Source organism: Eptatretus burgeri, chromosome 13 (assembly GCF_056783735.1).
Source record: "Eptatretus burgeri isolate ZD-2024b chromosome 13, Ebu_testis_v1, whole genome shotgun sequence".
Lineage (NCBI taxonomy): Eukaryota > Metazoa > Chordata > Myxini > Myxiniformes > Myxinidae > Eptatretus > Eptatretus burgeri.
The window spans coordinates 34654909-34726997 of NC_140973.1; the positions used below are offsets into that span (position 1 = coordinate 34654909).

Here is a 72089-nt window from a genome sequence, read left to right on the forward strand (position 1 = left end):
TATTTTTTTTTTAGCTCGATATTGGTTTTTCGTTTGACTTTTAACATGATGTTGGCAAGTTCATCTCAAAGGCAGATGTGAAATGAAAAATAAACAATATCCTCAAACCGGAGCTCTCTCCTTTCTTTTGCTCCCTCTGCTCCAAAGTGTACATTTTTATTTCCAGTCGTAGAAGTTTTCAATTAACAGAAGAGCAGTGCATAGTGTTAGAACCAAAAGGTCATGGATACACATAATCACGATAAACTTGATGAAGGAAACTGTCTCTGCAGCCTGTGAAAATGGTTTCAGTTCTTATTGCTGATTTTTTTTTTTCATTCTCCACCTTTGTTGCGATAAATGCCATGTTCTCACCTGCCTGTATGGCCAGAGGCTTCAGACTCATCACTTGGAAATTGCAGTCAGAGGTTTTGTCCTTTCGATTTGGCTGTGGGAAAGTTTTTTTATCCATTTGTTTGAGATTTCCAGAATAATCTTTGTTACCAATTTTACACTGCCTGTTTCAATTTGGTGTTGAAGGAGATGGTTGAAGGTACACAGAAAAACTCTCATGTTGCCATCTCATTGCACAAATTAAGCCTGGTGTTGGCTTAATGGTTAAAGTGGCTGGATTGAGATCTTAGGGTCTTGAGTTTGAGCCCCTGTCATTCAGTTGAATTAACACCATGTGGATTCACTCAGCCTGTCATCCTACTAGGGTTGGCAAAATGAGTTCCAGCTTACTGATAACAGGGGTACTTGTTGCACAGCTGCACTTCCAGAAATGATGCAACCAGTATCCATCCATACACAGCATATGAAACAACAAGTGCACAAATCCCCCTTTCTCTGTAGTTGGACTTGCATTTTCTCTTCTGTGCAGAACATTTTCTCATACATTCCTTTTCCATCAAATAGTCTTCTCTTCTGTGCTGTTTCTTTACTATTGCTTTGTACGATAACTTTTTTCAATCGTTGTTTTTTGCTTTTAAGATTTCGCTCTTCACTTTATTGTGGCAGTTTCCATAGTTTCATGACTTATTTCTGATGACATCAATAAGTGGGATTAAATGATTTATTCTTTTCATTGCAAATGAAGTCACTTGATGACACATATTATGTATTCATGACGATACTAATAAATGTCAGTGTGTGTGTTTGTTTCAGTGTGTCTCCTCCATAACTCCAAAACCATTTAAGGAACTAGCGGAGTTTGTAAATTCTTCACGGTACTGGCAACAACTTAGCGACACCATGTGCTGTGGTCTTTAATGTCCACCAACTAATGTGAGCAGATCGGAGGAATTATTTCATGTTCGCCAGCTAAAGCGAGCAAACGGGTCCAAAACTTAACATTCACCTCCAGGATGGTCGGTGTCCCTCTGCACCATCCCTTCAGACTAAACGAAGTAATTATATCCAGTACCATATATTTCTGGCAGACAAAAAGTACCACAATTTGGTAAATTCCATTACATGACGGTTTTTAATGTCATTGAGGGTTTTCTTTTTCTGGTGAACTCAGTGTTGCATTTCCTTTGGGATCAAAGGGTGGCGCCCGAGAACCTTTTTCTGCCTCACCAACCAACAATCTGCTGATTATATCTTTGGTGCACAACAACTGCGACCCCTACCATGACTCAAACTGCACATGCTAAGATTCTGACAAGTCAGGAAACATATTAGGATACAGACCAGCATTTTTGTTCACAACAATCGAATTGCTTCCTTAATGTACTGTAAGCCTCGATCTACTCAAGCAATGATGACCATGAAATCCTGACTTTTAACTGTATCATTGTGATCTTCAGAGTCTCATGTTATCTTGGGCATTAAAAATTCCAGATTTTTTTTTTTAAAAAAGCACATGAGAGATGTCATTTGATTGTTAATCATTGGTGTAGGTGAGGGCAGATTAACAGTCTTACCCAACACCTGTGGTTGATTAGGATTTTGCAAAATCTCATCACCTCTTGTTCCAGTAATGCTCCAGCTCCCAATTCTGATGATGGAGAAAGATAAAAACATTAATAATTGACGTTGGGTGCTATAAACGTGCTTTTTGCGTTGTGCAGCACCTGACACACATACAAGGGTCTGCTAATCCATTCCACAGACCAAAAGAAAGCCAAAGAGACAATATGTTCAATAATGTATGCCTGGTTGCACACCAGAGCATGTAGTAATGGCATAAGCGCCAGCTTTCTTCTCCCAGGTGGGAATTGCAAAGCCGTTCGGTGGTGTTTGATCTTTCCATTCATTCTCAGCGGATGATCTGTCGAGCCGGCTATCTGCGAACGAATGTCTTTGTAAATCGTGAATGTTCTTCTCTCAAACAGATTAGCAAACGTATCATATCAAACATATGGCATAAACCGTTTGCTGTGTCGATGCGACCTCACAGTGGAGATGAATATTCTTATGTGCATTACCATCCCTCCTATGGTGTGTTGTTTCAGTGTCAGTGATGATTATTATCAATCTCAAGACATTGGTTAACAAGAAAAAGAGCAATCGGAGATTGCAGGCCCTCGCCAGGCCTTTTGTGTGGAGGTGCTGTGTGGTGTTTGTGTCGTTTTGGGTGCCATTTGTGTACTGGTGTGTTACGTAATTAATGAGACATAATTAGAACTGCCACTTTATAACTGCTGGCAATGATGACTGGTTCAGCCATTTCAGAGAAGAAGATTTTTGAAGGTTTTTAAAAAAACACAACAATATGGCTGCCGAATCGCATGACCAATGACGTCATCAAAATGACGTCATTCATACTGAACGGATGTAGCATTTACATATGCAATTATGACGTTATAACGAAGGTGCCTATGTCGTCATAAAAAAAAATCACACTCACTCCCATGATGAGTAAGTACTTGCAATTTGCCAAGTTTCAATTTTATCCTTGGTGCGGTTTCAGAGATACAGTGGTCGAAAGTTTTTTTGTGTTTGTCCAATATGGCTGTTATACCACGTTATATATGACGTCATAATTATCACTAAAACATTCAACATGAGTAGTCGCACCAATGGTGAAAATTTCGTCTCAATCTGACGAGCAGTTGCGGAGAAAAACACGAAAGTTCTGTGCAGCCAAACAAACAAACAAACGGACCCAAATGCAATACCCTCTCTCCTTTGGCAAGGCTAGTAAAGCACTATATGCATGGGATTGAAAATGGCATCTTGGTAAGGCGTGGAATGGGGGTGAAAGTGTTGAGAATCTAGGAACACTTATCTTAAAGAAATGCAATAAAATGACCACTGTCTGCGAGCTGACTCATCTGTTCCATTTCTCAGAAGATTTCTGTGTTTGCCTTTCTTAGACTCCTTATTTTCTGATCCCGGTGCCGAATATGGTTCAAAATCATCCATTTTGCATGCGGAGCAGAGTCAAAGCCTGGCCAGGGGCCCCTAATGTCTACAGATGCAAGTCGACATTTCAAACAGAACACAATGGAGCAGGTTGGGAAGAATTTCAAAGCTCTTGCAGCAAAATGATTGACAGTGGGAACATATGATGACAGTTGTGAGCCCCTGGGAAGGGCAAAGCACATTCACATAATTTAAAGCCAGTTATGCCTTCGAATTGTGTTTAGCAATTAAGACAAATCGTATTTATGTGGATTTATATGCACTGTGATTATGAGTTGGCTTTAGCCCACGTTCCTTTCCTTTCTTCAATCTGAACTCAAACCATTTCATACAAGCACACACAAATGCACACACGCATGCACACACACACACACACACACACACACACACACACACACACACACACACACACACACACACACACACACACACTGCCATCCCCATGTCCTTCACTTCAGCATATAATTTGGTGCAATTGACTTGAGAAGGAGTTGATGAGAAATCTCAGAGTCAACCTCCCCCATCCATCCATTGGAACCATACTCTGTGCACAGCGATGGTGCTGCCGAAGCAGTTTCCTGGGCTATTAGGCACAATCATGGACAGGTCACTACTCTGACACAGGATACCAGCAAGCTGGCACTCATTTTGCCGACCTCAGAAGGATGACAGGCAGAGTCAATCACACCTGGTATTAATTCAACAGCCAAGCAGGACTTGAACTCAAGATCCTAGGATCCCAAGCCCACCACCCCAACCATTAAGCCAACACCAAGCATAAACCTCCCCCAACAGGAAGCAATCTATCAAACGTGACAGTTGAGCGCCAAGTTCTCGTCGCTACAAACTTCCTGGAAAAATCCTGTAATGGCCCTGCTTCATCAATCTGACTCCATTGCTGGATGGAGTGACAGGACTGTCATCCAGAGTCCTGGACGAATGTGAATTTTTAGAACCTTGGAACGAAGGTGAGTGGGGGGGGGGGAAGAAGAAATGAAGGGAGTGATGCGGGGATACGCAAGACAGATTCGCAGATATTCGAGATTCATACAGATTCTGGGGGTCAGATTTAGATTCGTTTCTCAGACTCCTTATTTCACAGGTGAGAGACATCAGTAGGTCTTTGTACATCATTTATATGTTGACTGCTATTGACATTGCACATAGTACATGCTTAGGAGCCTCGGTGGTGCACATTTCTGTCCATCCTGTAGCTGATGACTCGCCAGACGCCAATAAGTGATGAAACCAGTCCAACGACTGAGGGTGTGTGCAGTATTGGGATTCTCATGGATGTACTGCATGTGAATGTTTTAGAGCTGTCGAAGAACTTGGGTTTGTTTGAAATAGCAAGCTTTTCATGGTTGCTTTATGCAGCTTTCTTCAGCCATAAGAGCATAAGAGGAGCATACACAGTATATACTAGTGAGGTACCCATACGATACACGGGAGGGGGCAGTACAGCCAGTTTGTGAAGGACTTACCACAGCTGACCCCAACAGACGTAATATAAGGTGGATGTCGATAGAGAAACTACAAATGCTGAATCTGCAAATGTCACTGGTAGAAACCCTCACAAAATTTCCTGATTCTTCTTCAAACTCAGTGTTTCTATTTTCATCCCAAACAGCATAATTCCATTCACAGATTAATACGAAACCATGAAAATAACAAAATACAATTTTACAAACACTCGTGAAGTAAAGGAAGAGATACGCTGTTCTGACGTTACATCCGGATAGGCAGCAGCTTCATATGGATTGACACTCAAACCCTTAATTGCATTGAGGAATTTATGAAACCTCCCACAAACCATAGGACACTGGCTGGCACTCCAAAACGTTTCACAGAATGTTTGGCAGGGCTAGCGCAAAAACTGAAAGAGGACGGACAGACAGCAGACGGACAGACAGCAGACGGACAGACACTCCTGCTTTACAATACATATATATATATATATATATATATATATATATATATATATATATATATATATATATATATATATATATATATATATATATATATATATATATATATATATATATATATATATATATATATATATATATATATATATATATGAATCATGCACCGGAGCAGCGCATCACTGCGTCTATTTTCCACCGGTACTCCAGGGGTCTCCATCTCGCCATCACACAGGCAGATGTCTGACCCATCCCCATCTCCGAGAGATGCCGATCAACCTGCTGCAACCACGAGGCAAGTCGTCGGCCCGTTGGCCTACTCCACCCACAAGGCTCCCTCGCTGAGAGAATCTTGTGTGCAGGGTCAGTGTCAGGAAAACGAGCCACATGTCCATACCGCCACATGTTGATTATGGACTACACAGGTAACAAATCTCATCTGAGTCTCTCTCAGCAAACGTTCATCGAACACAGTCTCACCAGTGATAGCTAAGGATTCTCCAAAGAGATCTGGTACTGAAGAAGTTAAGTGTCTGTCTCAGATCCTTGGTCAGAGTCCAAGTCTCACATCCGTAGAACAACACTGGAAGCACCAAGGACTTATAGACTCAGACTTTCGTCCTCCTGCACACGTACCTTCAGCAGCACACCTGATAATCCATTGATTTAATGACTCCCCAGGCCTGACCCAGGCATCTGTCGATCTCTGGCTCACAACATGCAGATACATGAATATCTCTGCCAACATAAGTGAATCTCTCTGTGACTCAAGATCCTTGCCACAAACGGGAACAGACACGATAGAAATATCAAAGATGTCATTGAAAGCCTAGATATTAATTTTGACTCAGGAAACCCGTATGCTCAATGACTCCGATGACTCATTTGGTGACTGGAGGAATGGAGGGCCCCATAAGGATATCCAGCATCTCCTCAAAGATGACTGCATCATCTACAAAAACAATGTCAGAGATCTTGACATTCCTAAACGATGCATTGCAGTTTGATCTCTCTGACTTCCTCCCCAGAATCCAGTCCCATCAAGTGCTGACAAGTATGGGGGCCATTACACACAACTGAAGAGCTCGAGTAACAACTGGTAATAATTCAGAAATGGACCCACCCCACGTCATAGCACTCTCAGTACCAGAGTATAGTTCAGAAATCAGATTGATCAGTTTTGGTGGCACCCCATGAAGACCGAAAATCCTCCAGAAGGCATCGAACGCTTTGTGGAGATCAACATAGGCTGTGAGCATCCCCTGTCGAAACTCTCACCTGTGTTAGTTGAGGATCAAAGAGCAAGGATACGTTCAATCGTTGACTATTTTGGTGTAAAGACTGACTGCTATGGGCGCTGGTGCTCAAGCAAATGGTGGCGAACACTCTCAAGAATTATCCGAGCAAAGACCTTGCCTGGCACTGAGAGCAGCGTCATCCTTTGGTAGTTGTTTCAGTCCTGGAAAGCACCCTTCCCTTTTCAGAGAGGGACAACACTGCCATTCTTAGTCAGTTGGGATGTTGCCTGTACTCTAAATAGAGCACAGAACTGCATGCAATGACACGAGTACAGCATTTCCACGAGCCTTGAGAAGTACAGCATGGATCCCACAGATCCCAGGAGATTTACCCCCTTTCTACTGGATCACTACAGCCTGTGTTTCAACAAAGGAAGTGATTCACAGTTGATTGGAGGGTCAGCAATAGGGATAGTAACACCCCTGACATCCAACTCAACAGCTGGTGGATCAGCCTGGTACAGCTGATCAAAGTAACCGGCCCAGCGGGCCTTCACTTCAGGCTTCTCTGTCAAGAGCTCACCACCCTCTGTTTTAACTGCAATACACTGAGGGATGGGCTTGGAGGAATGCAATGCACACCTTCCTCAAAGCTGAACGAGAATCACTTGAATACAGGTGATGCTCTATCCTTTCAGAGATTCCTCACACATAGGTCTCCCTGGCTGCTCTCAGTGAACATACAGTTTTATGCCTCAGCTTCCTGAACAACTCCGCTCTACCATCAAGCCTGACCCTGCGACTCTGGTAAATGGTGTGCAGTGTCCCTTGGAGAAAGCCTTCTTGTATTTTTAGCTCACCTGGACCTTTGTCCGGTGAGCTTATGCGATTGAGCAGTGTCCTGAGATGAGTGAGTGAGTAAGTGAGTCAGTCGGTCTGTCAACACTTCAGTCATTATCGCTTGAACCAAACACATGGTTTTGTTCAAAATTAACCACAAGCTTAATAGCTGATGCCTTGCGAAGGTTTATTGACTGCATCAAAATCTGCACTCATTAATGGGTCTCCAGGAAGGTGGGTGATTGAACCCCCCCCAAAATAGGTGTTTGCTCTTCGTCGAAACTACACACACGATTTTGTTGAAACTTGACCACAACATTCATCACCCGTGATGTACCAAAGTTTATTGGCCACACCAAAATCTGCGCTCATTAGGGGGGTGTGGGGGTCGATGGGGGGGCGGGGGTTGACCCCACAAAATAGGTATTTGCTCTCTTCTCTGAAACTACACACACAATTTCGATGAAACTTAACCACAACATTCTTAACCAGTGAAGTACCAAAGGCCTGCAAATGCAGTACAGTAATGTAAATAACTTTTCAGAATGAAAGGGTTTACCCATAAAGCGCATCGAGCTACCATCATGGCCGAGACATGAATGAAAATGAGTTTAAACGTCAACCCAAAGAACAAATCATGACCTTTTCTACAATGCGTAATGCCCTGGTAACTTATGAAAGTTTGTTTCTTATTGGTGGAGAAAGCAAATGGCAAAAAAAGCAATTCTGTGATCGTGCTATCGTGTTTTATATGAGGACTCTTGAGGGGAATTTTAAAAAACTGTCAACAGTCTACTCTCAGCAGCTACTTCAAGCCATTAACATCTACTCCATCCACCGACGAACCCATGCCAAGCACATCATCAGCACCGCCTTCCTCCTACCTCCTCCAACCTCCCATTCACTTCCACTACGTCCCACCCCTGTAATATAATGCTGTGTTCCTGATCCTTGTTTATGTTCGGTTCCATGTAAGTTATAACGATCGTTTTAGTTATGAGTTACTGTCTATATTATTATGTTATAATGGTTATAATAATAATAAGGTTATATTATATAAAGGTTATAATAATAATATATAATGTCACTTGCAACTAAAACCATCGTTATATCATCGTACTGGTATTTCAGCTATCCCAATGGCACTCCCTTACCCCTATGCCTGGTGTTGGCTTAATAGTTAGGGTGGTGGGCTTGGGATCCTATGGTCCTGAGTTCAAATCCTGCTCACCTGTTAAATTAATGCCAGGTGGGGTAAACTCGGCCTGTCATCCTTCCGAGGTCGTCAAAATGAGTGCCAGCATGCTGGTATCCTGTGTCGGAGTGGCTACCCATCCAGGATTGTGCCCAATTGCCAAAGAGATTGCTTAGGCAGCAGCAACGTTCTGTGCAGAGTATGGTCCCAATGGATGGATGGAGGGGGTTGACTCAGCCTGACAGCCTTCTGAGGTTGGCAAAATGAGTATCAGCTTGCTGGGATGATTGAGCCATTTGAGTATCATATGGTGACCTGTCCAGAATTGTATCCGATAGCCTTGTAGCAGCAACGGGTGACCCCATGCTTGGTCATGTGGACCTGTGGTCTATGCTGTCTGTCTCCCTAGCGAAGTCTGATGTCTGGTGAGTGCTGTTCCGACTCATCCTCTCCCTGTCCCTGATGATCTGCGAATAATGAACTGCTCTCCAATCTCCAATTCTGGCTACGAACTGCTCTGAACTGACTCACTGCGAGCTGACTACAGATGCAAGTCGACATTTCAAACAGAACACAATGGAGCAGGTTGGGAAGAATTTCAAAGCTCTTGCAGCAAAATGATTGACAGTGGGAACATATGATAACAGTTGTGAGCCCCTGGGAAGGGCAAAGCACATTCAGAGTGCTACCCTGTGTCAAATTGTCAAAAAAAGCTACCCTCTATTTTTATGAGCCCTGGACGAGGGAAGGAGCAAAAAGTTGGGTCAAACAGGGCTGTAAGTGAAATCACACTCCCCGTTGGTTCATAGCGGTCGTAAGCACGTCTCGCCAGGCCCCGAATGTTAAAAAAAAAGGACTCAGTTGCTAGCTGACCCTGTCATGCGTCAGAGCTCCAAGTTTACCATGGGGCCATGGTTTTTGGATGTGCTCTCTGGCCCCGAACATACGCTGGTCTCTATTCAAACATGGGATTGTAGTGAAATCCCTGTGCCACCTGTAGGTCCCTAAACGAGTTCCAGCACACATTCACACTTCGAGTTATGCTCCGAAATAACCCGACGTACGTCTCCTCCGGGTCCTTCGAGTCTATGGTGAGAGTTCGATGACCATGTGGTACCTGCCGTGGTTGTAGAGTAGTACTAACATGTTGTGGCGTTTGTAGTGAGAGAGGATTGCTACATGGCGTTGTGGGGAAGAGGTTGATGTTCCTTGAAATGAGATAGTGAATAAAGGACGCGTTTGTCAGCGTGAGTTGTTGAAGGGTTTTATCGTAGTCATATGAAGTGGTTGTGGTGAGCGTGGTATTGTTTGGTGAACGGAATGAAGGTCTGAGGTGAAATGGCAGATGAGTAGTTGGTCTTTATTTTGCAGTTGCGTAATTGGTCTCCAGTGCAGTAATTGGTCTTTATCTTGATTTTGTGTATGTTTGTTTGGCTTCTTTCCACTCTTGAACAGTTCGACTTAATAAGTTAAAAACTGGTGGTGGTTATGCCTGGTGTTGGCTTAATGGTTTGGGTGGTGGGCTTTGATGCTCGGATCCTGAGTTTAAATCCCCCTCTGCTGTTGAATTAATACCAGGTGGGGTTGACTCTGCCTGTCATCCTTCTGAGGTTGGTAAAATGAGTGCCAGCTTGCTGGTATCCTGCGTCGGAGTAGCGACCCGTCCAGGATTGTACCCAAAAGCCAAGGAGACTGCTTAAGCAGCACCAACGCTCTGCAATAGAGTATGGTCCCGATGGATGGATGGATGGTGGTGGTGGTGCTTGTACTCAGGTTGTGCGTTGGAATGTTTTCGGCAGTTAGAAAAAAAGCATAGTCCAGGGGGGTCAGGATGGGGAAGGACATTGGAAGGTTTATTATAAAAGATAACCCATCTTATATGTTTGTAATACTTTGTAACTGATTGGCAGATCTTCTTCTTGCATATGGCAGCTTGGCTGCCACGTAGCTATCATTTTGTTGTGGCACAACTTTGCCACTGATGCTGTGCCCCTCCCTACACCAGTACACTGGAACTCATTTCACTGACCTCAGAACATGACAGTTTAACATGGGGATAAGTCAACCCCATCTCATGTTAATTGAGCAGCCAACAGGGCTCAAACTCAGCACCCTAAGATCCCAAGCCAGCCACCCGAATCATGAAGCCAACACCAGGCTTGCATCAGTAGATGAATAGATATATAAGTTGTAAATAAAGATGAATAAATGATGGATCGTGAATGATTTGTCCACCTGTGTTATAGATGTATTGTTGCTTTGTCGAATGTTCACCATATCATTTCAGCTTTATTGTGTACGGGACTGGTGCCATGTTCAATATAGAAAAAACACAAGTAAGAAAAGCTGCAGAGTGTTGCATAACAATTGTGTCCTTGTAAAATGGCTGAGATGAAAGGGTCTCCTGCAAGGCAACCACAACACCATACTACATCCACTCTTCTGGTCACTTAGTGAAGTGGAGCAAGCTGTCGTATTCCGTCACATAAACATCTGTCTCACTAAATGGGACTTCAAAGCAGCTGCTGCTAATGGCGATAAGTGCTAATTGTGAATTAAACGTGAAGTGTGGGCAGTTGATTGACTGAGTAAGAGGTTCAAGAATGAAGTGAGTGTGTGGACGCATGTGGGGAGATGTAATTATTTCTGGGATATTGTACTAAACAGTTGTGTTGAGCTTGAAGGCTTTTGTTTAAATTATTATTACTTGTTGCTGCATAAGGTGGAGTGTAAAAAGGTCCAATTTGATTGCTGCATGTTTCTCTTGATGGTCAATGCTTTTATTGCAAGTCTCCAACTATTTGGCATCTTGCGTTTTGCCTCAACAGGAGCTGTCCACACATAACGGAACACAATTCTCGACCATTTTACATCTCCCCACAGCTTCTCCCACGCAACATTCATTATCCATCCATCCATTGGGACCATACTCTGTACAGACATATGTGACATTGTGTAATGATGGCCCAACCACCTACCCACGTCCCACATAATACATGGGCATCAACCATATAATATATGAACAGCTCCATTCCTGGATTTCTGGCTTCCTCTTGGCATGAAGATAGTTTATAGCTCTTCTTAGTATCTCCTCAAATTTTCTCTTCTGAGACCAGCATACCCCAAGGCAAAATATTTATTTCAATCAATAGTTTGTTTTTGTCTCCAAAATCTAGGCAGACTCCTGTCCACACCCTCTATCACTTCTCCCAAACCCTACCCTGGTTTCCAGAATGGATTGTCGAACATATATATATATATATATATATATATATATATATATATATATATATATATATATATATATATATATATGTATATATATATATGTATATATATATATATATATATATATATATATATATATATATATATATATATATATATATATATATGTATATATATATATATATATATATATATATATATGTATATATATATATATATATGTATATATATATATATATATATATATATATATATATATATATATATATATATATATATATATATATATATATATATATATATATATATATATATACATATATATATATATATATATATATATATATATATATATATATATATATATATATATATATATATATATATATATATATATATATACACACACACACACACACACACACACACACACACACACACACACACACACACACACACACACACACACACACACACACACAATCTTCCCCATGATTTCTCATGAGACATGATAATTTTACAAAACGAGATGAAAATTTCAGCAGAAATGATGAAAAAAGTTCTGTAACAATGATTTCTAAAAGTTGCAGAATATCTCGTTGCAAATTTAGAATTCTCTGCTGTACAAAGTCCTTCCTCACTCTTACTGACCTTCTAAATACCGACACGTATTTGCTCCAGTACAATGTAGTATTGCCTTCCTTTTTCCGCAGGGTCTTCCACATCCTAATCTGGAGACCAAGGCTGTGACCATGATTGGCATCACTCACGAAGAGGCAGATACAAAGGAGTGCTGTATGAGATGCATCCGAATTCTGGTTGTCTATCAAAAAGCGACCGGACCGGAAGCAGGGGGTGGTACCCTGGAGCAAGCGGGCCTGCAATGAAGGGTTCTGATGTCCTCTTGTTTGCAAGGTCAAAAAAAGGTATTGTGTGCACCTCTAACCTCTTTGTCAGATGTGTATTTAACAAGGTGATGACGATGGGATCGTGTCAGGAGCACAGAAAGTCTGTTGGAGCTTTTGCAGCCGACCTGGTGGCCTACATGATTATTACTCAATTATCTACACCATGTGATCTCCATTATGCCCTGTGTTGGCTTGATTGTTAGGGTGGTAGGTTTGGGATCCTAGGATCCAGAGTTCAAATCCCACTTGGCTATTGAATTAATACCAGGTGAGGTTGACTCTGCCTGTCATCCTTCTGAGGTTGGGAAAATGAGTGCCAGCTTGCTGGTATCTTGTGTTGGAGTGGTAACCTGTCCAGGATTGTGCCCAATCGACAAGGAGACTGCTTCGGCAGCACCAATGCTCTGCACAGAGTATGGTCCAATGGATAGATGTATGGATTGTCAACAACATTCTTGAAGCAGCTTGTTGTGGGAGAATACACACTGTTTTTTATTTATTATTATTACATCATCTAAGTCTTGTGGTGGAGCTGCCCCACATGAGAAAAAAAAACAACACACACAATACAACACAAGACTGTTATACGAGACAAACAACCACCGAGCTTGGAGTAAAAAAAGCTTAGAGCTTCTTAAAAATGGAGAGGAAAATGTAAAACCCACCTCCTTGAGCCTGTGTAAGCTTATAACCGGGAAGACACGAATGATTGAGACCACCCTCACAGCTACAGCCCTCTTGTATGATGTGTCCCATGTCAACTCGGGTCGACAGTCTGACTCAATACAAGCTATGGTGTATTGAACATATGCAAAGTGGAAATGGAGGTTGACACTGATGCTGCCATCTCACTCATGAGTTGGGTGGCCATTGAGGGACCTCAACAACAGAAGACAGTTGCATTTAGAACACAGTGATTTAATTATATAGTCATTTATTTATTTATACAAAATTTAGTGCTAATTCATAATAACCACAGTTATAAAGACTACCAAAAAGTTAAGTATGACCTCACAATTCTAGGATTGACTAGTGTTATATTTTTCTACTCTCCTGCCATCATTCAGAAGTTTTTTGTTCCCAGGAAGTGAATGTGCATGTCTTAGCATTCTTCTGAAAAATGAATGCAGATGTGGTGCTCTGCTTTCACACTGTCCACTTCCATTCTGTTCCTCTCGTTTCTCCAACCGGTGGTCATCATTGAAAAAAAACCCGTTCTGTGTGAGCATTGTTGCATGGTATTGAGAATATGTAGGAGCTCATTATCTTCATGTTCTCGAAGTGTATCTGGGCTTTGCTTAAAAGTTTCAGATACCTCTCCTCACTCGTCTGGCAGTCTTTTATTGCAGAAGAGCACATAAGAGCTTCCACAATGCCAAATTCTTCCTACAGTGTGTCGATGTCAATCTCTTTAAGACGCAAGCAAGACTGCATCATAAAATTCTTCAAAGGGCACAGAAGTTGCAAGGGCTAATTTGAATACTTTGCTATAAAAGCTTTGTTTCAGAGAAGTCATATCTTATTACTCAAGTATTTCTTGGCTCTTTCATAAAAATTTAGAAAGCCACTCTCACATTTCTCTGCCACAACCTGTGGTAATGTTTTCAGTCTGGTATTCGCAGAGAACCCCAAAAAACTTGTCTCGAATCTTTCTCTCAAGTTTCAGTCATTAGCTCAAGAAAGCAAAGCTTAGATGACACTGATTACTTGACCCCTAAAGCTTCAATACAGTCCGTGAATAATTTCAGAGCATGTCTGAGAAAGAGAAAGTAAAGCTTTTTTTTGCATATAGTCAAGAGTCATGGATGAGCTAGAACATAGAATGGATCAGGCATAACGATCAGGATCAGACAAAGCATAACAAAATGAACAGCAGGAGAAGGGGGAGATGCCAACATAAAAAAAACAGAGGAACAAATGAGTGGAAGTGGGCAGTGATCCTGGATTTAGGTAATTTCACTAGAAGGAGGTTGATGGTGGACCGTGTGAACCCTGCAGAAACCTAGTTGGGACAAAGCATGGAAAGAGCATAAAGTGCAAGACCAGAAAGGCGGCGGTAGAAGACAGAGAGGCCACCAACCTGTCTGCAAAAGGGAAAGTGATTAGCACATACTCTTAGCTTCATTGCTGGAGTTTCCAATCATCTTAAAGGCCTGGTTTCCATAGCATCGAGCTGAGCAAGATGCAAGCAAGGTAGCCAGTCCAGAGGGGAGAGCAGTACAGAGGGGAAAACATGATCTTTTCTACCCCCATTAATCCACCCCAAACCTACCTCCTTCAAATTGCCTGCTTTCTTTCCTGAAAATCCCTGGAGTCACCATCTTGTTTATTCCATGTACCCCACATAGTCCAAGCTACGAATTATGGCCTTGGATGTGGATTGGAGTTCAGGTTTGCCAATGAAGTACTTTGTATGATGTAGAATGCCCAGTCGGAGAATTTGCTGGATGGCTCTTTCGGAGAGAGATGGTGAGAGTGTGAGATTTGTCAGGATTGAAAGACATATTTCAAGTGTTTGACCAGCTTGTGATTTATTTTCAAGGTTTGAAGAGAGGGATAAGGCTGCAGCCTGCCTGTCTGAAGGATGAGGGATGTCACGGCACAGGGTGAAGTCACAAGAAAATTGTTAAAAAGGATTTTCCAAAGTGTCAGATTGATCACTGATGATGATGTCTGTGCGCACAGGACCAGGCGATTCAAGGCAGACTCATTGCCAGGGAACCACAATCCAGAGAGTTGGAGAGAAAAGAAACATCCACAATGGTGACTTTATTTTCCTCCAACACGGTCATATCCAGTCTTTCATTTGGAGAGCAGTCACCATGGACGTGCTGGTCAATGAAGACTTCTCTCCATGACGAATGCCTTGACCAACACGTGGACCTTTTCGTATAAAAAAAAAATTGAAATAAATTTAATATCACCAATATTACAAATATATTTGTAGAAAATAAATGTTTGTACAGATTTATGATTGGTGAAAATCATGACAACACAGCCAATCTGTGATGGCAAGCTTTGCAATGACGTGCGGAGAAGTGAGCATAGTGAGCTGATCCGTGTGTGTGTGTGTGTGTGTGTGTGTGTGTGTGTGTGTGTGTGTGTGTGTGTGTGTGTGTGTGTGTCTATGTATATGTATATATATATATATATATATATATATATATATATATATATATATATATATATATATATATATATATATATATGTATATATATACAGGTATATGTATATGTATATATGTTGTTGTGGCCACAGGTACCGAGACACCAGCTTGTCACTCAGGGGGATTAATTCCCGGTTGTCCTCGGTGGAGCCGGACCTGGGGCCACTGCTCACAATTAACAATGCAGTACGGTGGGTTGTTTTAGAACCACGAACGCCACCCAGTCTACTACGAGTTCCAGTGTCCGCCGTGAAATTATTCTGTTTAACTAGAGGTTACGTGGTTACCTGAGCGGAGAGTGTCCCCTTGGCAAAGCACCAAAGTTATCTCGATTATATTTTAATTAGGGCGGCCGAGCGTTTTAACCACTGGTGCGTGCCGACGATTTTTGGTCAAATCTGTGGTAATTACCTCCCAGTCGATCCAGGTTCCGACAATGCTCAATCAATGGAAGGAAAGGATACACACGGACAGGTTGGAAATCGACAAATAATTTATTGATAATAAAATAAATAAATATAAAGAACCTTTTATTTTCTGAGGTAAATAAAGAATGAATTTCAAAGCAAAATCAATCAAAATGCCAGGAAAGAGACAAAGAGCAGATGCTTATCGGGGGTTGACTTATTTACAGCTAAACACAGACAAGGGTACCCAACGGATCATTCGGGGGGGGGGGGGAAGAATCGGCTCGCTCACCAGAAAGTCGTCCGTGAAGCGAAAACGTCCTGAAATGCGTGCGTGTCACGTCCATCGCCAGCACCCAGCTTTGCCGTGCACCCTCTCGCGGGGCAGCCTTGAATGCCAGTCGACGTCTGGAGGGCACTGAGATCGTCCGTCGCGGGTTTAGACCCTGGTGTTGGTGATCGACCCGTGCCTCACTTGTTGGTGGCGCTGCTCACAACCACACACGCACCACACGCTCGCTTGCCGAAGCAATGGGAAGGACGAATTGTCTCGTCAGTGCTGGTCAGACACCCGCTTCTTGCTCGCTCCTCTCGCCCTTTGCTTTTTCCTCTCTACTTTCGCTCTTTCTTTTTCCTCTTTCGCTTTTTCTCCTCACTTTTTTCTCACGCTTTTCTCTCCTCACGATTTTCTCTCCTCGCGATTTTCTCTCCTCGCGATTTTCTCTCCTCACGATTTTCTCTCAAAACGTACCGCTCGCTCGTTTTTATATCTCCGGGCCGTCTCCGCCGGTCAGTCTGACCAAGCTCACCCAGCCCCACTGGTGCACGGTTACCATGACGACCCATTCGCTCTCAAAAAAGCCGGGCGTCGGAGCTTACGAAAGATTGCCGCTGAGGAAGAATGAGGGGGTGGGCTTCAGAGCTCGTGAAAGAAATGTGTGTGTGAACATGTCTGTCGTAAAGAAAAAAGCTTCCATAAGAGAGAGGATCTATTCTTTACCCTTCTCAACGCACCACATTTAACATACCATTAGACATGGGGATGGGGCTAATCTGAACATGCATTTAAGGAAATAACTGTCTGAGGACCTGGATGTGTGGATGCATTCATCAGACCGGATTCTGAAATCCATTTTTTTCTCTCGCTTAAGTTTGGAATTGTTGAATCTCTGGTTCCAAGAGCGATGCCATGAGACATTGTTTGCGATGAAGCTTTCTGGTGTTTCATCTGATCCAAAGTCCACACATACTGGTGGAGCATCCAAGTTTTTGAAGTTGCCAACATTTTAGAGGAAATCCCTGTAAACTGAGAAAGCGTCAATGCTTGGACGATTCTGTGGGTACGTCAGGTACTCGGGGGTAATTTTCTGGCAAGTTACACAGGCTGGCCAATCCATGCCAATCATCTCAATCTTCGCAGCTTCAGACACCAAGTATCTTTACCAAGACATGTCCGGTTGGAATCGGTTAATTACTAACTGAGAACGATTGTAGCTATCTGTTTGGATTATAGCCACTCATTAAAAGGTGATAAGATTTCATATTGTGGGGTTCGTAAAAAACGAAGATGATACATAGGGATCAGGTATATAGACTGGAACAAGCTCTTATCAGTCATATAACATTCACAGCAGTGCACTAATATGGATAAAATGTTCTCCTATAACTCCAGATTTAAGAGCTGAAAGTTAGAGACCTTAGAGCACATGATATCGCAATCCTTTTTCCTGTCTGCATAATATCCCGAGCAGAGGGTCAAAATGTCGTTAAGGTAGTGTGACTAAAACGTTGCACTTCCATCTATTTTCTTTGAAACTAGCCTTACTCATTAGTGGGGCAACTTAGCCAAATATAGCATAACAATTGTGCATTTTGTGAGGAAAGCACCAAATTTGGCACACTGGTAGCCTTTCATATTATGAACAGATTTGGATATTGAGCCATCTCAAATTCAGCCGCTGATGGCTGTGGCAGCCATTTTCCACTGCCATCAAAAATTTTGAGATGGCCCAATATCCAAATCTGTTCATAATATGATAGGCTACTAGTGTGCCAAATTTGGTGCTTTCCTCACAAAATGCACAATTGTTATGCTAAGTTGCCCCACTACATGTATAACAGGGCAAGCACAAGTTTATTTCACATTTAGTTTACACCAGATTTTTTTTTTAAAATACTTGTCAGTTTTATGGAGAAAGGTACATAATTAAAACAATATTGACAATTTGGCCGAAAATTGCATTTTTAGAAAATAACGTCACCGTGACGTCATCACAGTTTGGATATTGAATTTGCTAACGCAATCTTGTAGACCTTGATCCAAAGATATTGTGTCGAAAACTTCAGCCTCCTCATCCAACATGTTACAGAATTATTGAGTGGAAATGAGAAAAGCACACACCTCCCCCCCTCCTTTCCCCTCAAGCGGTGGTACACCCCAGAACTCTAGGCCCAGTATGGTTAACAGACAAAAACATATTGAATACCTTCTCAAGTACCAAAGTAATGTAACTATTACACTTGTTGTCATCTTAAAGCATTAAAAGCTCCAGGGAGTATAACTGAAAAAAATTCATTCATGTTTCTGGATCTCATTATCTGCCATGATCTTTCCTGAGAAAACCACATTTCCAGGCTGGCCTCTTCCAAAGCCAGTCAACGACTGGGCATCCATCCTCTGTCATGCAAAGTCCTTCCTTGACACACCTGAGTAAATAACCACAAACAAAGCTTTCATCCGCAGCCAGATGGAGTACTGCTCTCCCCTCTGGGCTGGTACTCCTGCCTCACACCTCGCTCGACTTCATGCTGTGGAAACCAAAGCTTTTAGGATCATTGGAATCTCCTGCGATGATGCTGAGTCTTTGGGTCTCTCACTGTCTCACCGCAGGTAGGTCAGTGGTCTTTTTGGATTCCACTGTCTTCTCTCCGGCCTCACCCCTCTGCTCTGTCTGTGCTCTGCCCCCCCCCCCCCATATTTCCACAGGGAACTCAAGGTCTGTGAGCAACCTCTTCTGGCAAAACTGCCAAAATCAAGAATCACTGCCCACCTTCACTCTTTCATTCCTCTTTTTCCAGGAAAGAAACTCCCATGCTCTCTTCAATCCCACTCTTCCCTCCAGGTCTTCAAAATAGCTGTTTGCCACCATCTCATGTCTTACCCCATCCACAACCATGATCTTTTCTACCCCCATTAATCCACCCCAAACCTACCTCCTTCAAATTGCCTGCTTTCTTTCCTGAAAATCCCTGGAGTCACCATCTTGTTTATTCCATGTACCCCACACCATCCCTCTCCCTTCCACAGATCTCCTGATGTCTCTGTTCCCTCCAGTTTTGTGCTTCCCGCTCCCACCCCTCTTATCTCCTGCTCCCTTTGTTATACGTTCTGTGTGATAGCTCTTTTTATTCGAGCCTCGACAATATACAATAAAAGAAAATAGAATCTGGAATCATGTGCCATTTTATTTGATGACGTCAGGGTTTGATGGAGCTTAGGCATTTTTCCATCTTCAGGCTCATGGGAAGCTCTGGGCAAAATTTGGTGCTTTTGTAACGATCTTGGCCATTTTGGTCTCTGAGCTACCGAAGTAAATGCAAATGGCTTTCTTCGGTTACCAGTAATTTTGAAGCGGTTTATAGCAAGCAAATGACATACAAATCTTCAAAAATGCCAAGACACTTGGCAGAACAGCTTTGTCATGTAAGCACCGACGTCAGAATTTTCGTGTTACAATGGTTGTGGTGACTTTGTCTGCATGGTGGTACTCCATTGTTTGGGCCAACAGGCAGCGACCGCTGCATTTGTGCCAGTCCGCGTGCTTTATGCATGTCAAAAAGACAGTGTTCTGTGTGCAACCTAAGACACTAGCAGTGAGTCCTGAGGTTACATAACCTTCTTGCTGCTATTCCCTGCGCTGAACGAGGCCGATGAGGGCACCAAGGTGTAAACACGGCCAGGACTTCTGCTGTGGCAGCATCACGACAAGTGTGTACAAAGGCCTTTGAACAAATACAATCTTCAGGCACTGCGTGAAGGCTGGTTTTGTGACCTTTCCACACATAGTGCTAGTAATGGCCTAAAGCCTGTTGAGAAATGTGCTGGGTTAGCAATTTTTCTTGCATCAAAAATCCGAGTGAAAAGCATAAAAACAAACACATCCCTCTTGGACACACACGCACACATTCACAGAGGGACAGATCGCAAGAAAATGCTCTTATACTTTGTACTTTTGCGTTTTCTGTTCATTTGTCACTTACTGTTTCCATTTTTGTCACTTCACAGCTGATTGCGTTTACTTATATGTGGAAATTATCCTGCATATTTCATGCTACATCCTGCCTTTTACACTTACGTGAACAATTTAAAGAATGAACAAGGGGGTGGTGGGAGGCAGTTGTGGGGGGGGGGGGCTGAGTAAAATAAATAATTAAAAAATGGCCGCAGGGCTGGACGAAAGGTCATGACATTTTGATTGCTTGGGGCGAGTAAGGCAAAATATCCACAACTGGTGTCACCTTTGGAGGTGCGTTTAAGATCAATTCCTGAAGGAGGAATATTGGTCCATGTGTGACATGTTTGATAATGAGGCTCCATTTTTGTTTGATAATAATCATCCTCTTTATTGTCACACTCCATTTTTCTGTTTGTTTGTCTATCCGTTCTATTATATTTTGTATGGAACATTATAGGGCCAACTAACTTGGCTTAAATAATGGCAGCCCCATAGGGAGTGTTATAGGTGATTTTGGGAGGCGGTTGGTCAGGGAGGGTGGATGGGGACATCTTTGTAACGGCTTGCATCGTGATCGCAACCATATTTAGCATACATAATGAAAAACAATGGGGAGTAAAATTGGAGGATAGTCACTTTTGGGGGTGGGGGTGGGGGTGGGGTGGTGTTAAGAAAGAGTGAGGGGATCTCCATATGAGGATCCGGCTATTAACGTCAGTCCTATTGGGCACAGTGCTCCGAAACATAGCTTGCATAATGGGGGCCCAGTGGGGGGTTTATAGTAAAAAAAAAGAAATTATTAGCTTTTATAAATTCTTCAATATAGGGGGATTTGGAATAGGGGAAAGGGGGATCTCTACCACGCTTGAGTAATCACCACCAAACTTGGTCGGGAGAGTGTGGGCCCCATGTGGGGAAAATGATGTAAAAATGAAGTAATTAGCTTTAATAGATTTTGAGATTTAAGGGGGGGATTTGAAAGAGGGGCAATTACAATCTATTTCAGTGCTTTGATCATGACCAAACTTTTCAAGGATAGTGTGGGCCTCATGGGGAATATAATAATGGAGAGGAGGGGGTTGGAGATTTTGGAAAAGGGATAGGGGTTAGGTCTGTTTGTTGTCTTTATAACAGTGTGGGTGTAGCACTTGGACCCCCCTAGTGCTTGGCACTTGTTTTAGCCAACCAGAAGGTGTGAGGGAAAATACATTACAAGGTTGTATCTCACTTTATAGCACACATTGCAAATTGAATGGAGGCTGCATGCAAGGCAGAGATGATGCTTCATGCTCTCGTTGGGAGACTTTTCAAACACATTGGGAATTTTGTTTCCTGCTGTCAAACACTTACCATTTACGAAAGTTGTTGACTTTGCCTCCCCACGTGTATTATCCACGTAATACTTTGCTAGTACCGTAGTATGGAAATGCTTATTGTGGCTCACTCAAGAACTTGGCACCCTGCTATGTTGGTTTATAACAACAAAAAGAATCCTTTCAGTGCCAACCTTTTCCAGAGAACCTTAGCACCCAGCTTTCTTATTTCATAGCAATGAGGAAATTATATCAGACAACCACACTAATGGAAAATGTTGTCAAAGAAAAGAATGGCTCCAAAATCTATTGAACACAAGCATCTCCCTTTAAATGCAAACAAGCAATGCAACACACACACAGCACATAACCCCTGCAGAAAAGGAAGTTATTCACTCATTGAACAACCAAAAAAGGAAGTTATTAACCATAACCTAAACTCTTGTAGTTAGAAAACCACATTCTAAAATCTACATATTCAGTCAGAGCCTGAGCAAGCTTGGCAGAGCTTCCTCTTTCTAAAGTTGCCTGTTTTGATTTGTTAGGAAATAACACTTGCACCTCCTTGCGTGAATTCCATCATTAGGTTATTTCTTTAAAATAAGCTCATAGAGTGGGTCACAGTGTCTGGCCATCCATCCATCCGTCTGTCGGTATGTACGTCTGTTAACATTTGACTAAAACATCTCACAAACGAGCTGACCAATATGGACCAAATTTGGGATGATGCACCAGGACAACAACGTCTAATGGGTTGTGTTCCCTATCCAGATGCATCCCCTATAAAACAGATGAAAGGGATATTTTGCACCAAATATTGATATTTTATTCAAATCTTCTCAGAAACCACCAGACAGATCCAGAACAAACTCGCCACGAGGCATCGGGACCATACCCGAACCTTAAGCTGCCTCACGGCCGTATATCCCCCAGAAAGGGAGCCACAGGCCCCTTCCTCAAATCCCTCATTTTCACTACATCTTTTTCACAACTACCTGAGCAACTTGGACCAAATTTGATACAATGCATCAGGACAGTAAGGTCTCATGGGGTTGTGCTCCCCATCTTGTCGAGCCAATTTATAGGGGTGAAAGGGGGGGGGGGGTTGCAACAAATATTGGTATTTCATTCAAAAAATATTATATATATATATATATATATATATATATATATATATATATATATATATATATATATACATTATCCCTGTGTCGTAAGAGGCGACCAGGGTTGCGTCAGGAAGGGCATCCGGCGTAAAACATGTGCCAAATCACTATGCGGATCATATAGATGATCCGCTGTGGCGACCCCAAACGGGAGCAGCCGAAAGAAGAAGAAGAAGAAGATATATATATATATATATATATATATATATATATATATACATATATATATATATATATATATATATATATACATATATATATACATATATATATATATATATACATATATATATATATATATATATATATATATATATATATATATATATATATATATATATATATATATATATATATATATATATATATATATATATATATATATATATATATATATATATATATATATATATATATATATATATATATATATATATATATATATATATATATATATATATATATATATATATATATATATATATATATATATATATATATATATATATATATATATATATATATATATATATATATGGATATGTATATATGTATATATAAACCAAGTCGAAAACAGCAGGGGGTTGACTCAGCCTGCCATCCTTCCGAGGTCGGCGAAATGAGCACCAGTTGTACTGGGCCCGGTGTATGCCCCGGTTAGAATAGGTGTACCATATCCCTGTGTGTCGTAAGAGGCGACCAGGGTTACGTTAGGAAGGGCATCCGGCGTAAAAACCTATGCCAAATCATTATGCGGACAACAAAACGAATTTCCATACCGGATTGGTCGAGGCCCGGGTTACCAACGACCGCCACTGGTACCGGTGGTCAGCAGGGTACCAGTGGAAATTGTGCTACTGCTGGGCGAAGGAGGAGAAGGAGGGGAAGGCGAGTCCGGAGGCAGTGGGAGAGGGGGAAGGGTAGAAGTGTGAAGGTGAGAGTTGGAACTCTGAATGTTGAGACGATGACTGGCAAAGGGCGAGAGTTGGCTGATATGATGGAGAGAAGAAAGGTGGACATACTGTGTGTACAAGAGACCAAGTGGATGGGGAGTAAGGCTAGGAGCATTGGAGGTGGTTTCAAACTGTTCTACCATGGTGTGGATGGGAGGAGAAATGGTGTCGGGGTAATCCTGAAGGAAGATTATGTCAAGATGGTATTGGAGGTGAAGAGAGTGTCTGACCGAGTGATGAGTGTGAAGTTGGAAATTGAAGGGGTGATGATGAATGTCATCAGTGCATATGCCCCACATATGGGGTGTGAGATGGAGTATAAAGATTTCTGGAGTGAGTTAGATGAAGTGGTGGAGAGTGTATCCAAGGATGAGAGAGTGGTGATTGGAGCAGATTTCAATGGACATGTTGGGAAGGGAATAAAGAGGATGAGGAGGTGATGGGGAGGTACGGTCTCAACAAGAGAAATGTGGAAGGGCAAATGGTGGTAGAGTTTGCAAAAAGAATGGAAATGGCAGTGGTAAATACGTATTTCAAGAAGAAGGAGGAACACAGGGTGACATACAAGAGTGGAGGAAAGTGCACACAGGTGGATTACATCTTGACCAGGAGATGCAACCTGAAAGAGATTAGTGACTGTAAGGTTGTGGCAGGGGAGAGTGTAGCTCGACAGCATCGATTGGTGGTCTGTAGATGACTTTAGAGGTGAGGTTGAGGAAGAGAGTGAGGGCTGAACCAAGGACCAGATGGTGGAAGCTGAAGGAGGAAGACTGTTGCGTGAAATTTAGGGAGGAGGTGAGACAGGCGTTGGATGGTGGTAAAGATGGGTGGGATGATTGGGCAACGACAGCAGAAGTTGTGAGGGAGATAGCTAGGAAGGTACTTGGTGTGACATCTGGACAGAGGAAGGAAGATAAGGAGACTTGGTGGTGGAATGAGGAAGTACAGGAAAGTATAAGGAAGAAGGGGTTGGCAAAAAAGAAGTGGGATAGTCAGAGAGATGAAGAAAGTAGGCAGGAGTACAAGGAGTGGCGTCGAAAGGCAAAAAGAGAGGTGGCAAAGGCCAAGGAAAAGGCATATGACGAGCTGTATGAGAAGTTGGATACAAAAGAAGGGGAAAAAGATTTATATCGATTGGCAAGACAGAGGGACCGAGCCGGGAAGGATGTGCTGCAGGTTCGGGTGATAAAGGACGCAAATGGGAATGTGCTGACGAGCAAGGATAGTGTGTTGAGAAGGTGGATGGAGTACTTTGAGGAGCTGATGAATGAAGAAAATGAGAGAGAGAAGGTTGGAAGAGGTGGAGATAGTGAATCAGGAAGTGGGGTGGATCAGTAAGGATGAAGTGAGGACTGCTATGAAGAAGATGAAAAGTGGAAAGGCGGTTGGCCCAGATGGTATACCAGTGGAGGCATGGAAGTGCTTAGGAGAGATGGCAGTGGGGTTGTTAACCAGATTGTTTAATAAAGTCTTGGAAAGTGAGAGGATGCCAGAGGAGTGGAGATTAAGTGTACTGGTTCCGATTTTCAAGAATAAGGGTGATGTGCAGAGCTGTGGAAATTACAGAGGGATAAAGTTGTTTAGCCACACTATGAAGTTGTGGGAAAGAGTAGTGGAAGATCGGTTGAGAGGAGAGGTGACGATCTGTGAGCAGCAATATGGGTTTATGCCAGGAAAGAGCACCACTGATGCGATGTTTGCTTTGAGAATGTTGATGGAGAAGTATAGGGAAGGTCAGAAGGAGTTACATTGTGTGTTTGTGGATTTAGAGAAAGCTTATGATAGGGTGCCAAGAGAGGAGCTGTGGTATTGTATGAGGAAGTCGGGAGTGGTGGAGAAGTATGTGAGGATCGTGCAGGATATGTACGAGGACAGTGTGACAGCGGTGAGGTGTGCGGTAGGAATGAAGGACCGGTTTAAGGTTAAAGTGGGATTGCACCAAGGATCGACTCTGAGCCCTTTCCTGTTTGCAATTGTGATGGACAGGTTGACGGATGAGATCAGACTGGAGTCTCCATGGACTATGATGTTCGCGGATGACATCATGATCTGTAGGGAGAGTAGGGAGCAGGCTGAAGCGAGCCTTGAGAGGTGGAGGTACGCACTGGAGAGAAGGGGAATGATAGTCAGTCGGAGTAAGACGGAGTACATGTGCGTAAATGAGAGGGAGGGTGGTGGTATGGTGCAGTTGCAAGGAGTTGAGGTGGGGAAGGTGGATGGGTTTAAATACTTGGGATCAACTGTCCAAAGTAACGGAGAGTGTGGGAGAGAAGTGAAAAAGAGAGTGCAGGCAGGATGGAGTGGGTGGAGAAGAGTTGCAGGAGTGATTTGTGACAGAAGGGTAGCTGCAAGAGTGAAGGGGAAAGTATATAAGACAGTAGTGAGACCAGCTATGTTGTATGGTTTGGAGGCGGTGGCACTAACAATAAGACAGGAAGCGGAGCTGGAGGTGGCAGAGTTAAAGATGCTGCGATTCTCGTTGGGAGTGACGAGGATGGATAGGATAAGAAATGAGTATATTAGAGGGACAGCGCAGGTAGGACGGTTTGGAGACAAAGTGAGAGAGGCGAGATTGAGATGGTTTGGACATGTGCACAGGAGGGAAACGGAGTATATCGGGAGAAGGATGTTGAAGATGGACCCGCCAGGCAGGAGGAGAAGAGGAAGGCCAAAGAAGAGGTTCATGGATGCGGTGAGGGCGGACATGCGGGTGGTTGGAGTGTAATGGAAGATGTGGAGGATAGAGCGAAATGGAGACGGTTGATCCGCTGTGGCGACCCCTAATGGGAGCAAGCCGAAAGAGGAAGAAGAAGAAGAAGAAGATTCAAAAAAATATTCTCAGAAACCGACAACTGGATGCAGACCAAACTGGTCATGCGGCATCGTGACCTTGCCCTAACCTTAAATTATGCTCTCCATGGCCGTATCTCCCCTGGAAAGGGGCTAAGGCCTCTCTCCTCTAATCCTTCATATTCACTAAAACATTTTGCTCACAAACTACATGACCTATATGGACCAAATTTGGTATGATACATCACAACAGTAAGGTCTCATGGGCTTGTGCTCCACATCAGGATCTGTCCCTATAAGAGGCTGAAAAAGGGGAGTTTCACCTCAAATTGAGGTAATTTATTTAAAAATAGCACTTTGGCTCTTGATGCTCACCTGGATCAGGAGCAACAGTCTCTCAAACCCTCCACAGACCATTATTTTTTTTTATTAATGCAGTGGACAAACTTTGGTACATCACTACTAATGAAGGCTGTGATCAACTATCAAAATCATTGGGGGTTGCCTGGCAAAATTTTTTGCTTTCTTCTCAGAAAGTATACACACAATTCTGATGAAACGACCACAACCTTAATCACCTATGATGTACCAAAGTTTTTTCACGACATTAAAAAAACTTGGGGTTGAAGGGTGTATACAGGGGTGGGGGTTGCCCCCCAAAATATGTATTTGCTATCTTCTCCAAAATTACACACACAATTTTGATGGAACTTGACCACACCATTCATCACCTGTGATGTACCAAAGTTTGTTCATGGCATTAAAAAAAAATCAGCGGTCCCCCACCCCCTTCCCCCCAAAATAGGTATTTACTTTCTTCTCCATTTCATATTTTGTGGGTCATCCTACCAGTTGTTTCCTGGTTATCTTATCCAGCCACCACCGTGAGAGCGTACAGGAGTATTGCCCTTATGTTTTTTAATGCCGTGAAAAAACTTTGGTGCATCACAGGTGATATAGGTGATGATAATTTCATTGAAACTGTGTGTAGTTTCGGAGAAGAGAGCAAATACCTATTTTTGTTTGGGGGGGGGGAGGGGTGGTCAAACCTGGAACCACGTTGACCCCCGGTAGACCGCCTGAGATCCCGATTATTATTAGAAAGATAAAGAAAAATTAGAAAGAAGTGTGAAAGGAACAAATAATAAAGATCTCGGGAAGAACTCGGGTGGATAGATTTCAGCAGTTTCTCCCCAGGCTCAAACGCAACAACATGTACAAGCAACCGGAGATCTGTCAGCAGGGAAGCGCAGTCCACATAAAATATCATTTTAGCCAACTTTGATCACAGTTGGGAGGGGGTGGTGGGGGGGGGGGTCCTCAAAACCTCTAAACCTCAAAAAAAACTCCAAGCCTCAAAATCCTCAAAACTTTGATTTGATGAACAAAACAAAACTTTGATTCAAAACTTTGATCCTCAAAACTCCAAGCAATTGCGGAGAAAACGTTGCAAGTGTTTACAGGTGAATGGACTGACAGACTGATGGATGGATGATGTACCATCCCATAAGCTCTCTTGACTACTGTACTTTCCAGGAGAGCTAAAAATCTTCTCAGAAACCGACGACCAGAAGCAGACCGATCTCTTCATGAGACATAAGGACCATGCCGTTAACTTAAGTTGTTCTCTCCATGACCATACCACTTCAGGAAGGGGGGCCATGGCTCCTTCCCCATAATCCCTCATTTTCACCTCGCCTGTTGGGGAAACAACCGTCAGTCCCCCATGGGACATTTTTATTTCTAGCAGGGACCCGCGGGAATTCCGCGTAATGTAAAATGTGACTTGAAGTCCTCAACTCCCCACCCAACCCCAAGTCCTCAACATAACCCCCCCCCACTCAACCCCAATTTTACAACCCCCTCCACCTAATCCCATGTCCTCAACTCCCCACCCAACCCCAGGTCCTCAACCCTCCTTCCCAACATGGAATGAAGATGATCACTCAGTATCATTAAGAAGTGATTGGCATTGACCTTGCCTTCTCAGAGAATCACTGCACCCAAACCATGCCAGAAAAATGTGCCCCACAACATTACAGAACCACAAGCACCCTTCACTGTTGAAACCAAGCACTCAGGGTTGTAGAGTTATTTCGTTTGGTGCCACACGTGCACTCGTCCATTTGTCAAGAACATGGTGAAGGATGATTCATCTGACCATATCACATTTCTCCACTGCTCAGTAGTCCATTGCCTGTGCTCTTTGCACGACTGGACTTGCAACCGTGCATTGCCAGGTGTGATAAGTACTTTGTGCACTGAAACTGACAATGGTTTTTCCGATCTGTGGAGTTCTCAGCGGACCATTTTTCATGAAATTGCCGACTCGCAATTCAGGTTGAAATTTACAATCAATTCATCTGCAGTTGTTCACCTGCTTTGCCTTGCACTTCAAATTAATGCACGGAAATCACAAACCTGGAGTATGCACTTCCAACCACTGAACTTGGCGGTGTGGCCAGTAACTAAATGTGTTATCCAGCATAGAGGTCGCCATTGACGTTGCTGTTGGGGTTGCTAGGCTTCCTCAGCCCCGCGATCATTCTTTTGTTGCCTCTTGCTTACTTCAGTTCAGCCTTTTCTGCGCTGTCTGAAGCACCATGTCCGATTTAATCTTTGCATGAAAGTGGCTTGACGTTTGTGTAGCAAAGCGTGTTGTAAAGTGTGTGTGGATGTGCTGTAGAGGTGTGGAGAGACGTTGAGATATATATATATATATATATATATATATATATATATATATATATATATATATATATGTATATATATAGGGAGAGAGATGGAGGAAGAAAGATAGATAGCGAAAGAGATAAATGGACAAGAAAATTGTCACAATGGGGTTCGATTCTACTGCAAACATAATGCATGTTCCCTTCCCACGAACATGGGGAGTTTGTGGGAGGGGAGGGGGATTTAGCTACACGATATACTATGAAGATAACAATCCGAGGGTTGCTTTATGTGTCTTCAAATGCAATTCCCCGGGGTTTCCGAAAACCGTCACAATGTATAATATATGTTGTTCTTTGCCTATGATGTGGATACTCTGTTCATCAGACATATCCACAGGGCTTCGATTACGAAGAGCACATTCAGGCTGTGCTCAATCATGCTTTGCAAAACACTCTTCGAAGAAGAGCTACTATTTGAGTCTCCTGAATAACTTGGCCAAGAGATTCTAAATAATCAGCATGTAGTGGAAAAGCTCAATCAATCTAAATAAATGCAGATGCAAACAGTTATGTTCTGTGTTGACAAAATAAGTCAGCACCCACCAACAAATCACTGTGTGTAATTGTGATATTTTACAGATACTCTCTCCCAAGACCAAAAATATATCCTTATCAGTTTGACCACAGTTCAATTTACATTTTTGACCAATCATGTGATTTTCCATTTTTAACCAATGTTCATCGAAGCTAAGCTGAATTATGTTTATAAATGTTAGAAGCATTACAAATGCAGCAATATATTAGTGTACTATTCCTGAAGCTATATTACTGTACTGTACTTGCATTAGCACGATTAGGCAAAGGTTCAACAGGCCTAATGCAATATTTTTTAGTTAAACTTAAACATCCCAATGTTGGACAACTTGATGCCAATATGTATTACACCTGTGATCACTTGTGTCTTAGAGGGCTTTTTAGCTGACCTGGGTGATGGAGGATATTACAGAGGTGATTCATCATCAACAATTTGTTAATATGAAAGGATGTTCCATTAATCACTATTTATTAAGTAGATTGGATTGTATACACAAGGGCCTTGGCACACCAAGCTACAATGCAAATTTCTGTGCTGTCGATTTTGGGAAGGCATTTGACCATATTAACCGCATACTGTGGTTGAATAGATGATTCAACTTGGAGTGAACCTTGCAATTCTGCGCACGATTTGTAATTTCCTGTCACAGCGATTTTAGACTGATTGGTCCAATTGAGCCACTTCTGATTTACTTCAACTCTCATGTGGAATACTGCAGAGCACAAAACTTTGGCTGATCACCTTTCCTCGTGATTGTCAATGACACTGCTACTGCATGCATACACCGATGGAAATACATTGATGACCTCAGTATCGTTGAAAAATTGCAAAAAGAAACTGAGAAGTCTTGCATGCAGTCGCATTTGGACTTAGTGATTGTTGTAGCGACAATGGCATGATGTCTTCATCGGAGACATCTCGGGTAATGCGGATATCATTTCTTCATAACCCACTACCTCTTCTTCAACTAGCGATCAATAGTGTTTCCTTGGAAATCGTTTCGTTTATGAAGCTTTTCTGTCATAATTCAATACAATCTGAAGTGGAATCAACAGGTTGAGCACATGATTAGCAATGCATTCTAGACGTTTGCACATTTTGTGTAAACTCAAGAAGAATGATGTGAAAGTTGGAGATTTAGTAATGATCTAAAAGATGGTCATTCACCCCATCTTGGAATTCGGAGCATTGTATGGAGTTCAGGTCTCATGATATCCCAAGTAGTGGACATTGAGCAAGTCCAAAAGAGAGCTTTTGTGAATGATCACTTTTCCAAATAATCTTCCCAATGCTGACCTTTTACGTGCTTTTAGTATTTATTCCCTTTCTGATCTTCGCATTAAACGTGTCACACACTTTGACAAGTCTGTACTTGTTTCCAGTGGTCATCACCACCTTTTTATTCAAACTCGACAATTGGTATATAGACTTATTTGAAGAAACTCCAAACAAATTGATGCACTGCAAACCTGAACACAACGATACAAACAACCCTCCATTATATTCCTTGTCCATTTGTTGAATACAGTACATCCAGTATTAATATCTGAATTATTAAAACTTGTGCGGGCCCATAGGGGCTTGCCCGTAGGTGCATGCCAGTATGTGTAGCTTCATGCCTGCAGAATCAGGTCCCCAGCATCAATTGTGACGTCATATCAAACGAAGAAGAAGAAGAATTGTGACTCCCCCTCTCTCTCGCCCCCTCCTCTCTCCCCCCTCCTCTGTCCCCTCTCCTCTCTCCCCCTTCTCTCTCGCCCCTCCTCTCTCCCCCTCCTCTGTCCCCTCTCCTCTCTCCCCCTTCTCTCTCGCCCCCTCCTCTCTCCCCCTCCTCTGTCCCCTCTCCTCTCTCCCCCTCCTCTCTCCCCCTCCTCTCTCGCCCCTCCTCTCTCGCCCCTCCTCTCTCACCCCCTCTCTCCCTCCCCTCTCTCGCCCCCTCTCCCCCCTCTCTCACCCTTCTCTCTCCCCCCTCCTCTCTCCATTCTCCTCTCTCCCTCCTCCTCTCTCGCCCCTCTCTCTGTAAATGTATTCACAAAAGTCTACCAAGCACAACAATTAATTCCAACCTTGGGAAAAAACAGCTTTCAAACCCTTTGGAAACAGCTGTTTCCCTTGGGAAAATTCAAACCTTGGGATTAATTAATAATTTGAACAACTAATTTAAACCTTGGGAAAAAACAGCTTTCAAACCTTGGGAAACACTTGGGAAACAGCTGAAACGGATGAAGAACGATATCAAATCTTGAAAAGGCACATACTCAGGACCCCAGCGTTGATTGTGACGTCATAACAAATGAAGAAGAAGAAGAATTGTGACGTCAATCGTGCAAAAAATAATAACAATAATAATAAATAAACATTAATTGTGGCGTCATTCGTGACGTCATAGCACCGTGTCTTGTCATTGGTTGACAGATAAATGGCCGTAACTTGGGAACCGCTTATCCGATTAATATCAAACCTTGAAAAGGCACATCCGCGGGTCCCCAGAAATATTCCTGGCAAGTTTCAATCAGATTGGACCGTCAATCGTGCAAAAAAAATTAATAACTACAACGGGCACTCAAAGAGCGCATACCTTCGCCGCCACTACTTTTTTTGTTCTTGGTATGAGTGTGGGGAACTGGTTTCATATGAATGGTCTTATGACACAAACCACATATCTATAATGTCATGACCCCCCCACCGACTTTCGGGGGCTACGGACTAAACAACAATCAACTCACGTCGTTTTGGCGAGTCTTCACTCGCAAGCTCGGTGAATACAACGTTTCAACAAGAGAAGGTAATCTCGTTTGATGCCGGTTTCATGCAAATCGAATAAGAATTGACTGAGTTATGCCGAAAACCGCATATTTTTCAAGGGCGTGACCCCCCCCCCCCCGACATTTTACCCCAATCGGTGACATGTGTTATAACTTCAACGTGTCACAAGATTGGGCATTAAATTCTGAACATTTTGGTGCTGGCTTCATGTAAAGCGGACAAGAATTGACCGCGTTATGACAAAAACCGCATATTTTTCAAGGTCGTGACCCACCTGACCATTGACCCCTAACCGGTAACAAGAGCATGGGCGTCATTGTGTCATATTGCATATCACAAGATGAGGCGTTGAATTCTGAACATTTTGGCGTTAGTTGCATGCAAATTGAATAAAAATTGACCGTGTTATCGTAAAAAGACAATTTTGACCTTTTCGTGACCTTGACCTTGACCTTTGACCCGAACGATCCCAAAATCTAATCGAACGCTTCCTGGCTAATAACCAATCGTCCCACCAAATTTCATGCAATTTGGTTTAATACTTTTTGAATTGTACGAATCACAAGATTACAAATAAATAAATAAATAAATAAATACATGCCGACCAAAACATAACCTTTTGCAGAATGCGAAGGTAATAATAAATAAGAATAATAAAAATAATAATAATAAAAAATAAATAATCATTAATTGTGACGTCATTATTGATGTCATATCACAGTGTCTTGTCATTGGTAGACAGATAAATGGCCGTAACTTGGGAACCGCTTATCCGATTAATATCGAACCTTGAAAAGGCACATCCGCGGGTCTCCAACAATATTCCTGGCAAGTTTCAATCAGATCAGACCATCAATCGTGCAAAAATAAAAAATAAAAAATAAATAAATAAACACTAATTGTGACGTCATTCGTGATGTCATAGCACCGTGTCCTGTCATTGGTCGACAGATAATGGCCGTAACTTGGGAACCGCTCGTCCGATCGATATCAAACCTCGAAAAGGCACATCCGCGGGTCCCCGGCAATATTCCTGGCAAGTTTCAATCCGATCGGACCGGTGGTTGTCCGGTTATTAATAATTTGGGAAAAGATTGGCATGAGAAGGTGAGAAGGTGGAACAACACCTTCAGCTGCCATATATACACCTTTTCAACACTGAAAAAGCAGTAAAATGGCCGTAACTTGGGAAACGCTCGTCCGATCGATATCAAACCTCGAAAAGGCACATCCGGGGGTCCCCGGCAATATTCCTGGCAAGTTTCATTGAGATTGGACCGGCAGTCGTCGAGAAACGGCAGTCGCAGACAGACAAAGAGACAGACAAACAGACAGACACACAATCCAGAGATTGCTGGAATTATAGATAGATGTTTCTTTGTTTATATAATTTCACTAAATGTCTATTTTTTATCGAGTATGTTGCTTGTATATTGTGTGTTTATGTTGTTTGCACTTTTAATTATCAGCCTTCCACATTTTTTCGATTTATTGGGTGGTCGCTAGAGTACCCTTATTCACAGGTTTTCCGTCTGTCTGTATGTCTGTCTGTTTGTTTGTATGTAATGGACAGCTCTGGAGGCCAGAGGAGTCAACCGGTTTTGATGAAACTTGACTAGTAGGTTCATACCAGGATCTAGTTGTACGCTTTTGAGCATCGTTGCTATGGAAGCCACCTGAAATTTTTGAAAAAATCCTAAAAAAAAATTTTTTTCGAAAATCAAAAATCGGCTTCCGCAGTTTTATGCGCACTATAATCAACCTCTTTGTCAGAAATTTTCAGCCCGATCCGTCAAAAACTGCATGACTAGTATGCAATTATTGTACTATATGCTTTCACCCCAGCGTTCGTGTTGAGATTCCCTAATGTAGGGTTAGGGAATCGAACACAAATGATGAATGGACAGTTGCTCGTCATGTTCCTATATGGAACAACGAACGGCAAAAATGCCATCTGATGTGTTCTCTTATCTACATATTTTAAATTCGCCTTGGTCCAGCGACCACCCATGTTGCCTACCGGCTTGTGTTTTATGGTTGACGAGAAAATACCACCCGTCTCTTTGCTGATGGGAATACTAAGAATGGGAGAGAGAAAGGGGGAGAATGAGGAGGAGGAGGGGAGAGAGAGAGAGGGGGAGGGGTGGGGGAAGGGAAGGCAGCGTGAGGTGAGAGGAAGGGAAGGCAGATGTGCGGTGGAGTGTAAATTACGATTCATACTGTCTCATCAAAATGTTTCTGCATCGAATAACATTGAAGATGGAAACAAAATAATGTCTGAAATCCATTTTATACCGGTCATACTATAAATTTACGGATGGATGGACTGAAAGACGGATGACGCGCCATCCCACATAAGCTCCCCGGAACTACATTCCAGGTGAACTAATGAACGACAGCAGCAAGTCAGTAATTGCAGGTTCTCCACCCTCTCCAATCAAGTCAATACTCAAAAGTCAATCAATTCAAGTCAGAAGTAAGTCTCTCCACACCCTCTCCCACCCCCATACCTTCCTCCTCTTGCCTGTGTGAGATCTTCTCCCCCTCCCCCCTCTCCCCTATGCAGTGGGCATGAGGAGGAGAGAGGAGGGGAGAGGAGAGAGGGGAAGAGAGGAGTAGGGAGATAGTGTGTGGGAGGGCGAGAGAGTGGGAAGATGGGGGGGGGACAGGGACGGAAAGGGGGGAGGGGGAGTGGAGATGTCAGATCCATTTATTATTGATCGGGAAACTTGGTTGTCAACAATGAAGTCGAAAACATGCAAACATGGTTTCGTCACTCAGGATGTGTTGAAGAATATTTCCGAAACAGGAAATAGAGTCATACAAGGAGGTATAATGAAGGATTGCAATGGTGGAATAATCAGATTGTCTTTCTTTGAGAAACATCATGCTCTGCAAGAAAGCGAAGGGTTGTATGTTGGAAAAATGTGACATACAACTAATGTACAGTGACAGAAACATTATTCAAAGTAAAACTGGCAGCTTAGACTATCAGCTCAACAGAGCCGATGCCATTGAAAATTTGAAGGTTTTTTTTGCATCACCCTGAATGTCATGATTCACCAGCCGCTGTGAGACTGGGGTTCTTTTTCCAGTATCTGAGACGGTGTTTAACCGTATTTTGATGTAAATTCAAGAAACCCACTTGCAAAGAGTTACACTGCCTGTCATCCTTCCGAGGTCGGCAAAATGAGTGCCAGCATGCTGGTAACCTGTGTTGGAGTGGCGACCCGTCCAAGATTGTGCCCATTACCAAGGAGACTGCTGAAGCAGCACCAGCACTCTCTGCACAGAGTATGGTCCCAATGGATGGATGGATGGAAAGAGTTACAAGAGTCCTTTAAGGCAGTCAAATGAGTAGGTATGGTTACCATTTTTGAGGGAGGCATACAAGGACGTTCTCAATTTGAAGGACGAGTTGAAATATGAGACACACATGCAGGAAAACTTGATTTCTTGGTTTTTTTTTTTGTCTGCCATTTTGAAGTACCCATTGCTTGTAGGATATTATTGAAACAAGTCAAAACAATCCTTTCAAATTCCTTCAGACTTACAAGCTCAGGAACACACAGAACATTTTTTTGCAACTTATCAGCTTGGTCATCTCGTGGTGGCAATAACAACTTAACAGCGTGCCAGTTTGTTTTCACTTTCAAGTGGATGCTCATGTGCTATGCATTGATAGTTTCTGCTTCTTATTCTTCTTTTGAATGCAACACATGGTTGCAAGTAGCATTAGTGGCTGAGGTGGGTGGCCGGTGGTACTGCACCGCAGATGCAACACCCCCTGTACTACAGGTTAGAGCTGGAATTTTGAATTTGGCCAGAGTGCTGCCGATAGCTCGCCTACTCTTCGTGAAGGACACCGTGGGTCTTTGATCTCCACCAACTAACAGGATGCCCAATTTCAGGTATGGCGCACACATTGATGCCGCACCCTGCCTGTGAGACACAACAATGACAGCTTGTATTTGGGCCGAAATTCGAAACCAGGCTAGATGGCTCAGAGGTGATTGTGCATACTCCAAAGCCATCCTGCCAGCCCAAAAACCATCTCGTCATTGCACATCACAAGAAAAACACAAGCATACTTGTTGTCGTGAAAGAATGTGCAGTTGTGAACCATATGGAAACATGCCCTTGATCTTTCAGTTGTTTGACAACATATAACTTGCAGTTACGTGAAACTGTACGGGATTATCATGACTTTGGAGATGTGTAAAGCTGCACAGGCCCTCTGTGCTTACAAAGAAGCTGCAGTTTAATACATTGCTGGATTTGTCGTGATTATGTTACAAAAGCTAATTCACTGCCCTACCTGCTTACCTGTACTTGTAACATATGATACTCTTGCTACTTGTGAAGGACTGCTTGTACAGCTCAATAATGGAGATGGTCATGAAGCACCAGAGCACTATTTTCAGAGGATGCTGAAATTAAAACATGGCAATCTCCCATGGGATTTGAGTCCAACATGTACCACACAGTTGATAATACTTTAAGACGATGCATACAAAGGAGTATCTGATTATTTGTATGAACACATGCTGGGCAACACATCTGACATGCATCACGTTTATTTATACATTGATAAAATGTGTTTACATGTGCTTCATTAAGATTGGAATGCATCAATGAACCCAAGCTACACACAAGTATTATTGGAGACAAAGCCCAACCAGCCAGCCATGAGGACCGAAACAGGAAGTCAAACTTTCCTTCTCATCAGGCTCCTTCCCAGAGTAACAGTTGGAAGTCACATAAATTGGTTCAGCAAAAGTGGTAGCATTGTCAAAGGAAAAACATTATGAAGAAAATTAAATTAAGCGAATGAAGACATAAACATAGTATAAATTACATCTTGACCAGATTACGAATGTTGAATAAAAACAACCATAATACTTCAACAACAGACTTCTCCAGAAAGCACAGGGCAGATGATAAGAATAAAACCACAGCAACCGTTGCTGCAAAGTGTGATGATTTGAACAAAATAATCGGTGAAATTAAATTTACATCATATATTCTCATGACAGACACCACATTACATTTATCACATATATGTTAGTTATTTCACTGCCTCACTCAACTCACCATCCAATAGGCCAATATATTTTGGGAATCCAACAACAAAATAAACCTCAACATCCAAAATCCACTGCATAAAGCTTTTCAGACTAACCCTGCTGTTCACATGCAGTACGGAGAGCCTCGTAATGTATTAACCTCCTTCCATGGGTTACATCAATCCCATCTTCCCTAGATCAACTGTAATGATGTTTCATGAGTTTCATGTTGTCAGCAGATGAGGTCGCAAGTTGTTGTAACTAAGTCTGGTGTAAAAACCATCCTGCTCCCTAAATCAGCTTGTACCCTCCATCTTCTTGGACCCAGTTCTGCATTTCCACTCTCTTGAATTTAAGTGACCTCTCCCAAGGTTTTCACATTCTCTCACAAAAATGGGCTTCCTTGCATGACCTCCAGACTTTCTCGATTTGCTATAGAGCATTCAATAGCCCTTTAGAAGATTTCCACAACCATAATGCAGTGCAAAGTGTCACGTGCTCTTGCTAATGTCACTGAGCAGGCATATAACACGATTTCAAGTGTCTTTTCATGGCACAAAGTACACTTCACTACCTCCTTCAGTTTACACACAAAGGCTTTTACGTGTCGAATGAACATCAAATGTGCAATTCAATTGAGATATCATTTTTGCAGGCTTATATTTGTCAGGCCTGGTTATTTTTTTATTCTTCTGGTGTTGGTTGCCTGTTACGTTTTTTTGAATGACTAGCGCTGCTGCGAAACACACGATATTGATTTCCTTCAAGGTGGATGATTTTGAAATCATTTTTCTAATTAAATGGTTGGTTTACCTCACTAACATTTTTGTCCGTTTATTGTTTTCTATGTGAAGCAGTTTTGGTCTCTCTCTGAGTTTTATCAATTTTATCTCTTCTATTTTGTTGGCTAACTCTTCTTTCAGCCCACGCTACTCTTCATTATCTTCACCCTCCACTTCTCCTTCGTCTTCCTGCCCATCATCATCAACATCATCATCCACCTTTTCCATTTATTTCCCCCCTCGTCGTATTCCAAATATCCCATTGCAATGTTCTCCAAAACAGCTGCCAGTCCCAAAACCTGCACCCAAATACCATTCTGTCTCTGCTCTGTTGCATATATTATCTTGTGTTCTCCATATCTTTCACTCACTCCAGCTGAAGTCAAAGTCTCGTGCATTGAGAACAAAATTCTTGCCTTTCTTCTGCACTTCTTCCATCTCCACTGATGTTTTACTTCCAAAACTGTTCCGAAGTTTGTGTGTGTGTGTGTGTGTGTGTGTGTGTGTGTGTGTGTGTGTGTGTGTGTGTGTGTGTGTGTGTGTGTGTGTGTGTGTGTGTGTGTCGTAGGTTATCTTTATATGCGGGTATCCTCCCAGGTCTCTAAGTATCTATCTTCGCTTCAGTAATGGATCACAGTTCATGGACCAAGCTGTTCTACTTTTGTTTTTCCAAGCGTTTTGGTCCGAGGGCTCTTTTGAGGATCGTCACCGAGCCCCGGACTGCCTCCAATTGTACTTTGTTTGTGGTAATGGTAATATTCCCGGGGGTGTTTTTTGAAATTTCAGTGAGGTTCTTCTTTATTATTCCTGTTGCTGCAATCATCACTAGTGGTGCAATCTTGATGCTCTTCATCTTCCAAAATCTCTTGATATCATTTTTGAGGTCCTGGTATTTGGTCATTTTCTTGATTTCTGCATTATTTAAGCCAAAATCGGTGGGTACTGATATCTCAATCAGCAATGCTGTCTTTTCCTTTTGGTTCCTGAGAATGATGTCTGGTCACAAGGCTTTGATTTATATGTTCACGCTCGACAGGATCATCATCATCGTACGTGAACATGACGTCCTTATTTTCACTGATTGCCCTTGGTTTGTGTTTCCATGAGTTTTCTGGAACTGGGATGTTTAAATTTTTTTGCAGATGTGCCAGTGAATATCCTGTGGACTGGACTGTCATGGACTGCAAAAGCAGGTATGAAGCATGGCATTTCACTCAATGAAGTTACACTTTCTGTACATTCCATAATCTTTTCTTCCCTCAATATAATCGTTCAAACAGAAGAAAAAGTTAAGTTTAATGTTTTGCTTAAATAAATACACTAAGTTATAAAAATCGTGAATTTGTTAAAATTTTTGGAATTTACTCCAGATTTTGACACTTACTTACTGTTGATTTTGATGATGTTGAAATTTTCAACCAATATTTCCCATGCTGAGTCGATCATATTAAAAAAAAATTCTCTGAAACTGCTTAGCCTTTCGATGTGAGACTTTGCAGTGATGATCCACGACTGTTACTACAAATATTTTATTTAACAATAATCATATCAGTCACATGATGCAGCAGCCACTGGTTTTAAACAAGTGATTAAACAATTATTTCTCTGAAACCATTTCATCTACCAATGCTAGACTTTGTAGTTATGATCCACTGCCCTTGCTGCATACACTTGACTTAAAAATGGCATCATCAGTCACGTGTTGTGACAGCCAGATTGGTTTCAAGGAAAATATTAAAAATATATATTTTGGAAATTACTGTAGAGATCGATGTGAAACTTTGTGGTTTTGATTCACTGCTCTTGCTCCATGGAATGCAACCTGTTTCGCGTTGACCTGTTAAGTGGTTTGGAGAAAAAGGTTTAAAATTTTTTGTTTTTCAAACTAACATGGCTGCAAAACCACGTAATCTATGGCATTGAAATTTGGACTCTACCCTTGACTTAATAGGGGATCACGGGTGTGAAGTTTTGTTTTGATCAGATGAGGTTCGTTTTTCTATCTAATATGGCTGCCACACCACATGATCTATGATGTCATCATTTCTAAAATTTATGCAGCTCTAGTGGTAGATGGTGCTTGGTAAATTTCACTTCGTTCGTATAAGCGGTTCCAAAAAAAACATTATTTTATATTTTTCTTCAATCCAATATAGCCACCAAACCATGTGACATCAATTATTCTTTGTCACCTTAGTATCCCCAAGACATGGTGAATAGGTTTGTTAATTTTTCCCTCAATCTGTCAAGCCATTCTGGAGAAAAAGATTTTTTGCAAGTTTTAGGGTAAATCCAATATGGCTGCCAGACCTATGACCTCATAGTTTTCAAACTTTATTCACAATGGCTAGTCAATCATTTATGTCCAGTTTCACTTCGATCTTTAGAGCGGTTCTGGAGAAGAAGATATTTTTCCTTTTTTTATTTCAAAACAATATGGCTGCCAAAGCACGTGACTGATGATGTCATTTTTTTTTTCAATCAATCTATCCCAAGATGAACCTCACACATTTTCATACTTATCGAATGCAGCATTCTATCTGTCGAATTTTGATCAGATACCACTTCACCGATGACAGCATTGCCAAATCACACTTATTCCCCATGTAGAGTAGTTGTGAGATGCCATTTCATTTTTTTCCATGGTGCAGTTTAGAAGATACAGAGGTCAAAAGTTTTTCCGTTTTTCCAACATGGCTTTTGCACTGGCTTTCCAACATGGATATCTTGCACAAATGGCCTCTGACGTCATCCATCCATCAATTGGGTCCATACTCTGTGCAGAGCGTTCCTTGGCTATTGGACACAATCCTAGATGGGTTGCCACTCCGACACAGTATACCAGCATGCTGGCACTCATTTTGCCGACCTCGGAAGGATGACAGGCAGTCAGCCCCATCTGGTATTAATTTAACAGCAAAGTCGGATTTGAACTCAGGATCCCAGGATCCCAAGCCCACCACCCGAACTATTAAGCCAACACCAGGCATATGACGTCATAATTATCATTAAAAAAAAATTCTGCATGATTAGTCGCATCTACTATGGTTAAAATTTCATGTCAATTGGATAAGCGGTTGCAGAGAAAAGAGAAAATTCACATGGAAGTACGTACTTTACGTATGGATGGAGGGATGGATAACCCAAAAACATAATGCCACCAGCAACATCGTCACAGGAGGCATAAAACATAAGGAATTGCTCCATCGGAAGACAGTCATGAGTTGACTGTCGATTGTGATTTATTGTCCTTCTAGCAATCAGAAAGTGCTGCACTTGCAGAACGTCTATAAAAGTATCGGCGGTGATACCGCTATAATGTGGAAAATGTATTGTCTGCACTACAGCTCTTCAAAAGGAAATACAGGGTGTTATTATCTTTCCTATTTTTGATGGAAATAAAACTACAGTGAAGTTGATGGTGTGCCATCACAAATCCTCAAACCTCACACCTAAAGTAAAGTTGAAAATGGCAAAAAGTTCCACCAGGAATGACCTCATATCAAATTTTGAGTTTTTTAAATTTTTTTTAATTTATACTGTTTTGACCCCTGTGACCTTAAGTCCACATTCCCTGGGATATGAACGGGGGGGGGGGGGGTAAAATCGAAAAACTCGTTGCACATGTCATATGTCTTCCAATGTTGATTGCATCTACAAAAATTCATTAAAAAATATTTTAAAATATGCCCATAATTGCTTTTTTGTGTATTTGACTTTTGACCCTGACCCAAGTGGCAGGGCCAACTATAATACTGCTCTCGCACCTTTTTTGCCATGTGGTGATCATAACTCATAACTGCCAAGTTTGGTGAATTTGTACACAACTGTTTAAAAGGAGATAGCGTGACAGATTGATGGACAGACAGACAGATGGAGCCGAATACAATATTACCCCGTTATTTTTCAAAAGATGTGGGGATAAAAATAACGAATAAATATGCAGTTTCCACCATCTTGTCGCCCAATTTGAAAAGTTTTTCTGAACATGTCAGTAGACTGACACAGGTGTGCCATTACTGGCTCTCAGAACAGCCGATATTCAATTTCAGTCCACAGTCGCAGCAACATGTCCACAATGATGTTAGTGCATTTGTACATTTTTTGGACATTTTTTACATTTTTTAAAACTTTTTTTGCAAGTCACAACATTTTTCGAGGTTAGTCTACACACTTGAGAAATACCTGAAAAAAGAAGAAGTAATAATATGAATTATTTGAGTTGGGCTACAATATGGTGTAAACTGCATGCTTGTATGTCCATTTTTTTTAAAATAAAATTTACATTTAAAATAGAAAAGATAAATTTTGAGCACCCTACATTACATGACAATGATATCGAAATCAGAGTCTTAGCTGATGGCTACTCCATGCAGCAGTTTGCAGCCTCACTTCATGTTTCAGCAGGAGCTGTACAGAAGACTCTGAGGAAGACATGTGTGAAAATGTTGTTGTTGACAATTGAAGCTGTCAATGACGAAGCTCAAACTCTCCAAAAGTGATATGAGCATGAACGTTTCTTCAAGAACTTCGAGATATCCATGCGCACAAAGTGGTCTCCGTAGATTTGTAGCTTCCCAAAACTCTTGATTGAGGAGAGGCAAAGGGAGAGGCAAAGTCAGCATTGATTATGTTGATTACAATCAAACTACAACTAGGAATTGATTTCAATGAAACCAATAATACAGTTGATGCCCTATATTTAGGTCAGGTATGGGAGCATGTGCCAGAGCAGTGCGTTGCCACAATCACTTTCCTGCGGTACTCCTGGGGCTTCCATCTGGTCATCCCAGATGCCCGGCCCATACCCATCTGCTTGAGATACCGATCAACCTGCTGCAACCATGAGGCACATGGATTTTGAAAGTCATGAAATCGGCTAGATTTCATGACTTTGCTGAAAATTAGAATTAAACTTAGAGGCCTACAGTTAAGGGTATCTGTTTTTGCACAATCTATCTATAATTCCAGCAATCTCTGTATGTGTGTGTGCGTGTGTGCGCGTGTGTGTGTGTGTGTGTGTGTGTGTGTGTGTGTGTGTGTGTGTGTGTGTGTGTGTGTGTGTGTGTCTGTGACCGCTGTTTCTCGACAACCACTGGTCCAATCTAATTGAAACTTGCCAGATATATTGCTGGCGACCTGAGGATGTGCCTTTTCAAGGTTTGATATTAATCGGACAAGTGCTTCCCAAGTTATGGCCATTTATTTACCAACCAATGACAAGACACGTTGTTGCATGGGCGTGGCCGATGGGGGAAGGGAAGCTCAGCTGCGTTCCCTATTACGGGTGACAACGTACGGACTTCCGGATAATGATGACTTCGTGTATTCTAATAATTTCTTGATCTGTTATGCGCATTTATAGATAAACACAATGCCCCAAGTTATGATCGTTTTCATATTAGACGGTGCATAAATTTCGGTAACATCAGAGTGAGCTGGTATGCTCCGAAACAGGAAGTTTTTTTGTTTTTTTTGCACGAACGTGTTTTTTTTTCTCTTCTCTTCTCTTTGTGTTTTTCCTTGCGACGACATTGCGAAAAGGCAAAATACGTTGGCGCTAATTGAATAATTGGTCATTAAAACTAATAATTTATCAAAACTTTGGCGGATCCAGCAGCCTCTGCATTCTTGCGCTGGACGAGGAAACAAAGAAGCGCCGTTTCCTCAGCAATGTTGTTCATGAAGAGGTGCTAACGAGATAAAGGCGTGTACATGGAGACAATTTTTTATTATTATTTATTTATTGAAGAAAAATTGTTCCGAAAATAATTTATTAAAAAAAGTGCACAACTTTTTTTTTGTTTCCAATTATCAAAACGGTGTAGTGTGGCCTTTTGAAGTGTTAAGGAATTCAGCTCCACTCAACATGCTTGCCAACGAAATACATCTCAATTTGGTGGTAAAAACGATTCACAACGATGGGTTTCCTTACTCATTGCTCTGCAGTCTGCATTCAACCCCTTCATTTGTCATCTCATTGACCTCATTTCATCTATCTATAATTCCAGCAATCTGTGTGTGTCTGTGTGTGTGTGTGTGTGTGTCTGTGTGTGTGTGTGTGTGTGTGTCATCTATCTATAATTTCAGCAATGTGTGTGTGTGTGTGTGTGTCATCTATCTATAATTCCAGCAATGTGTGTGTGTGTGTGTGTGTGTGTCATCTATCTATAATTCTAGCAATGTGTGTGTGTGTGTGTGTGTGTGTGTGTGTGTGTGTGTGTGTATGTGTGTGTGTCGTTTACGAGAGCGAAGGAACGGCCTGGCTGTTGTGGTTGTTGTTTCTGGCACGCGGTTTGAATGTTTTTTTGGGGTTTTTTTGTTTGCACGTATGGCCACGCACGTATGGGCATGCACCTACGGGCATGCACTAGTTTATATTTAATGCAGTGATGTTGGTTGACAACCAAGTAGATGGAAGGTGACCTTGGGAAATTTTTTCATGGATGTAGCAGAAAGAGGATGTGCTAAAGCAGCAGAGCAGGTTTTTAGGACAGGTGCGCTGATGATGTCTGGACCCACTGCAGAATCAGAGTTTTGCCAAGAACTTCTCTATCTTCTCAGATGAGAAAGACAGTGAAAAGGAACATGTCGATGTCAGTGTGCGGGGTAGATACATTGAGCAAGGGGTTGGTACATGAGAATTGGAATCAAACAGAGATGAGACGTTCGGCCTGCCTGCGATCAGAGTCCGCTGTACTGCCATTGGAATTGAGGGAAGGGATGTAGGGGGAGTATACATCAGAGACAGAATTGACAGGGTGCCACTAAGACTTTGAAGAAGGAGACCGGTTCGAGAGGTCACCCTTGAGATTGGCCAAATATTGTTTTCTTGCTCTCATGAGAGTGGACACAAACTTGTTGTGGGCCTTGAGGAATGACGAGAATATCTTTGGTCAGATTTGTTTGGGTTTGACTCCTGATAGGATATAATTCAAGAAGAAAAATTTGTTCTCATGATCTGTAGGCATGATGTTGAATCAAAACAGTATGTCATTGTTGTTAGAGAAATGTTAAGCCAGCTTTCCTATATGCTTGCAGTTATCTGTGGATTTTGAAGATCCTATGGTTCTTTCACAAGAGCTAAGCTATTGCATACTGTTCCCATGGACAAACCGTTTCAAAGATTGTGGCAAACTACCCAGTATGTTTCTTAGCCAAAAAGCTGCATTTGCATCTTGTTTTGATACCTGCCTTGGGGTTAAAACAAAAACTCCTGATGGTTTGATATTTGACCCTTTGGTTTAAGTCTCATCAAACACAAAATAAATTGTTTTCTTAAACAAGTGGTAACATCACATAAAATAAAAATCAATCTCCTCTCTCCCCAAAGTAATCATGATATGAAGTTTCCACTGTCCTCCACCCCCCTGCCCCCCCCAAAAAAACAAATAAAAAACGAATATTGTGACTTAATTCTTCTGTGACTTTCACGATACATTAATATTATAACCTTCACTGGGGTAGTCTTTCCAAGGAAGATGTGTATTGATTGTTATGATTATGGGAAATGGATAATTGAAAAATTGTGTTCTCATCGATCTGAGCTATATAAAATAATGAGATTAATATCAGTTATATCAGAACACACTTGTATACAAAGTTTATTCAAGGAGTAGTGGACTTAGCAATGATCAGCCCTCATGTTATTAATTACCTGTTGTATGGACATCAATCAACCTTAGCTTAGTTTTTGTTGGAATCGTATTTCAAAGGAGCTTTATTCATAAGTCATTCTTTGCAAAATGGAGCATGAAATACTTTGTGATGAGTTTCAAGAGAGAGAAAAAAAAAACATTTTCCAAAACTGCCATCTGTCTGAAGCGACATGTTTGATCACATTGCATTCAACACGCTTCTCTGGCTGTTCCCCTGATGTCCTTACACCCCAGGGAAGGAGATTAATTTGCAAAATGATGAAATCCATTCACGTTACACATCGTATAGGAGTATAATTTTTTTTTTAATCTGCCTGAGAATACCATCACAGTTTGTTCTGTTACATCCTGATCAATGATGTTCTAGCTTCTCCATGAGCCTCAACTTTGTATACAAAAAAAAGTCACTGACCTAGTCTTAAGGACCAGGCTTGCTGCAATATTGTTGCAAGAACAACTCAACTGCGATATAACAATGCAGTATAATCTGGATAATAAGCGTGTATGCGCCTATTTTTACATTTAGTGGAACACAAATGCGTTCATATTCCATATACACTTGTATTTAAAAAGCCATGACGTGCACTTATAATGGGAAATGTTCTTCAGATTGGCTGCATAGATGGCAATTTTTACATCATTGCAATTTTAATTCTCTGTACTTCAGAAACATTATCGACTTTCAGTCCTTGAGCACATATCTGTTTAAACTCTGCGATAAGTTCATTTTCCATGTCCGTGCAAAAGGCCTGTCTTCCGTTTGCAATCTTCTTCGAACTTTTCTCACTCTGAACAATTATTTCCTCATTCTTCACTTGCATTAAGTCCGAATTTATTACACGTCTGGTACTGGTTCTTATATTGTAAGAACGTGTTTATGTACTGAATCAAACACAAAATACTGTCGTGTTTCAGTTGATAATCTTTTCAGTTTTCAAAGCCTTATGATGACATTTTTATATGTGCTTATTTTTATTGGGGAAATCAAATAGGGAGGCCTGTGTGCACTTATTTTCATTTGCGCTTATATTCACGCATACCCTTATTATCCAAATTATATTGTATTATTAAGTGCAACAAAGCAAACATATTATCCCCTTTGAGGGGATCGACTCAACAATACACCACTTTCAAAATGATGTAATCTGCTCCAGAATTCTCAGCGCATATGCGCAGAAGCTCTGAGCAACCATGATCATCAGGGCGAGGAACATATATCGTGTGTGCCAGAAAAGGATTGTTACCTAAAGTGGCTCACAAATCTTCTAAAAGAAGCCAAAAATACTTGGAAAAGTACCTGATAGAAAGGGTGTGCTAATCCATTGTTCGGAGAGTATAAACAGCATGTCCAAGGGAGAGGGACCAGGTCTTAATCCGAAATGATGATCTGAGATGAGGTTGTTTGAGAAAAGGAATGATTTTAGGTTAACTGCAATGATTGATTGTATGACCTTGCTGATGGTTGCAAGTAAGCTAATTAGTCTGTAGTTGAGATGATACGTTTTTTGCACCTTTTTATGTAATACTGCAATGTTGGCTGATTTCCAATAAAATAGGTGGTGACCTAGGGTAAACGACAGGGTGAAAGGAGCAGAGAGAGGAAGTGCAACAGCAGCTGAGCAGGTTTTCAGGACACATGAGCTGATGGTGTCCAGTCCAGTTGCAGAGTCAGAGCTGACGGTTGCCAGAAACTTTTCCACTTTCTCGGGTGCAAAAAACAGAATCCAGGAGCAGTTGTGTATTACCAGGAAGGGTGGAGATATATATATCTTCTTCTTTCGGCTGCTCCCGTTCAGGGTCGCCACAGTGGATCATCCGTATGATCCGCATATTGATTTGGCACATGTTTTACACCGGATGCCCTTCCTGACGCAACCCTGGTCACCTCTTACAACACAGGGATATGGTACACCTGTTTTAACCGGGGTATACACCGGCCCAGTACAATGGTACTCATTTCGCCGACCTCGGAAGGATGACAGGCTGAGTCAACCCCCTCGTGTATTAATTCAGTGGCCCAACGGGGCTTGAACTCAGGACCTTTTGGATCCCAAGCCGCTGCCCTAACCACTGCGCCAACACCAGGCATATATATATATATATATATATATATATATATATATATATATATATATATATATATATATATATATATATATATATATATATATATATATATATATATATATATATATATATATATATATATATATATATATATATATATATATATATATATATATATATATATATATATATATATAACAAAACACAAAATTTGGAAGCAAACACAGAATTGTGCTATTTGGCCTTCTTAGAAATGAAGTTGGCTGGGGTGAAATTTCAAGTAAAGGAGGGGTGGAAAGGGAGCATACACCAGAGGCAGACTTAACAAGGCACCACCAGGTTTTAGAGGAGGAAGAACAGTCTGAAATCTCATTCTTGGGATTGGAGAGATGTTTTCTGGTTCTCCTGAGGGTAGACACACTTGTTGGGGGCCTTGTGGAATGATCTGATGTTGCCTTCGGTTGGATTTGCCCCACAGAGTATGCAGGTGGTTTTAATGTTCATTACTTCCTTTGCTTGTTTTGTCCAGAGTTTCCACACTGCCTCATCATTAGTTCGCTGCACTTTTACCCTCTGTGACCTCACTCTTCCAGCCATTTTCTTGTGTTGAAAATGAATGACACTGTGGTGAGATAAATCGCAATTAGTGCCTTGCTCTCGTAACTTTAACTTCTGTTGTTTACATCTGACTTAAGGTAATCAAAATATAGGCTAATTTCTGCATTGCAGTCCGAAGGAAGCCAGACATAACAAAGGGTGCGTGCGTGCGTGCGCGCACGCACACACACAAATATATATATATATATATATATATATATATATATATATATATATATATATATATATATATATATATATATATATATATATATATATATATACTGTATATGCAGTCATCCTCCATTTCTTGCGGGGGGGTTACATTCCAAACTCCCCCCCCCCGCGAGAAGTGAAAATCCGCGATGAATGGATGCCTCCCAAAAAAAATCGACTCGTCTGGTCTGGTCGGCTTGGCAATGATCGGGTTCGAGGTGCCGGAGATCGACTCGTCTGGTCTGGTCGGCTTGGCAATGATCGGATTCGATGTGCCGGAGATCGACTCGGCTTGGCAATTAAATAAGAACAGAGTTCAATTTGTTCGACCACTTTATTAGCGTGGAACGACAATAATCAAACAAGTATTGAACAGGTTGAAACGCCCACAACATCCCTGGCTCCGGCTCAGGCTGCGCATGCGCACTGGCACAGGGGACCGTCGATATGTAGAAGTACCGTAAAGTAGAATGTTCTCTATCTCCCTCCGAGTCTTTATTATGTTAATAGATAAAGGCTGAGAAAATATTAAGTTTAATGAATGAACAAAAGTTTATATCGCCCATCGTGTGACTATTCCATGGAGTAGTCCTTGTGCCAGGCAGGCACGCTGGTCGCTCTGGTGGATCGGCGTTGACCTATTGCTGGTGCTGGTGGTGTCACATCGGGCCCCAGTGGGGATGGGGCTCTCGGGGTTTCAGGGGCCGATGGTGGCGTCTGAAGGATCGCGCGCCTCGGTGTGCCTCGTACTGGTGCTGCTGGCGTGTCTGAAACGGGTGTCGTCTTGCGCCGGGGTGTGCATACTGACGGTTGGTCAGTATGCACACCTTGGTCAGTATGCATGATTGGTCGTGTTGGCGTACCTCCACGATACTGCCTGTCTTGTCCCATTTTTTTGGGTGGAATCCTGTCTGGTTCTGTACGCGGACTCGGTCCCCTACAGCAAGTGGCGGAAGGCGTTTGGTGTGTTCTGCCCAGGTGTCGGCTGTGCAGATATAACGTTTGCGGAGGGCCTCCTCCCTCGCTTTCAGGGTCTCATGCCAAGTGTCGTGCGGTCTGTACTTCCCGGGGATAATTGGGATGAAATCGCGTATCGGTCGGCCGAAGACACACGTTGCCGGGGAGATCTTCGTGTCAGGGTCAGGCGTGTTACGATATTGTAGTATCGCTCTCTGCACAGCGTCAGTGTCAAGTTCTCCCTGCGGGCTGGTGTTGTCCGTGATAAGTCGTTTCATTGTCTTAACTCCAATCTCCGCGTGACAGTTGCTGTGAGGGAGGGCCACCGATGACAAGCGGTGGTGTACGCCCCATCTGTGCAGGAATGACCTGGTCTCGGTGGAGGTGAACTCCGGTCCCCCATCCGACGCGAGCTCTTCTGGTGTCCCGTACGTCACGAAGGCGCGACGTAAGTGGTTTATGAGTCCGGCGGCGCCACCCGTCGACTTTGAGATGATCGGCCAGTTCGAGTATCTGTCCACCGTCACAAGGTAGTGTGCACCCCTGTGTACAAAGAAGTCCGAGCACACTGCCTGAAAGGGGTAAACGACCGGGATAGGTGGAGTTGGTGGCGCTCCAGGCTGTGATGGTGCCATCCGGTGGCAGTGTTCGCAGTTTTTCCGAGTGGCGCTGATGTCGGCCGACATGCCTGGCCAGAATACAGAGGATTCTGCGTGGGCGGTCATCATTGATATGCCCTGGTGGGCAGCGTGTTGAGCGCTCAGCACATCGCCGCGGAGTGAGGGTGGTATGACTACTCGGTCCTTGTATAGGATCACTCCATCTGTCGATGTAATGTTCTCGCGGTACTGGTGATAGTCGCGAATTGTCTCTGGCATCTCGATTTTTGAGTCGGGGATGCCGTTCATTGTCATTCCCTCCAATATGTGCATATCGCCATCACTGCTGGTGGCTTCCCTGACGCGATCCCATGTTACTGATCGCAATGATTCGAGGCCCGCGGGTACCATGCCAGGTTGTCCTCCTCGACGTCGTCGTCGTACTCCGGCTCAGTTTGGCGTCGGAGAGACAGGACGTCGGTGTGCGTGCTTGGAGGTGGGTCGCTATGGTGGCATTGTCATCTGGAAGGTTCATGAGTGGAGGTCGCGTGGTGCCGATCGGCCTGCGCGACATGGCATCTGCCGCCTTGTTCTTCATGCCCGGGATATGTATGATGCGGAAGCGATAACGCAGGGTCTTCTCCTTGAGGTTCCTGAGGCGGGGGTTAGGTATGTCGTCAAGTGCTCTGTCCGAAAGGAGTTTCAGCAGTGGTTTGTGGTCTACCGCAACGATCAGGTTCTCGCAGCCCAGTACGAAGTAGCGCGCCTTGTCCAAGGCGTCCGCGACTGCGAGAGCCTCGCCCTCTATGGGCGCGTATCTGGATTCTGCCGCATGTGTAAATCTGCTGCCGACCAGGGTTATTTTCCATCCATCAGTGCAGCAGAATGGTCTAACTGGCACGCATCGGCAGTGCTTTTGAAGAAACCAGAATCCGATTCCCTCCTTCGACCAGTCCGTGGCGATGCATGTTGGCTTAGTTTTGTCAAATATGCAGACACCGTGTTCGATTTCTTGTACGATCACGTCTTTCGACTCACGGAATATGTCCTCTAACTCCATGGACCACTGGAAGCGTTCTCCACTTTTCAGGAGCTTCCGGAATGGCTGCATTCGTTCGGCCATACTAAAGGCGTATGCCACCTGGTTGACAAGCCCGAACCACGATCTGACGTCGGTGATGTTACGCGGTTGTGGGAAATCGTGGATTGCTTCCAGGTAGCGGCTGCACGGTCGCACGTCGGTCATGGTGATGGTGAAGCCTGCGAAGTCCACCGTGGGTGCGCTGAAGAAAAACTTCTCCGGGTTGAGGATGATTCCATTCCGGCCGCATATATCCAGCCATTGGACCGCCTGGAAGTAGCTCCCCTCAATCGTGTCTGACCATAGTAGCGTGTCATCTACGCACTTGGTCTTGTTACCAATGTCTGCGACGATCTCATCGTATCGTCGTGAGTAACCGTCCCCCGATGCCATATACCCTTGTGGGGCAGATAGGTACCGGTAGCGCCCCCATGGAGTGATGAAGGTCATCTTGTGGCGGTCGTCCTTGTGTAGGCGGACGCTATGGTAACCGTTCCATGCGTTGAATACTGTCTTGCGCTTCCCGTTAGGTACGCGTCTCGCCTGGTGGAACGGGGATTGGGTGTGGTGGGTCTCGCGGAACGCATGCTTGTTCAAGGCCTGAAAGTCGACGGTGCGTTGCGGCTTGCCATTCTTTTTCGTGCAAATTACCATGCGGTGACACCATGTCACCGGCGTGCCGACGGGTACTTCCTCCAACACGCCGAGCCGAACGTCCTGGTCGAGGCCTGCTTTTACCTCATCTTGCCAATGTATGGCCACGGAGATGGGAGTGTGATGGGCAACCAGTGTCACGTTCTCACTGAGCATAAGACGTAGTGGCGGGCCGGTCATTCTCGGTAGTGGCTGGTGTGGGCACGTGTTGAATGTGCTCTGAGCATACATCCTGAGTAAATGTGACTGCAGTGCCTCTCTGTTGGCCTCGGTCGCTGGCATGGGGAGTGCGGTCGGCTTGGTCGGCGGCTCCGCACGTCGCGGGCAGTCGCACAATTCCGAGGTCGTCAGATTCACCTCTCCGAGTGTCGGGAATCTGTCCGAGATCATTCCCAGGTCCATGTAGGCCACGCGGGAGAGGAATATGCGGTCTGAAGAGTCCGTCACGTACGCGATTTGGCGCGTCTCCAATCTCCGAGCGTCGTCACTGTTACCGGCGAATCTGACTACCATGGCTCCGAGGATACGAATTCCTTTGTTGTTTGCGGCCTTCATGGTCATGGATACAGGTATGAGGTCCTCGGTACTCAGGCCCATTTGTTGGACGACTTTAATGCCGATCAGGCAGCTCTGGCACCCCGTGTCTGCCATAGCGGGTAGGGTTACCGCGCGGGTGTGTTTCAGGAGGTTAAAACCCAGCGCTTTGTAATCCTCGCGCTTGTTGGTGAGAGTGAGGTTGACGTATGGCTGCGGGTCAGATATGCGTTTCATCCACTTATCGCACATATCATCGTACAGGTGGTGAGCGAGGGGAAGCGCGTGCATTTCGTCCTCTGTGCTGGCTATGGTGACCGTGCATAGCTCGACGAAGGCTGCCGTCTGCTCGTCATACATCCCGTCGGTCTCCTTAGATGGGGGTCTTGCCGATCGGCCGCCCAGGCACGCCTTGTCGAGGTGATTCTGGCGGTCACACTTCCGGCACTTTTTACCGTATCCGGGGCACTCGGCGCGTCTAGCGCGCCATTGAGGCGTTTTGCCGTGGCCCACCTCGCCGCAGTAGATGCATACTCCTTCGGGCTTGGCCTTCCGTTTTTTCCGGCCTGGCTCCTACTCAGGCGCGGACGTCCTGTTGCTTTCCCCGCCGATACGAACTACTGATCACGTCCGTGCTCTGAGTGTCAAGCAGGCGCGATGCCTAGCGTTTTCCAGACTCTTTGGCCTCGATATACTCTATCATGTCCTTTAATGGCATGTCTTGGTTCTTCTCACCGAGTAGGTCAAGTTGTATTGCTTGGTCCGCGATGCCACGGGCAACCACGTTGCGCAATATCTCTTCCGTGAAGTCGTTGACCTGATCGCACCCCGCCTTGGTGCACTTCATTTCATACTTGCACGTGTCCGCCTGCCCCTTGATGCGGGCGTGGAACGACCGGACGGGCTCCTCGTGTCCCTGCCGCATGTTAGACAGGGCCACTCGAGCTACCATCGTGTTCTCCGTCCGGACGGCGAGCGCCTTCATGGCGGCGAGGACGTCTTCTTCATCGCTGCCCACGAGGCTCCTACCCGCCGCGCGAGTGAGGTCCTTTCTCAGCTCCTCCTCACAGCACTCCAGGAGCTGCGCGACTATTTCGGGTCCGACAAGCTTAGTACCTGTTTTGTATTCGCCCCAGCGGGTTATGAAGTACGACCAGGCCTCGCCCGTTCCGGCCAGTACTATGGAGGGACGCTTGAGTTTCTCCATCTTGGCATTCGAGCTCGCCGCCCTGGGGGCGGCGACGTGCACAGTGGCGTGTATACTCAACATGGCCGCCACCACTGCCGCCTCTGCATGTGTAGCCATATAGTCACAACACTCGATCAGGCACTCTGCTTCCACCGGCGCCATAGGAACAGTTATTCTGGAGTAAACGTTCTATTTTCGGTGATGCACACATGTGTACAGTGTCCTGGGGGCGAAGATTGGGTACAGTACCCGAGAAATCCAAACTCACTGTCGACGTTCTCGTGGTCCGTTTTCACCCAGTCGTGTCCTCCTCAGCACCGACGATCTTTACTCGACTGCATCAAGTTGTTTGATTATAAATAAGAACAGAGTTAAATTTGTTCGACCACTTTATTAGCGTGGAACGACAATAATCAAACAAGTATTGAACAGGTTGAAACGCCCACAACATCCCTGGCTCCGGCTTAGGCTGCGCATGCGCACTGGCACAGGGGACCGTCGATATGTAGAAGTACCGTAAAGTAGAATGTTCTCTAGCAATGATCGGGTTCGAGGTGTCGGAGATCGACTTGTCTGATTTGGTCGGTTTGGCTGTGCTCGTCCAACCGCGGCAAACCTTTTTCCTTCCCGAAGGATATCGAGCACCTTAACCTTCTCCTGGAGCGTCAGGACCTTCCTCTGACGCTTCGGTTCCTTGCCAGAAGCCTTAAAAGGTGCAGGGCGTTTGGGTGGCATCGTGGGGCTTGGAGAAAAAAACGTAGAAAATATTCGAAGTTCACAAGCGAAACTTTGCCTCGTGTGTTGTGTGACTGGTCGAGCACCACGTGTTATAATTTATTGCTTATATAATTTATATTTTATTTATTATTACCGCGATATACCGGGGGAATCCGCAGAAAAAATTAGTTAGGTTCCAAGGGAAAACCCGCGATGAACCGGGGGCACGATAGGTGAACGACGATATAGCGGGGGATTACTGTGTGTGTGTGTGTATATATGTATATATGTATATGTATATGTATATATGTATATATATATATACATATATATACATGTATATATATATATATATATATATATATATATATATATATATATATATATATATATATATACATATACACGTATACATATATGTATATATATATATATATATATATATATATATATGTGTATATATATATATATATATATGTGTATATATATATATATATATATATATATGTGTATATATATATATATATATATATATATATATATATATATATATATATATATATATATATATATATATATATATATATATATATATATATATATATATATATATATATATATATATATATATATATATATATATATATATATATATATATATATATATATATACAGTGGGGAGAACAAGTATTTGATACACTGCCGATTTTTCAGGTTTTCCCACTTACAAAGCACGTAGAGGTCTGTAATTTTTATCAGAGTTACACTTCAACTGTGAAAGACGGAATCTAAAACAAAAATTCTGAAAATCACATTGTATGATTTTTAAATAATTAATTTTCATTTTATTGCATGAAATAAGTATTTGATCACCTACCAACCAGTAAGAATTCCAGCTCTCACAGACCTGTTAGTTTTGTCTTTAAGAAGCACTCCCATTATCCACTCATTACCTGCATTAACTGCACCAGTTTGAACTCGTTATCTGCATAAAAGACAGCTGTCCGCACTCAATCAGACTCCAACCTCACCAAAATGGGCAAGACCAGAGAGCTGTCTAAGGACATCAGAGACAAAATTGTAGACTTGCACAAGGCTGGGATGGGCTACAGGACAATAGGCAAGCAGCTTGGTGAGAAGGCAACAACTGTTGGCGCAATTATTAGAAAATGGAAGTTCAAGATAACAGTCAATCTCCCTCGGTCTGGGGCTCCATGCAAGATCTCACCTCGTGGAGCCTCAATGATCATGAGAGGTGAGGGATCAGCCCAGAACTACATGGCAGGACCTGGTCAATGACCTGAAGAGAGCTGGGACCACAGTATCAAAGAAAACCATAATTAACGCACTATGCCGTCATGGATTAAAATCCTGCAGCGCACGCAAGGTCCCTCTGCTCAAGCCAGGCCCGTCTGAAGTTTGCCAATGAACATCTGGATGATCCAGAGGAGGAATGGGAGAAGGTCATGTGGTCTGATGAGACCAAAATAGAGCTTTTTGGTTTAAACTCCACTCGCCGTGTTTGGAGGAAGAATAAGGATGAGTACAACCCCAAGAACACCATCTCAACCATGAAGCATGGTGGTGGAAACATCATTCTTTGGGGATGCTTTTCTGCAAAGGGGACAGGACGACTGCACCGTATTGAGGGAAGGATGGATGGGGCCATGTATCGCGAGATCTTGGCCAACAACCTCCTTCCCTCAACAAGAGCATTGAAGATGGGGCATGGCTGGGTCTTCCAGCATGACAACGACCCGAAACACACAGCCAGGGCAACTAAGGAGTGGCTCCGTAAGAAGCATCTCAAGGTCCTGGAGTGGCCGAGCCAGTCTCCAGACCTGAACCCAATGTAAAATCTTTGGCGGGAGCTGAAAGTCTGTGTTGCCCAGTGACAGCCCCGAAACCTGAAGGATCTGGAGAAGATCTGTATGGAAGAGTGGGCCAAAATCCCTGCTGCAGTCTGTGCAAACCTGGTTAAGAACTACAGGAAACGTCTGATCTCTGTAATTGCAAACAAAGGTTTCTGTACCAAATATTAAGTTCTGTTTTTCTGATGTATCAAATACTTATTTCATGCAATAAAATGCAAATTGATTATTTAAAAATCATACAATGTGATTTTCAGGATTTTTATTTAAGATTCCGTCTTTCACAGTTGAAGTGTACCTATGATGAAAACTACAGACCTCTACGTGCTTTGTAAGTGGGAAAACCTGCAAAATCGGCAGTGTATCAAATACTTGTTCTCCCCACTGTATATATATATATATATATATATATATATATATATATACTTACTTCTTCTTCTTCTTTCGGCTGCTCCCGTTAGGGGTCGCCACAGCGGATCATCCGTATGATCCGCATAGTGATTTGGCTTAATTTTTATGCCGGATGCCATTCTTAACGCAACCATGGTCGCCTCTTATGACACAAGGATATGGTACACCTATTCTACCCGGGTCATACATACATAATACATACATGCATATTGTTACGAATTTTAGAATCCAGTCTGATGAATGCATCCACACATCCAGGTCCCCAGAGAGTTATTTCCTTTCATGCATGTTCAGATTAGCCCCATTCCCATGTCTAATGGGATCTTAAATGTGATGCATTGAGAAGGGTAAAGGATAGATCCCCTCTCTTATGGGAAGGTTTTTTCTTTACGACAGACACGTTTACACACATTTCTTTCGCGAGCTCTGACACCCGCCCTTATTTTTCCTCAGCAACTTTCTTTCATGAGCGCCAACGCCCGCCTTTTTTTGAGAGCGCATGGGTCGTCATGGTAACCATGTGCAAGTGGGGCAGGGTGAGCTTGGGGCAGACTGCGCCCGCTGAGACGGCCCGCAGATATAAAACGAATTGGAGGTCCGTTCTGAGAAAGAAAGCCGGGTGAAAGAAAGCCAGGGAGGGAGAAGAGAAGCGAGCAAGAAGCGGGCAAGCGAGCCAAAAAGAAAGCGAGAGAAGTAAGCGTGCAAAAGAGGAGAAAAAAAGCGAGTGTGTGGTGTGCGTGTGGGTGTCTGACCAGCGCCAACAACGAGACAATTTGTCCTTCCCAGTGCTTGAGCAAGCAAGCGTGTGGTGCATGTGTGGGTGTTAGCAGCGCCGACAGTGAGTGAGGAACGGGTCTGTCACCAACAAGTGAGGCGCTGGTCAGTCATCGATGGACCATGTGGGTCACTGGACGTCACCAGTTTCGTGAAGTGTGAGAAGGTGCCCGTGTTGCAGCACCAGGGTCTAAACCCACGACAGACGATCTTGGTGCCCTCCCAGACGTCGACTGGCATTCAAGGCTGTTCGCGAGAGGGTGCACGGCAAGGCTGGGTGCTGGTGACGAACATGACATGCACATACACATTTCAGGATGTTTTCACTTCACGAACGACTATTCTCTGGTGAGCGAGACGATTCTTCCCCCCCCCCCCCCCGAATGATTTGTTGGGTACCCTCGTTTGTGTTTAGCTGTAAATAAGTCAACCCCCGATAAGCATCTGCTCTCTGTCTCTTCCCTGGCATTTTGATTGATTTTGCTTTGAAATTTATTCTTTATTTACCTCAGAAAATAAAAAGTTCTTTTTATTTATTCATTAATTTTATTATTGGTAAATAATTTGTCGATTTCCAACCTGTCCATGTTTGTCCTTTCCTTCCATTCGTCCAGCATTGACCTAACCGAGATAGACTGGAAGGTAATTACCACAAATTTGACTAAAAAATCGTCTGCACGCACCAGCGGTTAAAACGCTAGGCCGCCCTAATTAAAATATAATCGAGATAACATTGGTGCTTTGCCGAGGGCGTGCTCTTGGACTCAACCTTGGACAAAATCACTCAACATCAATGGACCCACAACCTCAAAGTTGTGTCCAGACATTCAGTCAACACAGCAATGCAATATCGTAACACAAACTTATGTAATTATCACTTTTATTTAAAGTATTACTACAGATGAATAATTTTAATCATACACCACTTTATATGATAATATATTAAGTGATTAACACTTACATTACAAGGATTACAAGGAAATTATGCACAGGAGGAGGCCATTTGGCCCCTCATGCCGGCACCACCCTACTACCAGATTTAATAAATCCATCAACACCCCTCCCCTTCATGTGCAGCCTTCTGGCTGCTGCACCTGCACTTATTTCACACAGACCTTAGAAGGATAAGAGGCTGAGTCAACCCCCTGGTGTTAATTCAGTGGACAACAGGGCTTGAACCCAGGACCCTTGAATCCCAAGCCACCACCCTAACCGCTAAGCCAACACCATGTTGAGAGATGTTCATTACACAGCATTTACCTTGTAGACATGTCCATTACACAGCACCTCCATCGAAACATTGACTCAAACTGTCATTGAAATATTCAAACTGTCATTACCGACCGATTTTAACATGCTGCACTGCGTAACCTAGCAACCACCAAAAATTATTTTAATGTTTATTTATAATGTATTTTATACCGGACGTAGTGGCGTGCGCCTGTAATCTGGTTACTCGGAGGCTTGGGTTGGAGGATCGCTTGAGGACGGGAGCTCTGCACTGGACCACGCGATGAGAGGATGAAGGGCAGCCCGTAATCATGGCGAAACCCAATCCATATCCCTGTGTCGTAAGAGGCGACCAGGGTTGCGTCAGGAAGGGCATCCGGCGTAAAACCTGTGCCAAATCAGTATGCGGATCATAACGGATGATCCGCTGTGGCGACCCCTAACTGGAGCAGCTGAAAGACGAACAACAACATTTATAATGTATTTTATAAATAATATTTATTTATTCCATTATATGTTATTTATTCATTATTTTTAACCAAAATAGCTTCTTTATTTAATGCATCTATCCATACATATGTATATATATATATATATATATATATATATATATATATATATATATATATATATATGTATACATACACATATATTTAACCAATAATATTAATTAAAAAATTTACCTCACTAAAATAATTAATTCATTATTATTATATCAAATGCAATGCAATAGGAACTTGTTTACATGAAAACCAACCAAACTTAAATAAAAGGTGATGATCGAGTCTAAAAACATTCTCACAAGACCTGATCAAATGATCACCAAATATCCTGTTTAACCATGATGGAAAAAAAACCTTCTCAGCATGTTCCACAAAATCATCCTTTACTGATCAAATTCTTGCAAATCTAGGTATCTGAGATGATTTTTCAACTTTATGATATACACTTGTACTAAAGCCATTCTGTCCAACTCTAACCAACACATCCAGATATGCAGCAATGGTAGAATCAATCCCACTTCTGTTTGCAATCAGGTTATCTGGATAAATCTTGTGAAGCTGCCTATCAAAAAAAAATTATAGTTAACCACACAAATATCATCTATAAAACGACATTTATGAGATAACATTTTAGCTAATCCTATTTTTTTCTCCTTTGTCAGTTTCTGCAGAAATGAAAATTTACAGAAAGTAGGGAAATATCCGCAAGTTGGGGCTGCAGTTTCCACCCGTGGAAATACCCTTAACCTGTTGAAACATTATCCCACAAAAGACACAAAAGTATTCTAAATAAAGAATACTAACAACATCCTTTAACTTTTGCTTAATGAAAACCATGAAAAGTTATACAACACTGAAGAACTAGAGAATGCAAGAGATACCTAAAAGCCTGGGACGAACAGGTTATTTCACTTTTGATAATTTTGGAATTGAGCAGTTTATCATGCATTTAGCAAGACATGTAAAATCTCATAAATACAGTAGGTTTACCAACTGGTTGCTTGTCACATAGCAGTCTTATGAAGCTACTAGCAGGGTATGCTTACACAATGTGTAAGCATACGAACCATGCCTCCCCATTATCTCGGGTCATTCACCTGTATTTAAAATTTTTTATTTTTTTAAATTTTTTTTCATTTATTTATATTTTCATTTATGGATGTTATCCAACGATTCTGTGATTTTTTTCGGTGTCCTGGCTTCGATGTCCATCGGCTCGCTAAATTTTTAGTTTTCTACGTCACCTGGAAGGTACCGATCTTTAATGTGGGTCAGTCAGTCAGTGGTTAGAAAGAGCTTTTTATTTATTAGATAACAACTTTATTCTCTAGTGCAAATATAAAGAAACGTTTCAGAGGGTCCTTTTGCCCATCGGGTCTGTGCGTATACAAATCCAAAAATTCACACTTATTGTAGGCTGTGTAAATCATACAGCAAGTCCCGAAGGGAACGTGGTTTTGGTACACGATGGGCCACTCTTATTCAAAACAGCGTGGGATATTTGACATCAACAATTTATATGTAGACCGGATGGTCTTCTTTAATCGTTCTTCTTTGAGAGACTGTGTTCTGACATGCAGCACCCCCCTGCTAGCTCTGCATTGGAGTGACAGCTTTCATTTGGTCCAACCCAGCTGGGGTTTGAATTTAAACTAGACAGTTCAATGGAGAACACAGTTCTAAGTGAGCGATTTTTTTTTATTTTTTTTTTTATTTTTTTTTTCAAACTCTTGTCAATTATTTCAGCTATCTTTTCTCAACTGAACACAATGATTGATCAAAATTTTTCTTCTGTTTTACTTTCCGCATGACATCCATCTTTCCAGGCATGAACATTCCACATTTCCAAAGTATGTGCAGCTGTATAATATTGGACAAAAACAAACATGAAAACATTTCCCAGAGACATCCTCCTTCAACTTTCACACCATATTTAAGGCCAATTCTTATCATATAATGGTAATTTGCCTCTGGTTTCTGAATCGCAGTACAGCCCTAACAGTTATATGAAAAGGCAGACGGTTGTAAAATCAAAAACGACTGGTAAATGAAGTCAAAAACAGTTGCATTTTACCACGAATCCCAATTAAGACGACCAAACATAAATTGAACCAAGTTCAATAAATAAGTGTTAGTAATATGAAGAGGTTTGATTTTTCGTTTTGTATGCAGACAGCGAACACGATGAATCAGATCTGATAAAAAAGTTAGTTCAACCAGCTCGGTGAAAGTGAAATTATTGCACCTCAGGAGGTAGATTTTTCAAAGCAGATCCCTTAGTTTTGGAAGGCATTTGAAATGAACTGTTTGTCTGAAAAAAGGCAGATAATATTATTTCACAATGACACACAGTAATAATCTCTCCCCCCTACCAAGTCCCCACTCACGTGACCCTCCCCACCACCAATCCTCCCTTTGTTAGTGGCATTGTTCTGCTTTCTGATGTTTACATTTTTATTACAACTAGAACGGCACTCGGTTGAACGCATACCTCCGACAGGCTGTGCAGTTACGTTTTGTATCCCACTGATGGGCCGGATCTGCATCCCAACCTCAACTGAAATCTAATTGGCTTGTTGTCGCCTACCCAACTCATCCACCAAGTTTTGCCATAACTCGTACACATCTTTTTCAAATATCATGCTATACATCATTTTTGGCCCGATCTCTCAATTGTGAAGAATCACTTTAAAAATTCTAGTTTCTGGATCTGAATCTTCACCAAAATATAATCAATCCATCCTTGTCACACACCCAACCAGTCCACCAAGTTTCATCCGAATCCGTCTGTAACCTTTTGACATATCCTGCTCTCAAACAGACAGACAGACCAACAAACAGGGTTTAAAACATAACTTCCATCCACATTCCATGGTGGATGTAACTAGGTAAATTGAAATCAAATGATTTAATTATTCTTCATTTACTTTTGTATGGTGCCAAGGCAATACATTTGTCTTTGAGCTGTCTAGTATGGGTTAGACTCCCAACCGTGCTGCCATATTGGTGTTTCGCAGGCAAGGTGTTGCATCACAAAGTGCACTGTTCATCAGATGGGCATCAGGCTTGGTGTCCTATCTGCTCGCATTAGTTAGTGAACATTAAATATCCCATGATGTTATTCGCGAAGATTGAGTGAACTGGGTGTCAATCTTGTCCACCCCATGTGTCCTCCCCTACCCCTTATTCCTCCCCACACCCATTGTATGTCCAAGTCTCACTCTATTTTGTCTTTCAACCCTTTGGTGTTTCTCCCTGCCCCCCCCCCCCCCGTCCCCATTTTTTGACTGTTGTTTTTGTTGTGTTGTGTCCTGATCCGTTCAGGGTACTAGGTCTTCCATGAGCCTTGATCTTGTGCACAACAAAAAAAACAAAACCCAGAACAAATTACAAAATACTACCTTTACTTATCTATTGCGAGGAAGGCGAGGGCAAACTACTGAGTGCAATCCTTGCTGTGGAATTGCTTTGGAATTAATGAACACAACTCAAGCAAAGCACAACAGAGAGAAAGTTTTTTTTTGGGGGGGGGGGTAGGTCTAGTTATGCAAGACAATTTAGAAATTTATTTGCTTCCCATTGGGTCCATTATTCAAAGAAGAAAAAGTAAAAGCACAGCCAACCAATAATTGTACTAAGTACTACTCCAGTAATTCTGAAACAAACAGAAAGCACAGACCTCTTCTCGGGTGATGTTTTTTGCCCTGATCAACTGACTTTATCGGATCTTATCCTGAGCCTTGAAACGACATTGTTTTTATTATTGCCTCTGCCACCGAAGGTGAACGGAGGTTATGTTTTCACCCTTGTCTGTTTGTCTGTCTATTTGTCTATCTGTGAACTTGATATCTCAAAAAGTCCAAAAATATTTCTCTGTCGTTTTAACGGACTTTACAAAAGCTTTTGATCGAATTGATCAGTGATCAGTGAATCGATCAGTGATCATCACACAATTGCCATCGCAAAGCTCATTGATTTTGGTGTACATCCTGCTATTTTTCCTTGGATCTGTAATTTCTTGTTTTCCCATCAGCAGTGCATACGCTACCACGTCACTCGCTTTGATTAGGCATTCCTCAAAGAACATGCTTGGGACCCATCATTTTTTTTAGCAATGATCAATGATGCTCTATCGTTTGATGAACTGTATACATTTAAATATGTGTATGATTTAACTGGTTGAATGTGGTCAATCACACCAGCCTTCAAATATACATTTAGCAGCCAATAACCTTATGAAATGGCCTTGATGCAATGATATGAGATTGAACCCTGCAAAATGTGTCAAAATGGATATTTCATTTATGCGAGATCCTCCAAATGAGCCACTTGTGTGTATTAGAAACCATCAGCAAAAGAATGGATGCATGGCGAAAGTTTTAGGTGTTTATATTCAAAATGATTTAAAGTGGGAAGCTCAGATGAAGAATATCGAAAAACGTGCAAAACGTAAACTTCACATGTTGTCTTTTGAAACATCATGGTTTCCTGCCTCAAGAATTACTTACTATTTTCAAAAGTAATATTCGGTCTCTCCCCGAATATGCAGCACCTGTCTGGAGCGGAGAACTTTCAAAGCACCAAAATTTTCGCATTGAAAGAGTTTAAAAACATGCTCTTTGCATCGTATTGGGATCCGAATACACAACTTACCAACAAGTTTTGTCTCGGTATTCACTCCCTCATCTGGAAGAACGGAGAAAATCACTCTCGTCGCATTAATGGAAAAAAGTTTGAAAACTACAAAACAATTTGTAAAAATTTTTTTTCCCCATTAAGAGCTCCACAAGGATCCACAGGTTGACTGTCAAAATCCCTGAATTCTGTTGTAAACAAAATGTTTGAAGAACAGTGCTTTACCTTACTTAGTTCACATTTAAAATGAAAAGTGGATTCAGTGTTATTTGAATTGTGCAAGCTGAAGTAAGTCGAGACTGGTCGTGTGTGTATGCGATTTGATTAAATTTTAGAGCTTCACTGTCTCGTTTGTTTGTCTTTGAGTGCGATAATGTTTTACCTATCTTTGTCAAACTTTACCAGAGGATTCTGAAGGACAAAAGTGAGGCTGTCAATGATTTTGACGATATAGGTCAAAGGGTCAACATAGGCCAAAGATCAACAGCTTTATCAGATTTCTAAAATCCTCAATTTTCATCCAATTGACTAGAAATTTGAAGAGGATCTGCATATCAGGTCACTGAATTCAACCACCAATTATTTTTAAGGTCAAATTTGTTTTATGGATTTCACAAGTATTGTGATATGCATTACATCTTTCTTGTTTTTTACTCTGTCTGGCAGTCAAACAAGATTGAAAATCATTCCAAACAGGAAACTTACTGTTTTTAAGGATGTTATAAAGGACACAAACAACAGGCACAAAGAAATGTAACATGTTAGATAGGGTCATGTAATCACACTGCGTCCGTCAACACCAGTAAATTCGGAATATATTTATACGATTTTAACATCTTTATTTTATTTAAATTGACATATATTTGAAAATTGTAGAACACAAATTGCCTTCTTGTCACTTTAGCAATCCTTCTGTTTTGCAATACTTGGACATGCTAAATATGGTGGTGTATAAGGGTGATGTGCAAGATTGCTTCAATAGCACTAAACTTCTGGAAATTGTTTTTTAAACGATCTTTAAAACCATTATTTTATTTAAATTGAGGTATATACATAAACACTGTGTGAGGTATCGTGTTTGATGAACTCTCTAGTTATTCTTGAACTTTTGAATAGTTAGTTTTAATTTATTCTTCCATTAAACATGATTTGATGATGTGTGCATTATCATTTAATTGCAATTCAAGAGGGTTGACACTATCTTCTCTCTTCAGAATTTCTCAAAATGTTTTGCCAATCCCTCTCGCTTATATTTTTTGGTTGGAAGAGTTCTACCATCTTTGACGTTTACAGCTGATGTCCGATGACATTGTGTACGTCCTTGTGTCTAAATAAAGCAAGTTGAAATTTTAATTTTGAAAATCAAATTCCATGTTTGTTCCAGCGAAAGCGGCCCTCACATCTTTTGCTTCTGCCCATTTCACATTGTCTTTGCCATGATTTAACCACCTGCAACTATTTTTCCTCTGGCATTAATTGCAGCTACTGGTTTTGAAGAAATCCTCCTTCCCCCTCCCCTTCTCTCCCTGCAGCCCTTTAGTCCACAAATGTTATGAATGCAACAACAGGCACTTATTACTTGCTGTTGAGTAATTTCCAGATCACGGTAAGGTCTTCTCGATAACATCCAGAAATGTCTCTTTACCCATTTAAATAGCATTTACTCAAACATTCCCGCTAGCATTTTCAAATAGGGGAAGGGGGTGAGGTCAGGACCAAGGTGCATTGATAATTAATTATAACCTGGTGGGCAGAGATAAAGTTTTATTCCAAAAAGTAAGATAAATAAAATTAAATGCACTTTGAGAAAATAAAGTTATTTCCAAATTGACAGTGAGCTGGAGTAAAATAGGGGGAGGTGGGGGAATATTGGGTGGGGTCGTCAGACACTCAAAATCCCCCACCCTCATTAGATGTCAGTATTTTTGCAGGACTAACAATATGTTATGAATGTAAAGAACTCTATTCTTGATTTCTCAGATGATGCAGTCATCTTCACGGAGACTGGATATGATTTTGGGGGCCCTCATGTTGCTGAATGAGGAGTCTGAGCCATGAGGATTACAGTTTTCCTAGGTTAAAACTAAGATGGAGGCTTTCAATGACATATTGGATGCTGTTATCTTGTCGGTACCTGTTTGTGGTGAGGATGTTGACATCACAGAGAGATTCACTTACCTTGGCAGTGATATTCATGTCTCTGCTGGCTGTGAGCCAGAGGTCAATAGATGTCTGGGTCAGGCCAAGGGAATCATGGATTCAATGGATCATGGGGTGTGGTGCTGTCTCTAACTGTGCAGGAGGACGAAAGTCCAAGTCTTCAGGTCCTTGGTGCCTCCAGTCTTGCTCTATGGATGTGATACTTGGACGCTGACCAGGGATCTGAGATGGAGACTTAATTATTTTGCTACCTGGTCTCTTCAGAGAATCCTTGGCTATTGCTGGTTGGACTTTGTGTCCAACAAGTGGTTGCTGAAATAGACTCAAATGAGATTTGTTTTCTGCATAGTCCGTGGTCATCAGCTGTGGCTGTATGGGCATATGGCTCATTTTCCTGATGCTGATCCTGCTCACCAGATTCTCTCAGCGATGGAGCCTCATGAGTGGAGAAGGCCAATGGGCTGACCACGTGCCTCGTGGTTTCAGCAGTTGATCAGCATTTCATGGAGATGGGGATGGGCCAGGCAACTGCTTGGGGGATGGCCAGAGTGGGGCCTCTGGAGTACCGGTGGAAAGTGGACTCAGCGATACGCTGTTCCGGCGCATGCTCGCATACCTGACTTGACCTAACAATATGGTTAAGTTTCTCTCAAATCAGGAATCGCCACCAATACACAGTATGGTTTCATCATCCATGGTAATCGAGGTTAATTGGCTTCTCCGACTATAAACAGCCTCACATCTCCACAAAAATAATACCTATCTCAGTTTAAGGAAAGAATATGCTCATTGCACATAAATCACGAAATATTGAGGAGTACACCAGAACACAAGAATGTATCGCATTATTGCAACTTAGTTCTGAGAAGCTGATTGTTGGAACTTTTCAACAGCTTTTGACTTTTGCATTCACTCTTATGCCTGGTGTTGGCTTAATGGTTCGGGTGGGGGCTTGGGATCCGAGGGTCATGAGTTCAAATCCCGCTCAGTTGTTGAATTAATACCAGGTGGGGTTAACTCGGCCTGTCATCCTTCCGAGGTCGGCAAAATGAGTGCCAGCATGCTGGTGTCCTGTGTCGGAGTGGCGACCTGTCCAGGATTGTGCCCAACAGCCAAAGAGACTGCTTAGGCAGCACCAACGCTCTGCACAGAGTATGGTCCCAATGAATGGATGGATGGATGGATGGATGGATTCACTCTTGACTTTCACACTTTACCAAAAATCAATCCACTTCCCTTTAAGGTAATAAACATTGTGGATTAACCTCTGATTAATTTCTGTAGATTAACTTTTTGATTGTCTTAAAGAGGGTTTGCTTAATTACAATATAGTTGTACTGGAAAAGCCCATATTTTTCTCAATTCGTAAATTCTCTATCTTTTAAATTAATTTAATATATGTTGAGTTTTAGATACTTTTATATTTTCACAACGTTTAAATTGTCATTTATTTATTGTGTGGTTTTCCTTACAAAGGCTAAGTCTGAATACTCAGGGACACGTTTTTTTGTATGCAAAGTCAAGGCTCATGGAAGAGCTAGAACACAGTTCTAATGGATCTGGACGCAACAGAACAAAATAAACAGCAGACAGAGAGAGGTTGGATCCCAACAGCAGGGCTGAGGGTCAAAATAGATGTATACGGATAAAGAGGGGGATTCTGGTAGGGGAGGATGCAGCGGATGGACAAGATACTGCATAGAGTCATAGACAGAAGCAAATTCTCAGAAGGAAAAACGAGAAGTTGGCGGCTGGGGGTGTAAATGGGGGTAGAAAAGATCATGGTTTTTTGATGGAGGATGATCTGAAATGGTGCTAAACAGCTATCTTGAAAACCTGTGGGGAAGAATGATATTGAAGAGAATGTGAAAGTTGGTTACACTGGTGGGAAAAATAGAGTGGTGGTGAGAAATTATTCTGGATTTTGGGAGTTTCACCAGAAAGGGGCTGATGGTGGACCACATGCAACCTATAGAAACTTGAGGAGGGACAAAGCATAGAGAGGGAAGAGAGTGCAAGACCAGAAAGTAGGTGGTAATAGACAGAGACTACTGACATGTCTGTGACGGCAAAGTCATAGGCCCATAGACTCACATCCTTTCCTTTCTTATGAGATGAATAGCTGCTGGCTGTATCATTTGATGGCAGCACAGCTATCTGTTGATGCAGGTCCTCCCGCAGGCTGGAGAAATCCGTTCACAGTGCCGGCACCACCTCGCCCACACATCACGAATAATACCATGGGATCTTTAACATCCACCAACCAATGCCCGCAGATGGGAAAAATGGTTTAACGTCTATCCAAGGCACTGCCTGCAAAACCCCAGGATGATGGTCCACAGCCAGGTCAGGATTCAAAACCAGGCTAGACAGCTCAGATACCAGTATCCATACTTCTAAGGCCTAAGCTATCCTGCCATCCCAATTTGATTTGCAAGTTGCATTATTCATAAAGTCATGCTGCCCTTTTTGTAAACAATTGAATGCACAAGCTTTGTTGATCAGTCAATTATATTGTTCCAAAATTATCCTGTAATAGGCTGGTATTACAGTTGTAGGACATGAAGAAAAGGCAAATAAAGAAGTTATTTTTATCAATGGTATTACCACGATCTCATTGTGTGGTGCTTGGACGAACCACCTCAATATCAGCATTTAACTAAACATGAATGATTTTGCTTTTTTGTGTTCATGCAGTCTCAGGTTTATGGAAGAGTGACGTGACAGAAGGAAGAAGGGGGTGGTGCACTGCCAACTTGAAGATTTGGAGGGAAGAGTGGAATTGAATACACTGAGGAAGGAGATTCTACAAGTGGGAAATGGTAGGAACAGAGGAGTGGAGGTGAACAGTGAGCTTCAGTTTTAGGAGTTTCACAAGTCAGAGGTTAGCTGAAAAAAATGTGTATGATCTGCAAAGACTGAGTATGGGATGGAGGGATGAAAAAGCAAAGGGAGCAACACCAAAGGAGAGGCCACCAATTTGTCTTTGATTAGAGCAGTAGACAGCCTACCATAGGCCTTGTGAGAGATGCCAATGATGTTGAGGTACGAAATTAAAATTATATATTTATATTTTCAAAAAATTAAAATACACACACACACACACACACACACACACACACACACACACACACACACACACACACACACACACACACACACACACACACACACACACACACACACACACACACACACACACACACACACACACACACACACACACACACACACACACACACACTGTTGCAGGGGAATTCGTTTCCAATAGATTGTGGAATATTGAAGGAATTTGACAGGACAACACAATGACAACATAATGATAATAATAATTAATGACAATAAACATAATTCCCTTTGACAACATAATGGCAGGGATCCATTGAAATGCCACGTAATGTAAATTGTGACTTCAAGTGTATGAAAAGAAAGTGGAATTATTAGCATAGATGGCAAATGACAGACATTTCACAGGTTTGACCTGTTTTGTTTCTGAAAACCCACAAATCCGGTTTAGTATCGTCAAAACTTGTACCAGATGGAAAATACGATCAGTTTTTAAAAACGCAAAACTGTATTCCACTTCCTTTGCACTCACAAGGATTGACACAGACTGATAGATGTAGCGACCTCAAGCCAATATGCAAGGTGTTACAAATTCCAGTTTTTCATTATTTTCATTAATTTGTTCTCCTCGTACCCCCAATTATTTGGGGGGGGGGGTTGGATTTCTTATAACATGCAAGGCTGTGTGACGTCATGAGCTTTCCCCTCACTCAAGGCCACATCGCACCATCCAGGATTCCACGAGCAGTCATTTCACTTCCGATCACGTCTAATAAATAAAAAAATTAAATAAAAACCCGCTTTCGATTCCGACCAACCCATGTTTTGTCACCTCCAACTTTCCACGTATGCATTAGTAAGGAGTCTGAAATTTTGTTTGAAGGATAATCAGTTGGTTTCCGAAAGAATGACGTTTTCTCGGTGAAGTAAATGAACAAAAATGAAATTATTCGTTGGACGGAATTGATTGAATAATTTGTGGTGATGTATGTGTATGTAAATATATATATATATATATATATATATATATATATATATATATATATTTTTTTTTAACTTCTGTGATGTGCAAAGCATTCAAACAAGCACTCCATTCAAAACCATTGATAAGGAATGGCTGGCGTGGCAAGCGATAGCTAGCTGCTTGGTAACTTAACACTCCCGTGGTTTTATTGTTTTTTTAATTCATGGTCAAAGCTCGTGGAACATCGAGGACACAGTAACATATCAGGATGCAACATAAAAAGGGGACAGCAGAATAACGGGGAAACGCCTTCTCTTTGTAGGATAATTTGTTTGTTTGGAAAATATTTAAGTTTCCTTGGTGAAGTAAATCGAAGAAAAGGAAATTATTTGGTGGACGGAATAATTTGTGGTGATATAGTTTTTAGCTCACCTGGAACGTAGTTCAGGGGAGCTTATGGTATGGTGCGTTGTACGTCCGTCCACAAGTTCTTTCAACTTCTCTGAAACTACACATAGGATTTCGATGAAACGTTACCACAACGTTCATCACCGTGTATGTACCAAAGTTTGTTCATGGCATTAAAAACAATAGGGCCCTAAGGGGGTCTATGGGGGAAGCCCCCCCCCCCCAAAGAGATATTTGCTTTCTTCTCAGAAAGGACACACAATTCCGATGAACTTGACTACAACCTACATCACCCATGATATACCAAATATTGTTCATGGCATTAAAAAAAATCGGAGTCTATGTGGGTCTACAGGAGAGGGGTTGCCCCCCAAAGGAGGTATTTGCTTTCTTCTCAGAAACTACACACACTATTCCAATGAAACTTCATCACAACCGTCATCACCCGTGATGTACCAAAGTTTGTTCACAGCATTAAAAAAAAAAAAATCCATAGGTATTTACTTTTTTTCTTTGTTACATATTTGTGGGTCATCCATGCTTACCAGCGCTTCCCTGGTTATCTCATCCAGACGCTACCAAGTGAGCGCCCAGGGGTATTGCCCCTATGTTTTTTACTTCTGGTAGGTGTACAAACCGCCAGCACTGAGATTATACACCATCCGTGAAACTTTGTGTTTCCACTCAAACAAGGAATTGTCGTCGCGTTCTTTTGTACACCCCACATGTACATGAAAAGAAAGTGGAAGCATTAGTCAGTAGTCCCAGTTTCTGTTTGTAATTGGTAAATTAATTCATTGGGAAGGCAATTCATATTAATCTTTTTTTTTTTTTTTGCAATGATTTTCCTTTGACAGCATCATAGTTACAAAATGTTAAAACTGATTATTTTTCTCGGCAAAGTAAATTGATGGAAAGATAATTAATCGTTGACATAATTGACTGTATAGTTTGTGGTTAAATTTTTTTTTAACTTCCGGTAGATGGACAAACCAACGACTCTGAGAATATACACCACCTGCACAACCAAAATTAATATGACTCGAAATTGCATGAATAACAATATTTGTAAACCTATGCATACACTGTGTGAACTGAAGAGCTCTTAAATGAGGTACCATTCAGCATTATACATGCTGTGGTTATCCCATTTACCCTGTTCAGACACAATTGTGCAACTTGCATTTATATATTA

The 72089-nt window shown here is 42.3% G+C and overlaps 1 long non-coding RNA gene across 1 annotated transcript; it reads left to right on the top strand.

The window, feature by feature from the left end:
- The first annotated feature begins 16398 nt into the window (after positions 1 to 16398).
- Positions 16399 to 43440, top strand: LOC147014226 (uncharacterized). Its single transcript, XR_015050429.1, has 3 exons — positions 16399 to 16824; positions 39746 to 39796; positions 43011 to 43440. It is a non-coding gene; the product is annotated as an uncharacterized LOC147014226 (long non-coding RNA).
- Positions 43441 to 72089: the final 28649 nt, after the last annotated feature.